The 72,089-nt window shown below is 42.0% G+C and overlaps 1 protein-coding gene and 1 pseudogene across 1 annotated transcript; both read right to left on the bottom strand.

Annotated features, from left to right (window-relative positions):
- Positions 1-29,507: 29,507 nt before the first annotated feature.
- LOC115129909 (amyloid beta precursor protein binding family B member 2-like) lies at positions 29,508-50,309 on the bottom strand (annotated as a pseudogene).
- A 492-nt stretch (positions 50,310-50,801) lies between these two features.
- On the bottom strand, positions 50,802-62,079 carry LOC115129362 (DAP3-binding cell death enhancer 1-like). Its single transcript, XM_029659617.2, has 11 exons — positions 61,854-62,079; positions 60,729-60,846; positions 55,545-55,644; positions 55,304-55,451; positions 54,925-55,140; positions 53,335-53,420; positions 53,021-53,239; positions 52,690-52,851; positions 52,438-52,530; positions 52,166-52,319; positions 50,802-52,019 (listed from the first exon to the last, which is right to left on the bottom strand). Exons 1-11 carry the CDS (start codon positions 61,882-61,884, stop codon positions 51,793-51,795), a joined length of 1,554 nt encoding a protein of 517 aa, XP_029515477.2. The 5' UTR covers positions 61,885-62,079; the 3' UTR covers positions 50,802-51,792.
- Between the last annotated feature and the right edge of the window lie 10,010 nt (positions 62,080-72,089).

The following is a 72,089-nucleotide window of genomic DNA, read 5'->3' as shown; positions in this document are numbered from 1 at the left end:
ATGCAGATATTCACTAGGTGTGCTACTAGGTGTAATAGGTGTGCTACTAGCTGTAATACGGCTGTAATAAAGGCTAAGTGTGCTACTAGGTGTAAATGGGAGCATATTCACTAAGTGTGCTACTAGGTGTAATATGGCTGTAATAAAGGATATTCACTAAGTGTGGTACTAGGTGTAATGTGCTATAGGTGTAATATGGCTGTAATAAAGGATATTCACTAAGTGTGCTACTAGGTGTAATATGGCTGTAATAAAGGATATTCACTAAGTGTGTACTAGGTGTAATATGGCTGTAATAAAGGATATTCACTAAGTGTGGTACTAGGTGTAATATGGCTGTAATAAAGGATATTCACTAGTGTGCTACTAGGTGTAATATGGCTGTAATAAAGGATATTCACTAAGTGTGCTACTAGGTGTAATATGTCTGTAGCATATTCACTAGGTGTAATATAATAAAGGATATTCACTAAGTGTGCATGGTGTGCTACTAGGTGTAATATGGCTGTAATAAAGGATATTCACTAAGTGTGCTACTAGGTGTAATATGGCTGTAATAAAGGATATTCACTAAGTGTGCTACTAGGTGTAATATGGCTGTAATAAAGCATATTCACTAGGCTGTAATAAAGGATACTAGGTGTAATATGGCTGTAATAAGGATATTCACTAGTGTGGTACTAGGTGTAAAACGGCTGTAATAAAGGATATTCACTAGGTGTAATAAAGGATATTCACGAGGTATAATATGGCTGTAATGCAGGATATTCACTAAGTGTGCTACTATATGGCTGTAATAAAGGATATTCATATTCACTAATAAGTAATAAAGGATATTCACGAGGTGTAATCCCTGTAATGGAATGCAGCTAAGTAATGGATATTCACTAAGTGTGCTACTATAATATGGCTGTAATAAAGGATATTCACTAGGTGCTACTAGATGTAATATGGCTGTAATATTCACTAGGTGTGCTACTAGGTGTAATATGGCTGTAATAAAGGATATTCACTAAGTGTGCTACTAGGTGTAATATGGCTGTAATAAAGCATATTCACTAATGTGCTACTGTAATATGGCTGATATTCACTAAGTGTGGTACTAGGTGTAATATGGCTGTAATAAAGGATATTCACTAAGTGTGCTACTAGGTGTAATATGGCTGTAATAAACGATATTCACTAAGTGTGCTACTAGGTTACGGCTGTAATAAAGGATATTCACTAAGTGTGCTACTAGGTGTAATATGGCTGTAATAAAGGATATTCAGGCTGTAATATGGCTGTAATAAAGGATATTCACTAAGTGTGCTACTAGCTGTATTCACTAATACGGCTGTAATAAAGGATATTCACTAAGTGTGCTACTGTGTAATAAAGGATATTCACTAGGTGTAATATGGCTGTAATAAAGGATATTCACTAAGTGTGCTACTAGGTGTAATATGGCTGTAATAAATGCAGGATATTCACTAAGTGTGCTACTAGGTCTAAAATGGCTGTAATAAAGGATATTCACTATGTGTGGTACTAGGTGTAATATGGCTGTAATAAAGGATATTCACTGGGTGTCCCAGTAAGTGGAATACGGCGGTAATAATGCATATTCACTAAGTGTGGTACTAGGTGTAAAACGGCTGTAATAAAGGATATTCACTAGGTGTAAAGGATATTCAGGTATAATATGGCTGTAATGCAGGATATTCACTAAGTGTGGTACTAGGTGTACTAGGTGTAATATGGCTGTAATAAAGGATATTCACTAGGTGTAATAAAGGATATTCACTAGGTATAATATGGCTGTAATGCAGGATATTCACTATTCACTAGGTCTAAAATGGCTGTAAAGGATATTCACTATGGTGTAATATGGCTGTAAATGATATTCGCTATGTCCCAGTAAGTAATAATGCATATTCACTAAGTGTGGTACTAGGTGTAAACGGCTGTAATAAAGGATATTCACTAGGTGTGCTACTAGGTGTAATATGGCTGTAATAAAGGATATTCACTAAGTGTGCTACTAGGTCTAGGTGTGCTACTAGGTGTAATACGGCTGTAATAAATGATATTCACTAAGTGTCCTACTAGGTGTAATACGGCTGTAATATGCTCACTAGTGTGGTAATAAACGGCTGTAATATATTCACTAGTGTGCTACTAGGTGTAATACGGCTGTAATGCAGGATATTCACTAAGTGTGCTACTAGGTGTAATATGGCTGTAATAAGGCATATATTCAAGGTGTGATAAAGTATATTCATTAGGTGTGCTACTAGGTGTAAATGGCTGTAATAAAGGATATTCACTAAGTGTGCTACTAGGTGTAATACGGCTGTAATAAAGGATATTCACTAAGTGTGTACTAGGTGTAATACTAGGTATAATATGGCTGTAATGCAGGATATTCACTAAGTGTGCTACTAGGTGTAAAATGGCTGTAATAAAGGATATTCACAATGTGTGGTACTAGGTGTAATAAAGGATATTCAAGTGTATGCTACTAGGTGGAATACGGCTGTAATAAGGACATTCACTAGATGTGCTACCAGGTGTAATATGGCTGTAATGCAGGATATTCACTAAGTGTGGTACTAGGTGTAATATGGCTGTAATAAAGGATATTCACTAAGTGTGGTACTAGGTGTAATATGGCTGTAATAAAGGATATTCACTGTGTGGTACTAGGTGTAATATGGCTGTAATAAAGGTGTGCTACTAGGTGTAATATGGCTGTAATAAAGGATATTCACTAAGTGTGCTACTAGGTGTAATATGGCTGTAATAAAGGATATTCACTAAGTGTGCTACTAGGTGTAATATGGCTGTAATAAAGGATATTCACTATGTGCTACTATATAAAGGTGTAATAAAGGATATTCACTAGGTGTGATACTAGGTGTAATATGGCTGTAATAAAGGATATTCACTAGGTGTGCTACTAGGTGTAATATGGCTGTAATAAAGGATATTCACTAAGTGTGCTACTAGGTGTAATATGGCTGTAATAAAGCATATTCACTAGGTGTGGTACTAGGTGTAATATGGCTGTAGAAAGGATATTCACTAGGTGTAATACGGCTGTAATAAAGGATATTCACTAAGTAATAAAGGATATTCACTAAGTGTGCTACTAGGTGTAATATGGCTGTAATAAAGCATATTCACTAAGTAATAAAGGATATTCACTAAGTGTGCTACTAGTGTATAATATGGCTGTAATAAAGCATATTCACTAGGTGTGCTACTAGATAAATGGCTGTAATAAAGGATGTTCACTAGGTGTGCTACTAGCTGTAATACGGCTGTAATAAAGGCTATTCACTAAGTGTGCTACTAGGTGTAATATGGCTGTAATAAAGCATATTCACTAAGTGTGCTACTAGGTGTAATATGGCTGTAATAAAGGATATTCACTAAGTGTGCTACTAGCTGTAATACGGCTGTAATAAAGGCTATTCACTAAGTGTGCTACTAGGTGTAATATGGCTGTAATAAAGCATATTCACTAAGTGTGCTACTAGGTGTAATACGGCTGTAATAAAGGATATTCACTAAGTGTGCTACTAGGTGTAATATGGCCGATATTCAAAGGATATTCAATGGCTGTAATAAAGGATATTCACTAAGTGTGCTACTACGTGTAATATGGCTGTAATAAAGCATATTCACTAAGTGTGCTACTAGGTGTAATATGGCTGTAATAAAGGATATTCACTAAGTGTGCTACTAGGTGTAATATGGCTGTAATAAAGCATATTCACTAGGTGCTGTAATAAAGGATATTCACTAAGTGTGCTACTAGGCTAATATGTAATAAAGGATATTCACTAAGTGTGCTACTAGGTGTAATATGGCTGTAATAAAGGATATTCACTAGGTATAATATGGCTGTAATGCAGGATATTCACTAAGTGTGTAATAAAGGATATTCACTAGTGTGTACTAGGTCTAAAATGGCTGTAATAAAGGATATTCACAATGTGTGGTACTAGGTGTAATATGGCTGTAATAAAGGATATTCACTGGGTGTCCCAGTAAGTGGAATACGGCTGTAATAATGCATATTCACTAAGTGTGGTACTAGGTGTAAAACGGCTGTAATAAAGGATATTCACTAGGTGTAATAAAGGATATTCACTAGGTATAATATGGCTGTAATAAAGGATATTCACTAAGTGTGCTACTAGGTGTAAATGTCTGTAATAAAGGATATTCACTAAGGTATTACTAGGTATAATATGGCTGTAATGCAGGATATTCACTAAGTGTGCTACTAGGTCTAAAATGGCTGTAATAAAGGATATTCACAATGTGTGGTACTAGGTGTAATATGGCTGTAATAAAGGATATTTGGGTGTCCCTAGGTGTAATAATAAAGGATATTCACTAAGTGTGGTACTAGGTGTAATATGGCTGTAATAAAGGATATTCACTAGGTGTGCTACTAGATGTAATATGGCTGTAATAAAGGATGTTCACTAGGTGTGATATTACTAGCTGTAATAAGGCTGTAATAAAGGATATTCACTAAGTGTGCTACTAGGTGTAATATGGCTGTAATAAAGCATATTTACTAGGTGTAATAAAGGATATTCACTAAGTGTGCTACTAGGTGTAATATGGCTGTAATAAAGGATATTCACACTATGGCTGTAATGAAGGATATTCACTAAGTGTGCTACTAGGTGTAATATGGCTGTAATAAAGGATATTCACTAAGTGTGCTACTAGGTGTAATATGGCTGTAATAAAGCATATTCACTAAGTGTGCTACTAGGTGTAATATGGCTGTAATAAAGGATATTCACTAGGTGTAATACGGCTGTAATAAAGGATATTCACTGTGCTACTAGGTGTAATATGTCTGTAATGCAGGATATTCACTAAGTGTGCTACTAGGTGTAATACGGCTGTAATAAAGGATATTCACTAAGTGTGCTACTAGGTGTAAATATGTCTGTAATAAAAAGAATATTGCACTATTAATATGGCTGTAATAAAGGATATTCACTGTGTGCTACTAGGTGTAATATGGCTGTAATAAAGGATATTCATATGTGCTACTAGGTGTAATACGGCTGTAATAAAGGATATTCACTAAGTGCTACTAGGTGTAATATGGCTGTAATGCAGGATATTCACTAAGTGTGCTACTAGGTGTAAAATGGCTGTAATAAAGGATATTCACAATGTGTGGCTACTAGGTGTAATATGGCTGTAATAAAGGATATTCACTGGGTGTCCCAGTAAGTGGAATACGGCGGTAATAATGCATATTCACTAAGTGTGGTACTAGGTGTAAAACGGCTGTAATAAAGGATATTCACTAGGTGTAATAAAGGATATTCACGAGGTGTAATATGGCTGTAATGCAGGATATTCACTAAGTGTGCTACTAGGTCTAAAATGGCTGTAATAAAGGATATTCACAATGTGTGGTACTAGGTGTAATATGGCTGTAATAAAGGATATTCACTAGGTGTAATAAAGGATATTCACTAGGTATAATATGGCTGTAATGCAGGATATTCACTAAGTGTGCTACTAGGTCTAAAATGGCTGTAATAAAGGATATTCACAATGTGTGGTACTAGGTGTAATATGGCTGTAATAAATGATATTCGCTGGGTGTCCCAGTAAGTGGAAGTAATAATGCATATTCACTAAGTGTGGTACTAGGTGTAAAACGGCTGTAATAAAGCATATTCACTAAGTGTGTGTGTAATATGTCTGTAATGCAGGATATTCACTAAGTGTGCTACTAGTGTGCTACTAGATGTAATATGGCTGTAATAAAGGATATTCACTAAGTGTGCTACAAGGTGTAATATGGGTAATAAAGATATTCACTAAGTGTGCTACTGAATAGGTGTAATAAAGCATATTCACTAAGTGTGCTACTAGGTGTAAATGGCTGTAATAAAGGATCACTAAGTGTGCTACTAGGTGTAATATGGCTGTAATAAAGGATATTCACTAAGGTGCATATTCATATTCACTAAGTGTGCTACTAGGTGTAATATGGCTGTAATAAAGGATATTCACTAAGTGTGCTACTAGGTGTAATATGGCTGTAATAAAGGATATTCACTAAGTGTGCTACTAGGTGTAATATGGCTGTAATAAAGGATATTCACTAGGTGTAATGCGGCTGTAATAAAGCACTAAGTGTGCTATTAGGTGTAATATGGCTGTAATAAAGGTGCTACTAGGTGTAATATGGCTGTAATAAAGCATATACTAAGCGTGCACTAGGTGTAATACGGCTGTAATAAAGGATATTCACTAAGTGTGCTACTAGGTGTAATATGGCTGTAATAAAGGATATTCACTAAGTGTGCTACTAGGTGTAATATGTCTGTAATGCAGGATATTCACTAAGTGTGCTAATAGGATATTCACTAGGTGTAATGATATTCACTAGGTGTAATACGGCTGTAATAAAGGATATTCACTAAGTGTGCTACTAGGTGTAATACGGCTGTAATAAAGGATATTCACTAGGTGTAATAAAGGATATTCACTAAGTGTGCTACTATAATATGGCTGTAATGCAGGATATTCACTAGGTGTAATATGGCTGTAATAGGATATTCACTAAAGTGATACTTGTAATATGGCTGTAATAAAGAATATTCACTAAGTGTGCTACTATAAGGCTGTAATAAAGGATATTCACTAGGTGTAATAAAGGATATTCACGAGGTGTAATAAGGCTGTAATGCAGGATATTCACTAAGTGTGCTATAGGTGTATACGGCTGTAATAAAGGATATTTACTAGGTGTAATAAAGGATATTCACTAGAGGTGTAATAAGGCTGTAATAAAGGATATTCACTAAGTGTGCTACTAGGTGTAATATAGCTGTAATGCAGGATATTCACTAAGCGTGCTACTAGGTGTAATACGGCTGTAATAAAGGATATTCACTAAGTGTGGTACTAGGTGTAATATGCTGTAATAAAGGATATTCACTCAGTAATAAAGGATATTCACTGTGTGCTACTAGGTGTAATATGGCTGTAATAAAGCATATTCACTAAGTGTGCTACTAGGTGTAATATGTCTGTAATAAAGGATATTCACTAGGTGTAACGGTGTAATAAAGGATATTCACTAGTGTGCTACTAGGTGTAATATGGCTGTAATAAAGGATATTCACAAGTGTGCTACTAGGTGTAATATGTCTGTAATAAAGGATATTCAGTGTGCTACTAGGTGTAATAGGTGTGCTACTGTAATAAAGGATATTCACTAAGTGTGTACTAGGTGTAATGGCTGTAATAAAGGATATTCACTAGTGTGCTACTAGGTGTAAGACAGCTATAATATCACTAGGTGTAATAATATGGCTGTAATGCAGGATATTCACTAAGTGTGTAATACGGCTGTAATAAAGGATATTCACAATGTGTGCTACTAGGTGTAATATGGCTGTAATAAAGGATATTCACTAGGTGTGCTACTAGGTGTAATATGGCTGTAATAAAGGATATTCACTAAGGTGTGGTACTAGGTGTAATATGGCTGTAATAAAGGATATTCACTAGGTGTAATACGGCTGTAATAAATGCTACTAGGTGAATAAAGGATATTCACTAGATGTGCTACTAGGTGTAATATGGCTGTAATAAAGGATATTCACTAAGTGTGGTACTAGGTGTAATATGGCTGTAATAAAGGATATTCACTAAGTGTGCTACTAGGTGTAATATGGCTGTAATAAAGGATATTCACTAGGTGTGGTACTAGGTGTAATATGGCTGTAATGCAGGATATTCACTAAGTGTGCTACTAGGTGTAATATGGGTAATAATGCATATTCACTAAGTGTGCTACTAGGTGTAAATGGCTGTAATAAAGGATATTCACTAAGTGTGCTACTAGGTGTAATATGTCTGTAATGCAAAGCATATTCACTAGGTGTGCTACTAGATGTGTGGCTGTAATAAGAATATTCACAAGGTGTAATAGGCTGTAATAAAGGATATTCACTAAGTGTGCTACTAGGTGTAATATGGCTGTAATAAAGGATATTCACTAGGTGTGCTAGTAGGTGTAATATGGCTGTAATAAAGGATATTCACTAGGTGTAATAAAGGATATTCACGAGGTGTAATAAGGCTGTAATGCAGGATATTCACTAGTGTGCTACTAGGTGTAATATGGCTGTAATAAAGGATATTTACTAGGTGTAATAAAGGATATTCACTAAGTGTGCTACTAGTGTGTAATATGGCTGTAATTTGGGATATTCACTAGGTGTAATATGGCTGTAATGCAGGATATTCACTAAGTGTGCTACTAGGTGTAATATGGCTGTAATAAAGAATATTCACTAAGTGTGCTACTAGGTGTAATATGGCTGTAATAAAGGATATTCACTAGGTGTAATAAAGGATATTCACGAGGTGTAATAAGGCTGTAATGCAGGATATTCACTAAGTGTGCTACTAGTGTAATACGGCTGTAATAAAGGATATTTACTAGGTGTAATAAAGGATATTGTGAGGTGTAATAAGGCTGTAATAAAGGATATTCACTAATGTGCACTAGGTGTAATATGGCTGTAATGCAGGATATTCACTAAGTGTGCTACTAGGTGTAATACGGCTGTAATAAAGGATATTCACTAAGTGTGGTACTAGGTGTAATACGGCTGTAATAAAGGATATTCACTAAGTGTGCTACTAGGTGTAATACGGCTGTAATAAAGCATATTCACTAAGTGTGCTACTAGGTGTAATATGGCTGTAATGCAGGATATTCACTAAGTGTGCTACTAGGTGTAATATGGCTGTAATAAAGGCATATTATTCACTAGGTGTATAGTAATAAAGGATATTCACTAAGTGTGCTACTAGGTGTAATATGGCTGTAATAAAGGATATTCACTAAGTGTGCTACTAGGTGTAATATGTCTGTAATGCAGGATATTCACTAAGTGTGCTACTAGGTGTAATACGGCTGTAATAAAGGATATTTACTAGGTGTAATAAAGGATATTCACTAGGTGTAATAGGCTGTAATAAAGGATATTCACTAAGTGTGCTACTAGGTGTAATATGGCTGTAATAAAGGATATTCACTAAGTGTGCTACTAGGTGTAATACGGCTGTAATAAAGGATATTCACTAAGTGTGCTACTAGGCTGTAATAAAGGATATTCACTAAAGGTGTCTACTAGGTGTAATAAGGCTGTAATAAAGCATATTCACTAAGTGTGCTAGGTGTAATATGGCTGTAATGCAGGATATTCACTAAGTGTGTACTAGGCTGTAATGTAATAAAGGATATTTCACTAGGTGTAATAAAGGATATTCACAAGGTGTAATAAGGCTGTAATAAAGGATATTCACTAAGTGTGCTACTAGGTGTAATATAGCTGTAATGCAGGATATTCACTAAGCGTGCTACTAGGTGTAATACGGCTGTAATAAAGGATATTCACTAAGTGTGCTACTAGGTGTAATACGGCTGTAATAAAGGATATTCACTAGGTGTAATGCGGCTGTAATAAAGCATATTCACTAAGTGTGCTACTAGGTGTAATATGGCTGTAATAAAGGATATTCACTAAGTGTGCTACTAGGTGTAATACGGCTGTAATAAAGGATATTCACTAGGTGTAATGCGGCTGTAATAAAGCATATTCACTAAGTGTGCTATTAGGTGCAATATGGCTGTAATAAAGTATATTCACTAAGTGTGCTACTAGGTGTAATATGTCTGTAATGCAGGATATTCACTAAGTGTGCTACTAGGTGTGCTACTAGGTGTAATACGGCTGTAATAAACGATATCCACTAGGTGTAATACGACTGTAATAAAGGATATTCACTAAGTGTGCTACTAGGTGTAATACGGCTGTAATAAAGGATATTTACTAGGTGTAATAAAGGATATTCACTAAGTGTGCTACTAGGTGTAATATGGCTGTAATGCAGGATATTCACTAGGTGTAATATGGCTGTAATGCAGGATATTCACTAAGTGTGCTACTAGGTGTAATATGGCTGTAATAAAGAATATTCACTAAGTGTGCTACTAGGTGTAATACGGCTGTAATAAAGGATATTCACTAGGTGTAATAAAGGATATTCACGAGGTGTAATAAGGCTGTAATGCAGGATATTCACTAAGTGTGCTACTAGGTGTAATACGGCTGTAATAAAGGATATTTACTAGGTGTAATAAAGGATATTCACGAGGTGTAATAAGGCTGTAATAAAGGATATTCACTAAGTGTGCTACTAGGTGTAATATAGCTGTAATGCAGGATATTCACTAAGCGTGCTACTAGGTGTAATACGGCTGTAATAAAGGATATTCACTAAGTGTGGTAATAGGTGTAATATGCTGTAATAAAGCATATTCACTTAGTAATAAAGGATATTCACTAAGTGTGCTACTAGGTGTAATATGGCTGTAATAAAGCATATTCACTAAGTGTGCTACTAGGTGTAATACGGCTGTAATACAGGATATTCACTAAGTGTGCTACTAGGTGTAATAGCTGTAATATGCTACTAGGTGTATAAGGCTGTAATGCAGGATATTCACTAACGGCTGTGTGCTACTAGGTGTAATACGGCTGTAATGCAGGTTATTCACTAGGTGTGCTACTAGGTGTAATACGGCTGTAATACAGGATATTCACTAAGTGTGCTACTAGGTGTAATACGGCTGTAATACAGCATATTCACTAGGTGTGCTACTAGGTGTAAGACAGCTATAATATGCTACTAGGTGTAATACGGCTGTAATGCAGGATATTCACTAGGTGTGCTACTAGGTGTACTGTAATACAGTATATTCATTAGGTGTGCTACTAGGTGTAATACGGCTGTAATGCAGGTTATTCACTAGGTGTGCTACTAGGTGTAATACGGCTGTAATAAAGGATATTCACTAAGTGTGCTACTAGGTGTGGCTGTGAAAATGATATTCACTAGGTGTAATACGGCTGTAATATGCTACTAATAAACGCCTGTAATAAGGGACATTCACTAAGATGTGCTACCAGGTGTAATATGGCTGTAATGCAGGATATTCACTAAGTGTGGTACTAGGTGTAATATGGCTGTAATAAAGGATATTCACTAGGTAATATGGCTGTAATAAAGGATATTCACTAGGTGTGGTACTAGGTGTAATATGGCTGTAATGCAGGATATTCACTAAGTGTGCTATGGCTGTAATAAAGGATATTCACTAAGGTGTACTAGGTGTAATATGGCTGTAATAAAGGATATTCACTAAGTGTCCTACTAGGTGTATAAATGGCTGTAATAAAGCATATTCACTAGGTGTGGTACTAGGTGTAATATGGCTGTAATAAAGAATATTCACAAGGTGTAATATGGCTGTGTGGATATTCACTAGGTGTGGTACTAGGTAATACGGCTGTAATAAAGGATATTCACTAGTGTGTAAGGTGTATATGGCTGTAATAAAGGATATTCACTAGGTGTAATAAAGGTATGCTACTAGGTGTAATAAGGCTGTAATAAAGGATATTCACTAAGTGTGCTACTAGGTGTAATACGGCTGTAATAAAGGATATTTACTAGGTGTAATAAAGGATATTCACTAAGTGTGCTACTAGGTGTAATATGGCTGTAATGCGGGATATTCACTAGGTGTAATATGGCTGTAATGCAGGATATTCACTAAGTGTGCTACTAGGTGTAATATGGCTGTAATAAAGAATATTCACTAAGTGTGCTACTAGGTTTAATACGGCTGTAATAAAGGATATTCACTAGGTGTAATAAAGGATATTACTAGGTGTAATATGGCTGTAATGCAGGATATTCACTAAGTGTGCTACTAGGTGTAATACGGCTGTAATAAAGGATATTTACTAGGTGTAATAAAGGATATTCACGAGGTGTAATAAGGCTGTAATAAAGGATATTCACTAAGTGTGCTACTAGGTGTAATATAGCTGTAATGCAGGATATTCACTAAGCGTGTACTAATATACGGCTGTAATAAAGGATATTCACTAAGTGTGGTACTAGGTGTAATATGGCTGTAATAAAGCATATTCACAGTGTGCTACTAGGTGTAATATGCTGTAATAAAGCATATTCACTTAGTAATAAAGGATATTCACTAAGTGTGCTACTCGGTGTAATATGGCTGTAATAAAGCATATTCACTAAGTGTGCTACTAGGTGTAATACGGCTGTAATACAGGATATTCACTAAGTGTGCTACTAGGTGTAATATGGCTGTAATATGCTACTAGGTGTAATACGGCTGTAATGCAGGTTATTCACTAGGTGTTCACTAGGTGTAATACAGCTGTAATATGCTACTAGGTGTAATACGGCTGTAATGCAGGTTATTCACTAGGTGTGCTACTAGGTGTAAAATGGCTGTAATAAAGGATATTCACTAAGTGTGCTACTAGGTGTAATATGGCTGTAATACAGGATATTCACTAGGTGTGCTACTAGGTGTAAGACAGCTATAATATGCTACTAGGTGTAATACGGCTGTAATGCAGGTTATTCACTAAGTGTGCTACTAGGTGTAAAACGGCTGTAATACAGCATATTCATTAGGTGTGCTACTAGGTGTAATACTGGCTGTAATGCAGGTTATTCACTAGGTGTGCTACTAGGTGTAATACGGCTGTAATAAAGGATATTCACTAAGTGTGGTACTAGGTGTAATATGTCTGTAATAAAGCATATTCACTAGGTGTAATAGTAATAAAGGATATTCACTAAGTGTGCTACTAGGTGTAATATGGCTGTAATAAAGCATATTCACTAAGTGTGCTACTAGGTGTAATATGTCTGTAATGCAGGATATTCACTAAGTGTGCTACTAGGTGTGCTACTAGGTGTAATATGGCTGTAATGCAGGTTATTCACTAGGTGTGCTACTAGGTGTAATATGGCTGTAATAAAGGATATTCACTAAGTGTGCTACTAGGTGTAATACGGCTGTAATACAGCATATTCACTAGGTGTAATATGGCTGTAATGCAGCATATTCATAATGTGCTACTAGGTGTAATATGGCTGTAATGCAGGATATTCACTAGGTGTGCTACTATATGGCTGTAATAAAGTATATTCATTAGGTGTGCTACTAGGTGTAATATGGCTGTAATGCAGGCATATTCACTAGGTGTGGTACTAGGTGTAACGGCTGTGAAAATGATATTCACTAAGGTGTAATAGGTGTAATATGCTACTAGGTGGAATACGGCTGTAATAAGGGACATTCACTAGATGTGCTACCAGGTGTAATATGGCTGTAATGCAGGATATTCACTAAGTGTGGTACTAGGTGTAATATGGCTGTAATAAAGGATATTCACTAAGTGTGGTACTAGCTGTAATATGGCTGTAATAAAGGATATTCACTAGGTGTGGTACTAGGTGTAATATGGCTGTAATGCAGGATATTCACTAAGTGTGCTACTAGGTGTAATATGGCTGTAATAAAGGATATTCACTAAGCATGCTACTAGGTGTAATATGGCTGTAATAAAGGATATTCACTAAGTGTCCTACTAGGTGTATAATATGGCTGTAATAAAGCATATTCACTAGGTGTGGTACTAGGTGTAATATGGCTGTAATAAAGAATATTCACAAGGTGTAATATGGCTGTAATGCAGGATATTCACTAGGTGTGGTACTAGGTGTAATACGGCTATAATAAAGGATATTCACTAGGTGTCCCAGTAAGTGTAATATGGCTGTAATAAAGGATATTCACTAGGTGTAATAAAGGATATTCACGAGGTGTAATAAGGCTGTAATGCAGGATATTCACTAAGTGTGCTAGTAGGTGTAATACGGCTGTAATAAAGGATATTTACTAGGTGTAATAAAGGATATTCATTAAGTGTGCTACTAGGTGTAATATGGCTGTAATGCGGGATATTCACTAGGTGTAATATGGCTGTAATGCAGGATATTCACTAAGTGTGCTACTAGGTGTAATATGGCTGTAATAAAGAATATTCACTAAGTGTGCTACTAGGTTTAATACGGCTGTAATAAAGGATATTCACTAGGTGTAATAAAGGATATTCACGAGGTGTAATAAGGCTGTAATGCAGGATATTCACTAAGTGTGCTACTAGGTGTAATACGGCTGTAATAAAGGATATTTACTAGGTGTAATAAAGGATATTCACGAGGTGTAATAAGGCTGTAATAAAGGATATTCACTAAGTGTGCTACTAGGTGTAATATAGCTGTAATGCAGGATATTCACTAAGCGTGCTACTAGGTGTAATACGGCTGTAATAAAGGATATTCACTAAGTGTGGTACTAGGTGTAATATGGCTGTAATAAAGCATATTCACTAAGCGTGCTACTAGGTGTAATATGCTGTAATAAAGCATATTCACTTAGTAATAAAGGATATTCACTAAGTGTGCTACTAGGTGTAATATGGCTGTAATAAAGCATATTCACTAAGTGTGCTACTAGGTGTAATACGGCTGTAATACAGGATATTCACTAAGTGTGCTACTAGGTGTAATATGGCTGTAATATGCTACTAGGTGTAATACGGCTGTAATGCAGGTTATTCACTAGGTGTGCTACTAGGTGTAATACAGCTGTAATATGCTACTACTAGGTGTAATACGGCTGTAATGCAGGTTATTCACTAGGTGTGCTACTAGGTGTAATACGGCTGTAATACAGGATATTCACTAAGTGTGCTACTAGGTGTAATACGGCTGTAATACAGCATATTCACTAGGTGTGCTACTAGGTGTAAGACAGCTATAATATGCTACTAGGTGTAATACGGCTGTAATGCAGGTTATTCACTAGGTGTGCTACTAGGTGTAAAACGGCTGTAATACAGTATATTCATTAGGTGTGCTACTAGGTGTAATACGGCTGTAATGCAGGTTATTCACTAGGTGTGCTACTAGGTGTAATACGGCTGTAATAAAGGATATTCACTAAGTGTGGTACTAGGTGTAATACGGCTGTGAAAATGATATTCACTAGGTGTAATATGGCTGTAATATGCTACTAGGTGGAATACGGCTGTAATAATATTCACTAGATGTGCTATTAGGTGTAATATGGCTGTAATGCAGGATATTCACTAAGTGTGGTACTAGGTGTAATATGGCTGTAATAAAGGATATTCACTAAGTGTGGTACTAGGTGTAATATGGCTGTAATAAAGGATATTCACTAAGTGTGGTACTAGGTGTAATATGGCTGTAATAAAGGATATTCACTAGGTGTGGTACTAGGTGTAATATGGCTGTAATATAGAATATTCACAAGGTGTAATATGGCTGTAATGCAGGATATTCACTAGGTGTGGTACTAGGTGTAATACGGCTATAATAAAGGATATTCACTAGGTGTCCCAGTAAGTGTAATATGGCTGTAATAAAGGATATTCACTAGGTGTGCTACTAGGTGTAATATGGCTGTAATAAAGGATATTCACTAAGTGTGCTACTAGGTGTAATATGGCTGTAATAAAGCATATTCACTAGGTGTGGTACTAGGTGTAATATGGCTGTAAGAAAGGATATTCACTAGGTGTAATACGGCTGTAATAAAGGATATTCACTAAGTAATAAAGGATATTCACTAAGTGTGCTACTAGGTGTAATATGGCTGTAATAAAGCATATTCACTAAGTAATAAAGGATATTCACTAAGTGTGCTACTAGGTGTATAATATGGCTGTAATAAAGCATATTCACTAGGTGTGCTACTAGATGTAATATGGCTGTAATAAAGGATGTTCACTAGTGTGCTAATAGCTGTAATACGGCTGTAATAAAGGATATTCACTAAGTGTGCTACTAGGTGTAATATGGCTGTAATAAAGGATATTCACTAAGTGTGCTACTAGGTGTAATATGGCTGTAATAAAGGATATTCACTAAGTGTGCTACTAGCTGTAATACGGCTGTAATAAAGGCTATTCACTAAGTGTGCTACTAGGTGTAATATGGCTGTAATAAAGCATATTCACTAAGTGTGCTACTAGGTGTAATACGGCTGTAATAAAGGATATTCACTAAGTGTGCTACTAGGTGTAATATGGCCGTATTAAAGGATATTCACTTAGTAATAAAGGATATTCACTAAGTGTGCTACTACGTGTAATATGGCTGTAATAAAGCATATTCACTAAGTGTGCTACTAGGTGTAATATGGCTGTAATAAAGGATATTCACTAAGTGTGCTACTAGGTGTAATATGGCTGTAATAAAGCATATTCACTAGGTGTAATACGGCTGTAATAAAGGATATTCACTAAGTGTGCTACTAGGCGTAATATGGCCGTAATAAAGGATATTCAGTAAGTGTGCTATTAGGTGTAATATGGCTGTAATGCAGGATATTCACTAGGTATAATATGGCTGTAATAAAGGATATTCACTAAGTGTGCTACTAGGTCTAAAATGGCTGTAATAAAGGATATTCACAAGGTGTAATATGGCTGTAATGCAGGATATTCACTAGGTGTGGTACTAGGTGTAATATGGCTGTAATAAAGGATATTCGCTGGGTGTCCCAGTAAGTGGAATACGGCGGTAATAATGCATATTCACTAAGTGTGGTACTAGGTGTAAAACGGCTGTAATAAAGGATATTCACTAGGTGTAATAAAGGATATTCACGAGGTATAATATGGCTGTAATGCAGGATATTCACTAAGTGTGGTACTAGGTGTAAAACGGCTGTAATAAAGGATATTCACTAGGTGTAATAAAGGATATTCACTAGGTATAATATGGCTGTAATGCAGGATATTCACTAAGTGTGCTACTAGGTCTAAAATGGCTGTAATAAAGGATATTCACAATGTGTGGTACTAGGTGTAATATGGCTGTAATAAAGGATATTCGCTGGGTGTCCCAGTAAGTGGAATACGGCGGTAATAATGCATATTCACTAAGTGTGGTACTAGGTGTAATATGGCTGTAATAAAGGATATTCACTAGGTGTGCTACTAGATGTAATATGGCTGTAATAAAGGATGTTCACTAGGTGTGCTACTAGCTGTAATACGGCTGTAATAAAGGCTATTCACTAAGTGTGCTACTAGGTGTAATATGGCTGTAATAAAGCATATTCACTAAGTAATAAAGGATATTCACTAAGTGTGCTACTAGGTGTAATATGGCTGTAATAAAGCATATTCACTAAGTGTGGTACTAGGTGTAATATGGCTGTAATGAAGATATTCACTAAGTGTGCTACTAGGTGTAATATGGCTGTAATAAAGGATATTCACTAAGTGTGCTACTAGGTGTAATACGGCTGTAATAAAGGATATTCACTAAGTGTGCTACTAGGTGTAATATGGCCGTATTAAAGGATATTCACTTAGTAATAAAGGATATTCACTAAGTGTGCTACTACGTGTAATATGGCTGTAATAAAGCATATTCACTAAGTGTGCTACTAGGTGTAATATGGCTGTAATAAAGGATATTCACTAAGTGTGCTACTAGGTGTAATATGGCTGTAATAAAGCATATACACTAAGTGTGCTACTAGGTGTAATATGTCTGTAATAAAGAATATTCACTAGGTGTAATACGGCTGTAATAAAGGATATTCACTAAGTGTGCTACTAGGCGTAATATGGCTGTAATAAAGGATATTCACTAAGTGTGCTACTAGGTGTAATATGGCTGTAATAAAGGATATTCACTAAGTGTGCTACTAGGTGTAATATGGCTGTAATGCAGGATATTCACTAGGTATAATATGGCTGTAATGCAGGATATTCACTAAGTGTGCTACTAGGTCTAAAATGGCTGTAATAAAGGATATTCACAATGTGTGGTACTAGGTGTAATATGGCTGTAATAAAGGATATTCGCTGGGTGTCCCAGTAAGTGGAATACGGCGGTAATAATGCATATTCACTAAGTGTGGTACTAGGTGTAAAACGGCTGTAATAAAGGATATTCACTAGGTGTAATAAAGGATATTCACGAGGTATAATATGGCTGTAATGCAGGATATTCACTAAGTGTGCTACTAGGTCTAAAATGGCTGTAATAAAGGATATTCACAATGTGTGGTACTAGGTGTAATATGGCTGTAATAAAGGATATTCACTAGGTGTAATAAAGGATATTCACTAGGTATAATATGGCTGTAATGCAGGATATTCACTAAGTGTGCTACTAGGTCTAAAATGGCTGTAATAAAGGATATTCACAATGTGTGGTACTAGGTGTAATATGGCTGTAATAAATGATATTCACTGGGTGTCCCAGTAAGTGGAATACGGCTGTAATAATGCATATTCACTAAGTGTGGTACTAGGTGTAAACGGCTGTAATAAAGCATATTCACTAAGTGTGCTACTAGGTGTAATATGTCTGTAATGCAGGATATTCACTAAGTGTGCTACTAGGTCTAGAAATATGGCTGTAATAAAGGATATTCACAAGTGTGGTACTAGGTGTAATATGGCTGTAATAAATGATATTCACTAAGTGTCCCAGTAAGTGGAATATGGCTGTAATAATGCATATTCACTAAGTGTGGTACTAGGTGTAAAACGGCTGTAATAAAGCATATTCACTAAGTGTGCTACTAGGTGTAATATGTCTGTAATGCAGGATATTCACTAGTGTGCTACTAGGTGTGCTACTAGATGTAATATGGCTGTAATAAGGCATATTCACTAAGTGTGCTACTAGGTGTAATATGGCTGTAATAAAGCATATTCACTAAGTGTGCTACTAGGTGTAATATGGCTGTAATAAAGGATATTCACTAAGTGTGCTACTAGGTGTAATGCTGTACTAAAGGATATTCACTAGGTGTAATGCGGCTGTAATAAAGCATATTCACTAAGTGTGCTAGGTGTAATATGTCTGTAATAAAGGATATTCACTAAGTGTGCTACTAGGTGTAATATGGCTGTAATAAAGTATATTCACTAAGTGTGCTACTAGGTGTAATATGTCTGTGCAGGATATCAAAGGATATTCTACTAGGTGTAATGATATTCACTAGGTGTAATAAGGCTGTAATAAAGGATATTCACTAAGTGTGCTACTAGGTGTAATATGGCTGTAATAAAGGATATTCACTAAGTGTGCTACTAGGTGTAATACGGCTGTAATAAAGGATATTCACTAAGTGTGCTACTAGGTGTATGGCTGTAATAAAGGATATTCACTAGGTGTAATATGGCTGTAATGCAGGATATTCACTAAGTGTGCTACTAGGTGTAATATGGCTGTAATAAAGAATATTCACTAAGTGTGCTACTAGGTGTAATATGGCTGTAATAAAGGATATTCACTAAGTGTGCTACTAGGTGTAATATGGCTGTAATAAAGGATATTCACTAAGTGTGCTACTAGGTGTAATATGGCTGTAATAAAGGATATTTACTAGGTGTAATAAAGGATATTCACTAAGTGTGCTACTAGGTGTAATAGGCTGTAATAAAGGATATTCACTAAGTGTGCTACTAGGTGTAATACGGCTGTAATAAAGGATATTCACTAAGTGTGCTACTAGGTGTAATATGGCTGTAATAAAGGATATTCACTAAGTGTGCTACTAGGTGTAATATGGCTGTAATAAAGGATATTCACTAGGTGTAATACGGCTGTAATAAAGGATATTCACTAAGTGTGCTACTAGGTGTAATATGGCTGTAATAAAGGATATTCACTAAGTGTGCTACTAGGTGTAATATGGCTGTAATAAAGGATATTCACTAAGTGTGCTACTAGGCTGGTGATATTCATATTCTACTAGGCGTAATATTGCTGTAATAAAGGATATTCACTAAGTGTGCTACTAGGTGTAAAATGGCTGTAATAAAGGATATTCACTAAGTGTGTGTGGTACTAGGTGTAATATGGCTGTAATAAAGGATATTCGCTGGGTGTCCCAGTAGGTGGAATACGGCTGTAATAATGCATATTCACTAAGTGTGGTACTAGGTGTAAAACGGCTGTAATAAAGGATATTCACTAGGTGTAATAAAGGATATTCACGAGGTATAATATGGCTGTAATGCAGGATATTCACTAAGTGTGCTACTAGGTCTAAAATGGCTGTAATAAAGGATATTCACAATGTGTGGTACTAGGTGTAATATGGCTGTAATAAAGGATATTCACTAGGTGTAATAAAGGATATTCACTAGGTATAATATGGCTGTAATGCAGGATATTCACTAAGTGTGCTACTAGGTCTAAAATGGCTGTAATAAAGGATATTCACAATGTGTGGTACTAGGTGTAATATGGCTGTAATAAATGATATTCGCTGGGTGTCCCAGTAAGTGGAATACGGCGGTAATAATGCATATTCACTAAGTGTGGTACTAGGTGTAAAACGGCTGTAATAAAGCATATTCACTAAGTGTGCTACTAGGTGTAATATGTCTGTAATGCAGGATATTCACTAAGTGTGCTACTAGGTCTAAAATGGCTGTAATAAAGGATATTCACAATGTGTGGTACTAGGTGTAATATGGCTGTAATAAATGATATTCGCTGGGTGTCCCAGTAAGTGGAATACGGCGGTAATAATGCATATTCACTAAGTGTGGTACTAGGTGTAAAACGGCTGTAATAAAGCATATTCACTAAGTGTGCTACTAGGTGTAATATGTCTGTAATGCAGGATATTCACTAAGTGTGCTACTAGGTGTGCTACTAGATGTAATATGGCTGTAATAAGGCATATTCACTAAGTGTGCTACAAGGTGTAATATGGCTGTAATAAAGCATATTCACTAAGTGTGCTACTAGGTGTAATATGGCTGTAATAAAGGATATTCACTAAGTGTGCTACTAGGTGTAATACGGCTGTAATAAAGGATATTCACTAGGTGTAATGCGGCTGTAATAAAGCATATTCACTAAGTGTGCTATTAGGTGTAATATGTCTGTAATGCAGGATATTCACTAAGTGTGCTACTAGGTGTAATATGGCTGTAATAAAGTATATTCACTAAGTGTGCTACTAGGTGTAATATGTCTGTAATGCAGGATATTCACTAAGTGTGCTACTAGGTGTGCTACTAGGTGTAATACGGCTGTAATAAACGATATCCACTAGGTGTAATACGGCTGTAATAAAGGATATTCACTAAGTGTGCTACTAGGTGTAATATGGCTGTAATAAAGCATATTCACTAAGCGTGCTACTAGGTGTAATATGGCTGTAATAAAGGATATTCACTAGGTGTAATAAAGGATATTCACGAGGTGTAATAAGGCTGTAATGCAGGATATTCACTAAGTGTGCTACTAGGTGTAATACGGCTGTTATAAAGGATATTTACTAGGTGTAATAAAGGATATTCACTAAGTGTGCTACTAGGTGTAATATGGCTGTAATGCAGGATATTCACTAGGTGTAATATGGCTGTAATGCAGGATATTCACTAAGTGTGCTACTAGGTGTAATATGGCTGTAATAAAGAATATTCACTAAGTGTGCTACTAGGTGTAATACGGCTGTAATAAAGGATATTCACTAGGTGTAATAAAGGATATTCACGAGGTGTAATAAGGCTGTAATGCAGGATATTCACTAAGTGTGCTACTAGGTGTAATACGGCTGTAATAAAGGATATTTACTAGGTGTAATAAAGGATATTCACGAGGTGTAATAAGGCTGTAATAAAGGATATTCACTAAGTGTGCTACTAGGTGTAATATAGCTGTAATGCAGGATATTCACTAAGCGTGCTACTAGGTGTAATACGGCTGTAATAAAGGATATTCACTAAGTGTGGTACTAGGTGTAATATGCTGTAATAAAGCATATTCACTCAGTAATAAAGGATATTCACTAAGTGTGCTACTAGGTGTAATATGGCTGTAATAAAGCATATTCACTAAGTGTGCTACTAGGTGTAATATGTCTGTAATAAAGGATATTCACTAGGTGTAATATGGCTGTAATAAAGCATATTCACTAAGTGTGCTACTAGGTGTAATATTGCTGTAATAAAGCATATTCACTAAGTGTGCTACTAGGTGTAATATGTCTGTAATGCAGGATATTCACTAAGTGTGCTACTAGGTGTGCTACTAGATGTAATATGGCTGTAATAAAGCATATTCACTAAGTGTGCTACTAGGTGTAATATGGCTGTAGTAAAGGATATTCACTAAGTGTGCTACTAGGTGTATTGTAATACGGCTGTAATAAAGGATATTCACTAGGTGTAATACGGCTGTAATAAAGGATATTCACTAAGTGTGCTACTAGGTGTAATATGCTGTAATGCAGGATATTCACTAAGTGTGCTACTAGGTGTAATACGGCTGTAATAAAGGATATTCACTAGTGTGTACTAGGTGTAATATGCTGTAATGCAGGATATTCACTAAGTGTGCTACTAGGTCTAAAATGGCTGTAATAAAGGATATTCATATGTGTGGTACTAGGTGTAATATGGCTGTAATAAATGATATTCACTAAGTGTCCCAGTACTGGAATACGGCGGTAATAATGCATATTCACTAAGTGTGCTACTAGGTGTAATACGGCTGTAATAAAGTATATTCACTAAGTGTGCTACTAGGTGTAATATGTCTGTAATGCAGGATATTCACTAAGTGTGCTACTAGGTCTAAAATGGCTGTAATAAAGGATATTCACAATGTGTGGTAATAGGTGTAATATGGCTGTAATAAATGATATTCGTTGGGTGTCCCAGTAAGTGGAATACGGCGGTAATAATGCATATTCACTAAGTGTGGTACTAGGTGTAAAACGGCTGTAATAAAGCATATTCACTAAGTGTGCTACTAGGTGTAATATGTCTGTAATGCAGGATATTCACTAAGTGTGCTACTAGGTGTGCTACTAGATGTAATATGGCTGTAATAAGGCATATTCACTAAGTGTGCTACAAGGTGTAATATGGCTGTAATAAAGCATATTCACTAAGTGTGCTACTAGGTGTAATATGGCTGTAATAAAGGATATTCACTAAGTGTGCTACTAGGTGTAATACGGCTGTAATAAAGGATATTCACTAGGTGTAATGCGGCTGTAATAAAGCATATTCACTAAGTGTGCTATTAGGTGTAATATGTCTGTAATGCAGGATATTCACTAAGTGTGCTACTAGGTGTAATATGGCTGTAATAAAGTATATTCACTAAGTGTGCTACTAGGTGTAATATGTCTGTAATGCAGGATATTCACTAAGTGTGCTACTAGGTGTGCTACTAGGTGTAATACGGCTGTAATAAACGATATCCACTAGGTGTAATACGGCTGTAATAAAGGATATTCACTAAGTGTGCTACTAGGTGTAATATGGCTGTAATAAAGCATATTCACTAAGCGTGCTACTAGGTGTAATATGGCTGTAATAAAGGATATTCACTAGGTGTAATAAAGGATATTCACGAGGTGTAATAAGGCTGTAATGCAGGATATTCACTAAGTGTGCTACTAGGTGTAATACGGCTGTTATAAAGGATATTTACTAGGTGTAATAAAGGATATTCACTAAGTGTGCTACTAGGTGTAATATGGCTGTAATGCAGGATATTCACTAGGTGTAATATGGCTGTAATGCAGGATATTCACTAAGTGTGCTACTAGGTGTAATATGGCTGTAATAAAGAATATTCACTAAGTGTGCTACTAGGTGTAATACGGCTGTAATAAAGGATATTCACTAGGTGTAATAAAGGATATTCACGAGGTGTAATAAGGCTGTAATGCAGGATATTCACTAAGTGTGCTACTAGGTGTAATACGGCTGTAATAAAGGATATTTACTAGGTGTAATAAAGGATATTCACGAGGTGTAATAAGGCTGTAATAAAGGATATTCACTAAGTGTGCTACTAGGTGTAATATAGCTGTAATGCAGGATATTCACTAAGCGTGCTACTAGGTGTAATACGGCTGTAATAAAGGATATTCACTAAGTGTGGTACTAGGTGTAATATGCTGTAATAAAGCATATTCACTCAGTAATAAAGGATATTCACTAAGTGTGCTACTAGGTGTAATATGGCTGTAATAAAGCATATTCACTAAGTGTGCTACTAGGTGTAATATGTCTGTAATAAAGGATATTCACTAGGTGTAATACGGCTGTAATAAAGGATATTCACTAAGTGTGCTACTAGGCGTAATATTGCCGTAATAAAGGATATTCACTAAGTGTGCTACTAGGTGTAATATGTCTGTAATGCAGGATATTCACTAAGTGTGCTACTAGGTGTGCTACTAGATGTAATACGGCTGTAATAAAGCATATTCACTAAGTGTGCTACTAGGTGTAATATGGCTGTAGTAAAGGATATTCACTAAGTGTGCTACTAGGTGTAATACGGCTGTAATAAAGGATATTCACTAGGTGTAATACGGCTGTAAAGCATATTCACTAAGTGTGCTATTAGGTGTAATATGTCTGTAATAAAGGATATTCACTAAGTGTGCTACTAGGTGTAATATGGCTGTAATAAAGTATATTCACTAAGTGTGATATTCACTAGGTGTAATATGTCTGTAATGCAGGATATTCACTAAGTGTGCTACTAGGTCTAAAATGGCTGTAATAAAGGATATTCACAATGTGTGGTACTAGGTGTAATATGGCTGTAATAAATGATATTTGCTGGGTGTCCCAGTAAGTGGAATACTAGTAATAATGCATATTCACTAAGTGTGGTACTAGGTGTAAAACGGCTGTAATAAAGCATATTCACTAAGTGTGCTACTAGGTGTAATATGTCTGTAATGCAGGATATTCACTAAGTGTGCTACTAGGTCTAAAATGGCTGTAATAAAGGTGGTACTAGGTGTAATATGGCTGTAATAAATGATATTTGCTGGGTGTCCCAGTAAGTGGAATGTAATAATGCATATTCACTAAGTGTGGTACTAGGTGTAAACGGCTGTAATAAAGCATATTCACTAAGTGTGCTACTAGGTGTAATATGTCTGTAATGCAGGATATTCACTAAGTGTGCTACTAGGTGTGCTACTAGATGTAATATGGCTGTAATAAGGCATATTCACTAAGTGTGCTACAAGGTGTAATATGGCTGTAATAAAGCATATTCACTAAGTGTGCTACTAGGTGTAATATGGCTGTAATAAAGGATATTCACTAAGTGTGCTACTAGGTGTAATACGGCTGTAATAAAGGATATTCACTAGGTGTAATGCGGCTGTAATAAAGCATATTCACTAAGTGTGCTATTAGGTGTAATATGTCTGTAATGCAGGATATTCACTAAGTGTGCTACTAGGTGTAATATGGCTGTAATAAAGTATATTCACTAAGTGTGCTACTAGGTGTAATATGTCTGTAATGCAGGATATTCACTAAGTGTGCTACTAGGTGTGCTACTAGGTGTAATACGGCTGTAATAAACGATATCCACTAGGTGTAATACGGCTGTAATAAAGGATATTCACTAAGTGTGCTACTAGGTGTAATATGGCTGTAATAAAGCATATTCACTAAGCGTGCTACTAGGTGTAATACGGCTGTAATAAAGGATATTCACTAGGTGTAATAAAGGATATTCACGAGGTGTAATAAGGCTGTAATGCAGGATATTCACTAAGTGTGCTACTAGGTGTAATACGGCTGTTATAAAGGATATTTACTAGGTGTAATAAAGGATATTCACTAAGTGTGCTACTAGGTGTAATATGGCTGTAATGCAGGATATTCACTAGGTGTAATATGGCTGTAATGCAGGATATTCACTAAGTGTGCTACTAGGTGTAATATGGCTGTAATAAAGAATATTCACTAAGTGTGCTACTAGGTGTAATACGGCTGTAATAAAGGATATTCACTAGGTGTAATAAAGGATATTCACGAGGTGTAATAAGGCTGTAATGCAGGATATTCACTAAGTGTGCTACTAGGTGTAATACGGCTGTAATAAAGGATATTTACTAGGTGTAATAAAGGATATTCACGAGGTGTAATAAGGCTGTAATAAAGGATATTCACTAAGTGTGCTACTAGGTGTAATATAGCTGTAATGCAGGATATTCACTAAGCGTGCTACTAGGTGTAATACGGCTGTAATAAAGGATATTCACTAAGTGTGGTACTAGGTGTAATATGCTGTAATAAAGCATATTCACTCAGTAATAAAGGATATTCACTAAGTGTGCTACTAGGTGTAATATGGCTGTAATAAAGCATATTCACTAAGTGTGCTACTAGGTGTAATATGTCTGTAATAAAGGATATTCACTAGGTGTAATACGGCTGTAATAAAGGATATTCACTAAGTGTGCTACTAGGCGTAATATTGCCGTAATAAAGGATATTCACTAAGTGTGCTACTAGGTGTAATATGTCTGTAATGCAGGATATTCACTAAGTGTGCTACTAGGTGTGCTACTAGATGTAATACGGCTGTAATAAAGCATATTCACTAAGTGTGCTACTAGGTGTAATATGGCTGTAGTAAAGGATATTCACTAAGTGTGCTACTAGGTGTAATACGGCTGTAATAAAGGATATTCACTAGGTGTAATACGGCTGTAATAAAGCATATTCACTAAGTGTGCTATTAGGTGTAATATGTCTGTAATGCAGGATATTCACTAAGTGTGCTACTAGGTGTAATATGGCTGTAATAAAGTATATTCACTAAGTGTGCTACTAGGTGTAATATGTCTGTAATGCAGGATATTCACTAAGTGTGCTACTAGGTCTAAAATGGCTGTAATAAAGGATATTCACAATGTGTGGTACTAGGTGTAATATGGCTGTAATAAATGATATTCGTTGGGTGTCCCAGTAAGTGGAATACGGCGGTAATAATGCATATTCACTAAGTGTGGTACTAGGTGTAAAACGGCTGTAATAAAGCATATTCACTAAGTGTGCTATTAGGTGTAATATGTCTGTAATGCAGGATATTCACTAAGTGTGCTACTAGGTGTAATATGGCTGTAATAAAGTATATTCACTAAGTGTGCTACTAGGTGTAATATGTCTGTAATGCAGGATATTCACTAAGTGTGCTACTAGGTGTGCTACTAGATGTAATACGGCTGTAATAAAGCATATTCACTAAGTGTGCTACTAGGTGTAATATGGCTGTAGTAAAGGATATTCACTAAGTGTGCTACTAGGTGTAATACGGCTGTAATAAAGGATATTCACTAGGTGTAATACGGCTGTAATAAAGCATATTCACTAAGTGTGCTATTAGGTGTAATATGTCTGTAATGCAGGATATTCACTAAGTGTGCTACTAGGTGTAATATGGCTGTAATAAAGTATATTCACTAAGTGTGCTACTAGGTGTAATATGTCTGTAATGCAGGATATTCACTAAGTGTGCTACTAGGTGTAATATGGCTGTAATAAACTATATTCACTAAGTGTGCTACTAGGTGTAATATGTCTGTAATGCAGGATATTCACGAAGTGTGCTACTAGGTGTGCTACTAGGTGTAATACGGCTGTAATAAACGATATTCACTAGGTGTAATACGGCTGTAATAAAGGATATTCACTAAGTGTGCTACTAGGTGTAATATGGCTGTAATAAAGGATATTCACCAAGTGTGCTACTAGGTGTAATATGGCTGTAATAAAGGATATTCACTAAGTGTGCTACTAGGTGTAATACGGCTGTAATAAAGGATATTCACTAGGTGTAATAAGGCTGTAATGCAGGATATTCACTAAGTGTGCTACTAGGTGTAATACGGCTGTAATAAAGGATATTCACTAAGTCTGGTACTAGGTGTAATACGGCTGTAACAAAAGGCTATTAACTAAGTGTGCTACTAGGTGTAATATGGCCGTATTAAAGGATATTCACTTAGTACTAAAGGATATTCACTAAGTGTGCTACTACGTGTAATATGGCTGTAATAAAGGATATTCACTAAGTGTGCTACTAGGTGTAATATGGCTGTAATAAAGCATATTCACTAAGTGTGCTACTAGGTGTAATATGTCTGTAATAAAGGATATTCACTAGGTGTAATACCGCTGTAATAAAGGATATTCACTAAGTGTGCTACTAGGTGTAATATGGCTGTAATAAAGGATATTCACTAGGTGTGCTACTAGGTGTAATATGCCTGTAATGCAGGATATTCACTAGGTATAATATGGCTGTAATGCAGGATATTCACAATGTGTGGTACTAGGTGTAATATGGCTGTAATAAAGGATATTCACTAGGTGTCCCAGTAAGTGGAATACGGCGGTAATAATGCATATTCACAAAGTGTGGTACTAGGTGTAAAACGGCTGTAATTAAGCATATTCACTAAGTGTGCTACTAGGTGTAATATGTCTGTAATGCAGGATATTCACTAAGTGTGCTACTAGGTGTGCTACTAGATATAATACGGCTGTAATAAAGCAGATTCACTAAGTGTGCTACTAGGTGTAATATGGCTGTAGTAAAGCATATTCACTAAGTGTGCTACTAGGTGTAATATGGCTGTAATAAAGGATATTCACTAAGTGTGCTACTAGGTGTAATACGGCTGTAATAAAGGATATTCACTAGGTGTAATACGGCTGTAATAAAGCATATTCACTAAGTGTGCTATTAGGTGTAATATGTCTGTAATGCAGGATATTCACTAAGTGTGCTACTAGGTGTAATATGTCTGTAATGCAGGATCACTAAGTGTGCTACTAGGTGTAATATGGCTGTAATAAAGTATATTCACTAAGTGTGCTACTAGGTGTAATATGTCTGTAATGCAGGATATTCACTAAGTGTGCTACTAGGTGTGCTACTAGGTGTAATATGGCTGTAATAATCGGTATTCACTAGGTGTAATACGGCTGTAATAAAGGATATTCACTAAGCGTGCTACTAGGTGTAATACGGCTGTAATAAACGATATCCACTAGGTGTAATACGGCTGTAATAAAGGATATTCACTAAGTGTGCTACTAGGTGTAATACGGCTGTAATAAAGGATATTCACTAAGCGTGCTACTAGGTGTAATACGGCTGTAATAAAGGATATTCACTAAGTGTGCTACTAGGTGTAATATGGCTGTAATGCAGGATATTCACTAAGTGTGCTACTAGGTGTAATACGGCTGTAATAAAGGATATTCACTAGGTGTAATAAAGGATATTCACGAGGTGTAATAAGGCTGTAATAAAGGATATTCACTAAGTGTGCTACTCGGTGTAATATAGCTGTAATGCAGGATATTCACTAGGTGTGCTACTAGGTGTAATATGGCTGTAATAAAGCATATTCACTAAGTGTGCTACTAGCTGTAATATGGCTTTAATGCAGGATATTCACTAAGTGTGCTACTAGGTGTAATACGGCTGTAATAAAGGATATTCACTAGGTGTAATACGGCTGTAATAAAGGATATTCCCTAGGTGTAATACGGCTGTAATAAAGGATATTCACTAGGTGTGCTACTAGGTGTAATGTGCCTGTAATAAAGGATATTCGCTAGCTGTTCTACTAGGTGTAATACGGCTGTAATACCGGAGTATGACATGACCTCCCCCTTCCCGTCCTCCTCACCTGTCGTGGTCTCGGCCAACGCCCCACACACGTATACTGCTGATTGGCTGAGAGTGGAGCAGGCTGTGGTCGTCAGGGTCAACCAGGGTCAGATCACGGTCCTGCAGCACCAGCAGCATGTCCTTACCCTGATGGGACGATCAATATGTCAATATATCAGTCAATGCGCGCACACAGGCACACGCGCAAACACACACACACACACACACACACACACACACACACACACACACACACACACACACACACACACACACACACACACACACACACACACACACACACACACACACACACACACACACACACACGCACACACACACAGTGTCCTCACCTCTCCCCAGACCCCAGCGGAGTCTTGTATGTCCCTCCTACAGTAGGACAGTTGTCTGATACAGTGATGGACTGCCACACTGCTCCTTCCCTCTGTCAGATCTCTCTCTGCCATCTCCACCCAGCCCAGAGAACGTACCGGGAATGACTACAACACACATATATGGATTCATATTCATTTAAAATAATATATACAGACTCTTACCCAGCAGCCCCCCAACACACACACACACTGATTAATAAACACACTTGCACTCATTAGTAGGGGTAATAATAAATCAAAATCAAATCAAATCAAATTTTATTTGTCACATACACATGGTTAGCAGATGTTAATGCGAGTGTAGCGAAATGCTTGTGCTTCTAGTTCCGACAATGCAGTGATAACCAACAAGTAATCTAACTAACAATTCCAAAACTACTGTCTTATACACAGTGTAAGGGGATAAGGAATATGTACATAAGGATATATGAATGAGTGATGGTACAGAGCAGCATACAGTAGATGGTATCGAGTACAGTATATACATATGAGATGAGTATGTAGACAAAGTAAACAAAGTGGCATAGTTAAAGTGGCTAGTGACATAAGAATGCAGTCGATGATCTAGAGTACAGTATATACATATGCATATGAGATGAATAATGTAGGGTAAGTAACATTATATAAGGTAGCATTGTTTAAAGTGGCTAGTGATATATTTACATCATTTCCCATCAATTCCCATTATTAAAGTGGCTGGAGTTGGGTCAGTGTCAATGACAGTGTGTTGGCAGCAGCCACTCAATGTTAGTGGTGGCTGTTTAACAGTCTGATGGCCTTGAGATAGAAGCTGTTTTTCAGTCTCTCGGTCTCAGCTTTGATGCACCTGTACTGACCTCGCCTTCTGGATGATAGCGGGGTGAACAGGCAGTGGTTCGGGTGGTTGATGTCCTTGATGATCTTTATGGCCTTCCTGTAACATCGGGTGGTGTAGGTGTCCTGGAGGGCAGGTAGTTTGCCCCCGGTGATGCGTTGTGCAGACCTCACTACCCGCTGCTGCGCCTTCTTCACGACGCTGTCAGTGTGAGTGGACCAATTCAGTTTGTCTGTGATGTGTATGCCGAGGAACTTAAAACTTGCTACCCTCTCCACTACTGATCCATCGATGTGGATAGGGGGGTGTTCCCTCTGCTGTTTCCTGAAGTCCACAATCATCTCCTTAGTTTTGTTGACGTTGAGTGTGAGGTTATTTTCCTGACACCACACTCCGAGGGCCCTCACCTCCTCCCTGTAGGCCGTCTCGTCGTTGTTGGTAATCAAGCCTACCACTGTTGTGTCGTCCGCAAACTTGATGATTGAGTTGGAGGCGTGCATGGCCACGCAGTCGTGGGTGAACAGGGAGTACAGGAGAGGGCTCAGAACGCACCCTTGTGGGGCCCCCGTGTTGAGGATCAGCGGGGAGGAGATGTTGTTGCCTACCCTCACCACCTGGGGGCGGCCCGTCAGGAAGTCCAGTACCCAGTTGCACAGGGCGGGGTCGAGACCCAGGGTCTCGAGCTTGATGACGAGCTTGGAGGGTACTATGGTATTGAATGCCGAGCTGTAGTCGATGAACAGCATTCTCACATAGGTATTCCTCTTGTCCAGGTGGGTTAGGGCAGTGTGCAGTGTGGTTGAGATTGCATCGTCTGTGGACCTATTTGGGCGGTAAGCAAATTGGAGTGGGTCTAGGGTGTCTTGTAGGGTGGAGGTGATATGGTCCTTGACTAGTCTCTCAAAGCACTTCATGATGACGGAAGTGAGTGCTACGGGGCGGTAGTCGTTTAGCTCAGTTACCTTAGCTTTCTTGGGAACAGGAACAATGGTGGCCCTCTTGAAGCATGTGGGAACAGCAGACTGGTATAGGGATTGATTGAATATGTCCGTAAACACACCGGCCAACTGGTCTGCGCATGCTCTGAGGGCGCGGCTGGGGATGCCGTCTGGGCCTGCAGCCTTGCGAGGGTTAACACGTTTAAATGTCTTACTCACCTCGGCTGCAGTGAAGGAGAGACCGCATGTTTTCGTTGTAGGCCGTGTCAGTGGCACTGTATTGTCCTCAAAGCGGGCAAAAAAGTTATTTAGTCTGCCTGGGAGCAAGACATCCTGGTCCGTGACTGGGCTGGGTTTCTTCTTGTAGTCCGTGATTGACTGTAGACCCTGCCACATGCCTCTTGTGTCTGAGCCATTGAATTGAGATTCCACTTTGTCTCTGTACTGACGCTTAGCTTGTTTAATAGCCTTGCGGAGGGAATAGCTGCATTGTTTATATTCGGACATATTACCAGACACCTTGCCCTGATTAAAAGCAGTGGTTCGCGCTTTCAGTTTCACGCGAATGCTGCCATCAATCCACGGTTTCTGGTTTGGGAATGTTTTTATCGTTGCTATGGGAACGACATCTTCGACGCACGTTCTAATGAACTCGCACACCGAATCAGCGTATTCGTCAATATTTCCATCTGACGCAATACGAAACATGTCCCAGTCCACGTGATGGAAGCAGTCTTGGAGTGTGGAGTCAGCTTGGTCTGACCAGCGTTGGACAGACCTCAGCGTGGGAGCCTCTTGTTTTAGTTTCTGCCTGTAGGCAGGGATCAGCAAAATGGAGTCGTGGTCCGTTAAGTGTATCTGTAGATCTCTGGTAAAGTGTGTAATGGGAATACTTTTTAACAGTGGTAGGCTATACTTCAGCAGATAGCATGGGTGTGCGCTCAAGGGGTGAAAGTAAGGTGGTATAGTGGGGGTATGCAGTACCGGTAAAACATGAGCCTATCACAATAATTAAAACAAACCACGTTTTTTATCATTACCGCATCTCAGAGGCATGAAAAATGAGCGAATGGACTTGAAAACTTGTGGTGTAGCCTACGCTCTGAACTGCCATGTGGCTAGATGAAAACATCTACATTATGTCAAGCCGACACCGAGACTCACACGGACAGCAGTGGCTGACATCGAGACTCACACGGACAGCAGTGGCTGACATCAAGACTCACACAGACAGCAGTGGTCAAAACCAAGACTCACACAGACAGCAGTGGCCGACACCGAGACTCACACAGACAGCAGTGGTCGACACCAAGACTCACACAGACAGCAGTGGCTGACACCGAGACTCACACGGACAGCAGTGGCCGACACCGAGACTCACACAGACAGCAGTGGCTGACATCGAGACTCACACGGACAGCAGTGGCCGACATCGAGACTCACACGGACAGCAGTGGCTGACATCGAGACTCACACAGACAGCAGTGGCCGACATCGAGACTCACACGGACAGCAGTGGCCGACATCGAGACTCACACTGACAGCAGTGGCCGACACCGAGACTCACACGGACAGCAGTGGCCGACATCGAGACTCACACAGACAGCAGTGGTCGACACCGAGACTCACACGGACAGCAGTGGTCGACACCGAGACTCACACGGACAGCAGTGGTCGACACCGAGACTCACACAGACAGCAGTGGTCGACACCAAGACTCACACGGACAGCAGTGGCCGACACCGAAACGCAGTGGACAGCAGTGGCCGACACCGAGACTCACACAGACAGCAGTGGCCGACATCGAGACTCACACGGACAGCAGTGGCTGACATCGAGACTCACACGGACAGCAGTGGCTGACATCGAGACTCACACGGACAGCAGTGGCTGACATCGAGACTCACACGGACAGCAGTGGCTGACATCAAGACTCACACAGACAGCAGTGGCCGACACCGAGACTCACACAGACAGCAGTGGCTGACACCGAGACTCACACGGACAGCAGTGGCAGACACCGAGACTCACACAGACAGCAGTGGCTGACATCGAGACTCACACGGACAGCAGTGGCCGACATCGAGACTCACACTGACAGCAGTGGCCGACACCAAGACTCACACGGACAGCAGTGGTCGACACCGAGACTCACACAGACAGCAGTGGCTGACATCGAGACTCACACGGACAGCAGTGGCCGACATCAAGACTCACACAGACAGCAGTGGTCGACACCAAGACTCACACGGACAGCAGTGGCCGACACCGAAACGCAGTGGCCGACACCGAAACGCAGTGGACAGCAGTGGCCGACACCGAAACGCAGTGGACAACAGTGGCCGACACCGAAACGCAGTGGACAACAGTGGCCGACACCGAAACGCAGTGGACAACAGTGGCCGACACCAAGACGCAGTGGACAACAGTGGATGCATACATTCTGGCCAAATGCCAATCGCCACACTCACTTTTTTTTGTGTGACAGATGTCCCTTTCCATTCATCACTGTTTCAAGGCTGGAAATATGTTGTGAGTGGATGAACATGTGCGGGTAGCCTAGTGAAGGAGCCATTTGATGTGATTGTTTGACAATCAGATAAAAACATCATGGCTGGTTGTGTTGAAAGTTAAATGACAAATGTTTAGGACTAGGCCCACAGAGATCCTATTGAATTAATAGAGATTCTAAATTGTCCAAGACTTCGGCCACCTTAGTCATAGACTGTTCTCTCTCCTACCACCCGGCAAGCGGTACCGGAGCGCCAAGTCTGGGTCCAAGAGGCTTCTAAACTGCTTCTACCCCCAAGCCATAAGACTCCTGAACAGCTAATCAAATGGCAACCCAGACTATTTGCACCCCCCCTTGTACGCTACTGCTGCTCTCTGTTATTATCTATGCATAGTCACTTTAATAACTCTACCTACATATACATATTACCTCAATTACCTCAACTAACCGGTGCCCCCGCACATCGACTCTGTACCGGTACCCCCTGTATATAGCCTCCACATTGACTCTGTACCGGTATCCCCTGTATATAGCCTCCACATTGACTCTGTACCGGTACCCCCTGTATATAGCCTCCACATTGACTCTGTACCGGTACCCCCTGTATATAGCCTCCACATGGACTCTGTACCGGTACCCCCTGTATATAGCCTCCACATTGACTCTGTACCGGTACCCCCTGTATATAGCCTCCACATTGACTCTGTACCGGTACCCCCTGTATATAGCCTCCACATGGACTCTGTACCGGTACCCCCTGTATACAGCCTCCACATTGACTCTGTACCGGTACCCCCTGTATATAGCCTCCACATGGACTCTGTACCGGTACCCCCTGTATATAGCCTCCACATTGACTCTGTACCGGTACCCCTGTATATAGCCTCCACATTGACTCTGTACCGGTACCCCCTGTATATAGCCTCCACATGGACTCTGTACCGGTACCCCCTGTATATAGCCTCCACATTGACTCTGTACCGGTACCCCCTGTATATAGCCTCCACATTGACTCTGTACCGGTACCCCCTGTATATAGCCTCCACATTGACTCTGTACCGGTACCCCCTGTATATAGCCTCCACATTGACTCTGTACCGGTACCCCTGTATATAGCCTCCACATTGACTCTGTATCGGTACCCCTTGTATATAGCCTCCACATTGACTCTGTACCGGTACCCCCTGTATATAGCCTCCACATTGACTCTGTACCGGTACCCCCTGTATATAGCATCCACATTGACTCTGTACCGGTACCCCCTGTATATAGCCTCCACATTGACTCTGTACCGGTACCCCCTGTATATAGCCTCCTCATTGACTCTGTACCGGTACCCCCTGTATATAGCCTCCACATGGACTCTGTACCGGTACCTCTGTATATAGCCTCCACATTGACTCTGTACCGGTACCCCCTGTATATAGCCTCCACATTGACTCTGTACCGGTACCCCCTGTATATAGCCTCCACATTGACTCTGTACCGGTACCCCCTGTATATAGCCTCCACATTGACTCTGTACCAGTACCCCCTGTATATAGCCTCCACATTGACTCTGTACCGGTACCCCCTGTATATAGCCTCCACATTGACTCTGTACTGGTACCCCCTGTGTATAGCCTCCACATTGACTCTGTACCGTAATACCCTGTTTATAGCCTCCACATTGACTCTGTACCGGTACCCCCCTGTATATACCCTCCACATTGACTCTGTACTGTAATACCCTGTATATAGCCTCCGCATTGACTCTGCACCGGTACCCCCTGTATATAGCCTCCACATCGACTCTGTACCGTAATACCCTGTATATAGCCTCCACATTGACTCTATAGCCTCGTTATTGTAATTTACTGCTGCTCTTTAATTATTTGTTTTTCTTATCTCTTACTTTTTTTTTGGGGGGTATTTTCTTAAAACTGCATTGTTGGTTAAGTGCTTGTAAGTAAGCATTTCACTGTAAGGTCATTTGACAAATACAATTTGATTTGATGTGAAATTCTATGATTCGAACCATACATTTTTCTGTGCATGTGCACATATAGGAGGTCCCGTACAGGGAAGAAATTAATTCTACTTTCACCCTGGCCCAGTACCCAGTACCCAGTACCCCCCCCCCCCCCCTCACACACACACGTGCAGATTATTAAACACTAATACAAAAAACATACAAATACACAGACACTCATACGCACACACATACACACACTCCCACACACTCACACAAAGGCCCAGGGGATTTGCAGTGTCAAAGTAGCAGAGAGCCAACAGAGTATAGTGTGAGAGAGACTATGATGTATTTTGACAGTCTATAAAATATAAAGGCTGTGGTTCAGTGCATCCCAGGGCTTTGACAGAAAGAGAGAGAGAGAGAGAGACAGAGAGACAGAGGGAGAGAGAGACAGAGAGATAGAGAGAGAAAGAGAGAGAGAGACAGAGGGAGAGAGAGACAGAGAGAGAGAGATACAGAGAGAGAGAGAAGGAGAGAGAGATAGAGAGAGAGACATAGACAGAGGGAGAGAGAGACAGAGAGATAGAGAGAGAAAGAGAGAGAGACAGAGGGAGAGAGAGAGAGAGAGAGAGATACAGAGAGAGGGGGAGAGTGAGAGCGAGTGAGAGAGAGACAGTGGGAGAGAGATGCAGAGAGATAGAGAGAGAGAGAGACAGAGGGAGAGAGATGCAGAGAGATAGAGAGAGAGACAGAGGGAGAGAGAGACAGAGGGATAGAGAGAGAGAGAGAGAGAGAGAGAGACAGAGAGATAGATAGAGAGAGCGACAGAGAGAGAGCCCAGAGCCAGCCCTCCATCTACAGAGCACCACTATGTATTCTTCTTCTCTTTAAGGACAGACCCCAGGCTTTTGTTCTCACACACACATGGACAAATGCACAAAGACTGACACACACACAGATGTGTGCGAACACACAGAAATGAAAGCAAGCAAGCATGCACACACGCACTCATGCACACACAGGGATATGGACAGACACACACGCACTCATGCACACACAGGGATATGGACAGACACACACGCACTCATGCACACACAGGGATATGGACAGACACACTCATGCACGCACACACAGGGATATGGACAGACACACACGCACTCATGCACACACAGGGATATGGACAGACACACACGCACTCATGCACACACAGGGATATGGACAGACACACTCATGCACGCACACACAGGGATATGGACAGACACACACGCACTCATGCACACACAGGGATATGGACAGACACACACGCACTCATGCACACACAGGGATATGGACAGACACACACGCACTCATGCACACACAGGGATATGGACAGACACACACGCACTCATGCACACACAGGGATATGGACAGACACACACGCACTCATGCACACACAGGGATATGGACAGACACACACGCACTCATGCACACACAGGGATATGGACAGACACACACGCACTCATGCACACACAGGGATATGGACAGACACACACACACTCATGCACACACAGGGATATGGACAGACACACACACACTCATGCACACACAGGGATATGGACAGACACACACACACTCATGCACACACAGGGATATGGACAGACACACACACACTCATGCACACACAGGGATATGGACAGACACACACACACTCATGCACACACAGGGATATGGACAGACACACACGCACTCATGCACACACAGGGATATGGACAGACACACACACACTCATGCACACACAGGGATATGGACAGACACACACGCACTCATGCACACACAGGGATATGGACAGACACACACGCACTCATGCACACACAGGGATATGGACAGACACACACACACTCATGCACACACAGGGATATGGACAGACACACACACACTCATGCACACACAGGGATATGGACAGACACACACACACTCATGCACACACAGGGATATGGACAGACACACACGCACTCATGCACACACAGGGATATGGACAGAAACACACGCACTCATGCACACACAGGGATATGGACAGAAACACACGCACTCATGCACACACAGGGATATGGACAGACACACACGCACTCATGCACACACAGGGATATGGACAGACACACACGCACTCATGCACACACAGGGATATGGACAGACACACACGCACTCATGCACACACAGGGATATGGACAGACACACACACACTCATGCACACACAGGGATATGGACAGACACACACACACTCATGCACACACAGGGATATGGAGAGACACACACACACTCATGCACACACAGGGATATGGACAGACACACACACACTCATGCACACACAGGGATATGGACAGAAACACACGAACACATTATCCGTTAACGTGTGAAACGTTCAACAGCAATTCTACATCTGAATGGTTCCAGGTACATTAGGCCTTACTGTTTTCTCTCTAAACCTTTCCTCTCCTCCTTTTTTTCTTCTCCCTCTCTTTACCTTCTGGTCATTCTCACTCAGAGACTGTGTCAACATCAACAACAACAACAACAAACTATGACACTATTTATAGTTTTGTTTTATATTCAGTTTTTTCTAAGCATTTTTCGATTTTTCTTGAAATTCAGTGTAGTTTCACTTATTTTTCCCACTTGATTTACTAGTTTTTATCCTTTTCTAGTTTGATAGAAACCTTTCTATTTCGTTTTTATATCCTTTAATTTCAGTTTTAGTTTCAGTTTTAGTACTAGGGACAGGAAGTAGCCTATATATGGGAGGCCAGTACCCATGTGTGTTGTAGGTTATATTTCCTGTTAGCTAGTGATAGTTAGTGATGACTATGGAATCCCAGAAACAGCACTAGATCTGTGGAGGATGTCAGATTGTCTTGGACATAAAACATATATAGAAAGGGAAGGGTCCTCTTCAGACAGACAACTCTCCCAACAAATCGCGGGTAGGCGGGCAAAGCCTGAAAATCAAACTCTTTCAGTGGCCTGTAGGGAGACATACATTACCATTCCAAACCAAAGATCTCAGGCAAAACCTTCGCTGTGGTTTTAGTGAAGGTAGATGTACAATCTAGCAAAATGCACTCATAAAAAGAACCTCCGCATTCTCCATCTTGCTAGCGAGCAAGCTACAACCTTGTGTCCCGTGGGGATGTTTACGCTAGGGCGGGAATGGACCATTTTGATGGGGGCCAGAAAAAATGTGAACTCATCATGAGGGGCAGTAGTGGCTCGTAGATCTGCTTCGTACCCACATCCATACCCACACATGCAGTCAGAGCCCACCTAAAAAATCTAGAACATGTTAGCTGACATTGACTAACTGGGTTACCGTCAGTGACTGACATAAGACAAAAACTGCTGATTCAAAACCAAATTACTATTCTAACTCCCAACAGTAATTTGAGACCCCGACTGAGTTCCACCAAAAAAGTATCCGTTGTCCTACAGAAGGGTTCGGGGCGGGCCTACAGAAGGGTTCGGGGCGGGCCTACAGAAGGGGCGGGACGGGCCTACAGAAGGGTTCGGGGCGGGCCTACAGAAGGGGCGGGACGGGCCTACAGAAGGGGCGGGACGGGCCTACAGAAGGGTTCGGGGCGGGCCTACAGAAGGGGTGGGGCGGGCCTACAGAAGGGTTCGGGGCGAGCCTACAGAAGGGGCGGGACGGGCCTACAGAAGGGTTCGGGCGGGCCTACAGAAGGGGCGGGACGGGCCTACAGAAGGGTTCGGGCGGGCCTACAGAAGGGGCGGGGCGGGCCTACAGAAGGGTTCGGGGCGGGCCTACAGAAGGGGCGGGGCGGGCCTACAGAAGGGTTCGGGCGGGCCTACAGAAGGGTTCGGGGCGGGCCTACAGAAGGGTTCGGGGCGGGTCTACAGAAGGGTTCGGGGCGGGCCTACAGAAGGGGCGGGGCGGGCCTACAGAAGGGGTGGGACGGGCCTACAGAAGGGGCGGGGCGGGCCTACAGAAGGGGCGGGGCAGGCCTACAGAAGGGGCGGGGCGCCAGTTGCCCATCCCTGTGCTTTTTAAATTTGTAACATTTTTTAAACCCCATCCCTGTGCTAGGGAAACAAGAGGATAAGGCAATGCTTTCACCAGATAAGGCAGTGACCAACTCCTCCTCTCTGTCCCAACTGATGCAGGTACTTGTACAGATGTGTATGCTGAAACATTGGTACATTGTAGGAGGCAACCTATGTGTCTACAGACTAGGTAGTTAGAGATAGTGATGCACAAGCTAGAACTATTTGAAACATCGCCATCTCTGGGCAGCATTTACCTGCTTTTGCCCTCCAAAACATTAACATAATTTATGATGGTTTTTATTTTATTTCAGCTAGTTTCGGAGTCAAAGATAATAGTGTCAGTATAGTTTTCATTTTTGTTAATGATTTTATTTCAGTTTCTTAAATAGATTTTTCAAAATTCGTTTTAGTTTTAGTTTCAGTTTACTATAATAACCTTGCCATGACATCACCCCCCACCACCTCTGCTGGGGAGCATGTGCATACACCATCTATCCAGCAGGGGGAACACTGTGTTAACTAACCTCCAGACGAGCTTCAATGTCATACAACTCTCCTTACATTTACATTTACATTTAAGTCATTTAGCAGACGCTCTTATCCAGAGCGACTTACGTGGCTTCCAACTGCTCTTAAATGCAAGTAAAACTAAATGCATGCTCTTCAACCGATCGCTACCAGCACCTGCCCGCCCGTCCAGCATCACTACTCTGGACGGACTTAGAACAGGTGGACAGCTACAAATACTTAGGTGTCTAGTTAGACTGTAAACTCTCCTTCCAGATTCACATTAAGCATCTCTAATCCAAAATTAAATCTAGAATCAGCATCCTATTTTGCAGCAAAGCATCCTTCACTCATGCTGCCAAACATACCCTCGTAAAACTGACCATCCTACCGATCCTAGACTTTGGCGATGTCATTTACAAAATAGCCTCCAACACTCTACTCGGCAAATTGGATACAGTCTATCACAGTGCCATCCGTTTTGTCACCAAAGCCTCATATACTACCCACCACTGCGACCTATATGCTCTGGTTGGCTGGCCCTCGCTTCATATTCGTCGCCAAACCCACTGGCTCCAGGTCATCTATAAGTCCTTGATAGGTAAAGCCCCGCCTCAGCTCACTGGTCACCATAGCAGCACCCACCCGTAGCACGCGCTCCAGCAGGTATAATTCACTGGTCATCCCCAAAGCCAACTCTTCCTTTGGCCGCCTTTCCTTCCAGTTCTCTAATGCCAATGACTAGAACGAATTGCAAAAATCACTGAAGCTGGAGACTCATATCTCCCTCACTAACTTTAAGCACCAGCTGTCAGAGCAGCTCACAGATCACTGCACCTGTACATAGCCCATCTGTAAATAGCCCATCCAACTACCTCATCCCCATACTGTTATTTTTTGTTGTTGCTCCTTTGCACCCCAGTATCTCTACTTGCACATTCATCTTCTGCACATCTATCACTCCAGTCTCTATATCTCCAGTGTTTAATTGCTAAATTGTAATTATTTTGCCACTATGACCTATTTATTGCCTTACTCCCCTGATCTTACCTCATTTGCACACACTGTATATAGACTTTTTCCTATTGTGTATGTTTTGTTTATTCCATGTGTAACTCTGTGTTGTTGTTTGTGTCGCACTGCTTTGCTTTATCTTGGCCAGGTCGCAGTTGTAAATGAGAACTTGTTCTCAACTAGCCTACCTGGTTAAATAAAGGTGAAATAAATAAAAGGGGAACTTAAACGTGCCATTTAGTAACAGAGCCATGGCACAGGGCAGTAGTTTACTAAACTACCACTAGGTGGTACTGCTACAGAGAGAGAGATAAACTCAATGGGCAGCACATTACGTCATTCCATCCCTCCTCCCTTTCCTCTGGATAGGTGACAGCCTGGTTAGCATTCCATTGTTTTCCTTTATCCAACCTTGTAAAATCAGTGATTACGGAGGTCTCACCTGTCCCTCTGGGTCGATGTAGGCACTGTTGAGGTCCACTGTCTCTAACTGGGCAGGGCTACAGACGGAGAGATAACCATGAGCAAAGACATTCAAGTGTGTGTGTATGATTGAATAATAATGACAAATGGTCAGGAGAAATGTGACGAATGTGCTAAACAGAAATCAAGTCTATGCTGAATGTCTGGCAAGCAATGTTGTCGAATACTGGGAAAGGGGGTCTACCTAGTTAGTTGCACAACTGAATGCATTCAACCGAAATGTGTCTTCCGCATTTAACCCAACCCCTAGGTGGTGAGAGGCTGCCTTAATCGACTGTCTGTGTGTTTTATGGTGTGGGTGGGTGCGTGTGCGTGCGAGTGTGTGTGTGCGTGTGTGTGTGCGTCTTACTGCAGTCTCAGTGAGGCGTAACGAAGAGTAGCTCCTTCAAAAGCTTTCAGGCTGGGGTCAGGATACACGGGGTAGTCCTTCAGCTCCTAGAGAGAGAGAGAGAGAGAGAGGATAGAAATAGAGAAAGAGAGAGAGGGGATAGAAAGAGAGAGGGGATAGAGAGAAAGAGAGAGATACAGTAATATCTTATTCATATTTGATATTTGATATATTGAATTTTGAAGGCACACACATGTGATTTCAGTTGTTTCTGAGCCTGTGTACATGGTGCCGTTAGCAGTGTGTAGTCTTACACTGCAAGTGTAGCTGGTGTTGTCAAAGCCTCTGTCAGGCAGAGGGAGATCAGAGGGAGAGGAGGAGGAGGAGGGAGAAGAGCCGGAGGGAGAGGGCACAGGCTCCAATGAACTGTCTGATACCAAACTGCTAGGTCGCTGCAGAAAGAGGTAGAAAGTGGAAGGAAGAGAGAGAGAGTGAGAGTGAGAGAGAGAGAGGAGAGAGAGTGAGCCATTTTACATTTTCAGAGGAACTCTAGTGACAAGATTCAGTGTACATAGTGTGTGTGTGTGTGTGTGTGTGTGTGTGTGTGTGTGTGTGTGTGTGTGTGTGTGTGTGTGTGTGTGTGTGTGTGTGTGTGTGTGTGTGTGTTTGGCCGCCCAATTCTGATATTTTTTCCACTAATTGGTCTTTTGACCAATCACATTCAATTTTCTCACATCAGATCTTTTTCAGAGCTGATTTGATTGGTCAAAAGACCAATTCATGAAAAAAAAAGACCAGAGTTGGACTGCCTGTCTAAACACAGCCTTTGAGAGTGTGTATGTATACATTGTGTGTGTGTGTCAGGCCTCACCTCGCTGGGCGGTCTCAGTGTGACTGTGTCACCCTGCTGTGAGCCAGGGTGTGGGTCAAGGTGTGTCGTGGCGACAGGGCGGTCGTACTGGGTGGTGCCAGTGGGGACATGCCAGAAATAGACCTCTGATTGGTCTGTGACCTCACGCCAGCCTGGGGGAAGGTCCCCCTCACCCCACACATCTGATGTACCAAACAACAACACACATTAACTACACACAGATCACATACACATAAACACACACTCATCTGCATACACAGATATATGTGTATATGCATGCAGAGAGACTGACTTAGATACCCCACACAAATACACACACACACATACTAAAGTGCACACTTACACAACTCAGACACTTAGAACCACAGACAGTGGTCTAGGTCAATTCTGAGATGGAAATCCTGTTCTGTTGTCATAGCAACCCTTGGGCTCATCCCCTGAAGTAGCTCTCAGAGGACACAGGCCTCTCTGTCTCCCCTCTATTTGTTTTCTCTCTTTATCTCTCTCTCTTCCTCTCCTCACTTTCACTTTCTGCTCGCTTTCTCTCCCCTTTGACCCCATCTCTCTCCCTCTCCACTGCCTGCAGAGTACGGTGGCTCACAGGGGTCATTAAGGGTTCAGCAGTTTCGCTGCAGTCACCGTCATCAAGGAGAGACTTGGTGCATTTCCAACCAAGACTGAGTGTTCTAAAATAATTCCAACAGAAAACAAGAGAGAGAGAGAGAGAGAGACATACCTACAGACAATACTATATGACCAGAGTGCTGTGGTTGTAGGTCAGAAGTAGTATACTATAGGAAATAAGGTGTTAATTAAGACAGTATATCTCCCACCAGACTGACTGACAGACAACCAGCCAGTCACTCAGACAAACAAACAGACAGACAGACAGATAGACAGCCAACCACCCAGGCAAACAGACAGACAGCCAGCCAGAAGGCATATCATATAATTCTCTCACCTATCTCCTGTGGGGTCTGAGGGGAGGGGCTCTCCTGGGACAGGGTGGTCCAGCTAGAGTCCTCATCCTCCAAGGGAGACTCCACCTTTGTCCTCAGACTACCCAGCTTAGGAGCTCCTTTCTCTGGGTCCAGGTTGAAGGATGCAGGGGGTCTGGAGCAGGAGAGGGGTGCTCTCCTCCCCTCTGGGCTGCTTAGGGGGTGCAGAGGGGGGGCAGTGGAGGTACGGGTTCTCATTGCTGGGGTGCAGCTCCACCTTGATCACTCTGGGCGGGGGTGCCTGGGCACTCCGGGAGGGTTTGGGGGGCGTCTCAACCCTGGGTGGATGATCCTGGGTCTGGTTTAAGGCCTCCTTTCTGCCCTGGGGAGGGGGAAAACTCTGAATCTTGTTCTCCTGGGCCCAGTTGAGGTTGTTTTGGGGGGAGATGGGGGGAGATTGCACCCCCTGTAGCAAAGGCTGATTAGCAGTTGGAGAGGCACCCTCTTCCTCTATGTAATCCTCCTGTTTTGGGGTCTGTTTCTCCTCCTCAGGTCTCTCTCTGTCTTTATCCGGGCTGACCTGATCTTTCTCAGGGCAGGAGTGCTTCTCATCCTCTTCCTCCTCTTCCTCTTCTTCCTTGTTGGGACGTTCTTCTTCCTTATTTTCTACACTAGGAGGGTCCACTTCCTTCTCATGGAACTCCAGAAAACTCTTGGTCCTCCGACAGAATGGGGGTGGGGCATGGGAGTTGTCTTTCTCCCCCTCCAGCCAATCAGAGCTGTATATGGGGGTGATGATATCATCCTGCCCTTTGAACTCTGTGTTGGTCTTACTCTGCTCCTGTTGCTGGGTCTCGGCCTTCCTCTGCAGGTTGGCACCATTCTTCGCCAGCTTGGGGTTGGTGGAGAAGAATGAGGAAGAGGAGGAGGAGTAAAGAGAAGAGGACGAAGAGGACTTGGTGGGGAGGCGCTTGCCACCGGTGGGGGGCTGGTTTTGGGTGGGAGGGGCGAGGGTGTCGCTCAGGCCCATGGCGCTACACACGCTGGTCATGGCGTATCTATGGCGGCTCTTGGGTAAAGTGGCAGAACTCCCCGTTTCCATGGCAGTAGGGGACTCCTTTATAACATCACAACCCAATAGTTGGTTGTAGGAGGAGCGCAGGCTGAGGGATGTGGGAGGGGCGGCAGGGGGACCGCTGCGATTGGCCAGGCCGACAGAGGAAGGGGAGGAGCCACTGCGGGAGAGAGGTGGGGTGTGGACGGACATCATGACTGACGAGGGGTCAAGAGGTCAACTGGAGAGGGAGAGAAAAGAGGAGAAAGGGCTCACTAAGAGTACAACAAAACACACACACACACACACCAGCTCCATGCTCTCATAGGAATTCAACATCTGATACTGATTGCGGCGCCCATTATCCACCACAGTGCTTGAAGGAAACTTGGCCTGAGTCAGGTCTTCTCCATATGTGATGAGTTAGAAGGATTACAGGACTGGGTTGGAGGTATGAGGTAGAAACACAAGACAAGTCAGCATACAGATGTAGGATCTTAATTTGAGCCAGTTTGCTGCAACTGGAAATGTGAATTATTATGTGGATTATAATTAATGGACATTTTTATAGGGGTTGATAAAAAAATTTGTAAGGGAAAAATCAAGTCTGACATTTCAAATTCAAAACTTTCAGAAGACATATTAAACTTCAAATACACTTTACGTTGAAATTTCCTGCAACAGAGTGATCAAATTAATATCCTACATCTGTATGACTAAGGCAGTCTAAATGAGAAGCACACATGAATAAAGATACTCCGTACGGCTCTATAAAGTCCTACAGACCATCAGGCCCACAGCCACTCCTCTGGCATTGATCTGTTGCCATGGCACTCACACAAAATGAAAAGCCTCAACTATTCAACATTCTGACAACCCATCGACCAATAGCGGAGGGTTTTATTGACGCACTCTGTGGTGTGTTTTATAACTGTGTCCCAATACAGCAACGCCCTCTCTCCCTTTTTGTTTCTCACATCTGGTGAATATGTCACAGTTTAAAACAAGGTGCCAAACCTATAATATTTTCTTGACATGCTTGGCAATCATGAGGCTTAGCGCTGTCAATGTATTCATCCACAACCGATACACCATGCCAAGGCTAGAGACAGGCTGTTGGAAGGATTTACGATGCTAGGCCGATGCTGACAAGCTGCAGAGCAGATCCTACTCTCTAGCTGACCCTTTTATGTCCCTAGTGATCAGCTTTGTGCTGTCAGCTGGATCCATCCAGAGAAAGAGGGAGAGAGGGACTGCAGAGTATCATTGTCAATTCAGATGTAATCAGGAAGAGGCGGGGCTTTGAGTTTAGGGCTCAGTGGTTGTTTTTTTATCATACTCTTCAATTCAATCATACTCCAACAAATGAACACACACACAGACACTTGCACGCACACACACACACACACACACACACACACACACATGTAAGCACGCACACACACACACACACATGTAAGCACGCACACACGCACACACAGGTAAACAAAGACAAATGCAAGCTTCTTTCATGGAAAGATGGAAAACACGGGACACAGCAGATTTGAAAACAAGACAAGCCCTTGGAAAAAACAAGAGACTACATTTTAAGACAAAATATCTCCACACAATGCACTTTTTCATGAGGGTCCCTCGTCCTTCTCTGAGTGGTGTTGTTGTGTCAGAGAACACGCAGGCACCTGGAACTCTCCATCTCACTCTCAAATATGACACAAAAACAATGTCAACCAGGTCAGACTACACATACGATAGACTAAAATGGTACCAGATACTTAACACAAAACATGTCTCATAAGGACACTTTGTCTCTCTGCTACTGATTTCAGGACAGTTTATTTTATTTTTATTTTTTTACATTTCTCTCACTATCCTCTCACATAGTAGTTTCACTGGCCTGGGAAAACACCAAAACGGAGGATGCAGTTGATGCAGTTGATGATACAGTTGATAAATGCCTGCTTTCTTTGCAGAAATCTCAGGGCTGGAGAGAGCGCTGTTAGATCCAGACTGAGATAGTGTGTTTTTCCTCTGACTCTGCAAGCCTCAGTCGGCAGAAGGGCATGAGACAAATACAGGAGAGATAGACATAAGAGACGGGACAATGACACAGCAGTTTTCAGCAGGGACATTGAGTTCACACCATCATGCTCATCATGCTCAGCTGTTGTCTTACTACACACATATGATTATGTTTAGGTCATTCATGAGACTTTACCAAACATGGTACCATGACTCATATTACAGGACGTCACCGAGCAGTGTCGTCATTTACAGTAGAGAAACGTCTAGAAGACTGTTCCCTGACCACAGATTCATCTTCGACTTAGTCCCGGACTAAAAAGCTATTTCAATGGAGATTCTCAACTGAGCATGCTTTTTAGTCCGGGATTGGGCTTGATCTGTGTTCCAGAAACCAGCCCTCAGAGTTACTGCAGGAATAAGGAGTTGACGTTGAAAGAATAATCATAGACCCCTGTAGATAACATACGGTCAGGCATGAGATACAGCCTTAATCATAGACTCCTGTAGATAACATACGGTCAGGCATGAGATACAGCCTTCTACATACCGTAGGTGGGACAGGTGTCAGGTTGGACAGGTGGGACAGGTGTCAGAGAATAATCATAGACTCCTGTAGATAACATACAGTCAGGCATGAGATACAGCCTTCTACATACCGTAGGTGGGTCAGGTGTCAGAGAATAATCATAGACTCCTGTAGATAACATACGGTCAGGCATGAGATACAGCCTTCTACATACCGTAGGTGGGTCAGGTGTCAGAGAATAATCATAGACTCCTGTAGATAACATACGGTCAGTCATGAGATACAGCCTTCTACATACCGTAGGTGGGTCAGGTGTCAGAGAATAATCATAGACTCCTGTAGATAACATACGGTCAGGCATGAGATACAGCCTTCTACATACCGTAGGTGGGACAGGTGTCAGAGAATAATCATAGACTCCTGTAGATAACATACGGTCAGGCATGAGATACAGCCTTCTACATACCGTAGGTGGGTCAGGTGTCAGGTTGGACAGGTTGGACAGGTGTCAGAGCAGCACTCACAACAAAAGCAGGTTAGAAGTTAGTTACAAAGGCGAGAAATGTTCCCTCTAATTGTTTGTGGCACTGAGCAAATGTTAGGTCTTGCGAACGGAAACTTGAACGTTGTGTGCAACTTCTGCTGCACGTTTACAGTGAACACTGAGGCGGTGCCTGTATCGTTTTAGACAGTGGCCAATATGCTATTGTGGCTATGTAGCATAATGTAGGCCTACCAACAAAACCAATGGAGCAAATCCCATAACATTTTCACATGGAAATAGCTTTTGATTTCTATGATATAGCCTATAGTTACATATATGTGGTGTTCAATGCAGACCTGCATTGCATGAGACTTTTAAAAACGTTTTTACCTGATGAACAGTTCTTTGCTGCCAATGACTGGAACGAATTGCAAAAATCCCTGAAGCTGGAGACATATCTTCCTCACAAACTACAAGCATCAGCTGTCAGAGCAGCTTACCGATCACTGCAACTGTACACAGCCCATCTGTAAATAGCCCAACCAGCTACCTCATCCCCATATTGTTATTTTTCTTTACTTGCACATCATCATCTGCACATCTATCACTCCAGTGTTAATGCTAAATTGTAATTATTTCGCCACTATGGCCTATTTATTGCTTTACCTCCCTACTCTTCTACATTTGCACACATTGAATATAGATTTTTTTTTTAAATGAAGGGCTTGACATTAATTCATGTTTTTACTTGGTCTGTAAAATCATGGGCCAAATAGGTGACTGTAAATTGCATTGTATTGTGTTGTATAATGCAAGAAACCACTTTAAAAATAAAAGTAATTATTATTACCATACAGAGAATTAGAACTACCCCTCTCTCTATTGGCTTATTTGCATATTCAAGCCTGTCTCCAAATACAACACCGCCCCTTTAATTATGACATTAGCTTTTTACCCGACTGACTTTTTAAAGATATCTTAAAATGTAGCCTACACGTTTGTGACCTATACTTATCTATAACTGGGCAAATAACTATCAAAGAATATCAACAAATGTGCACACACGCGGCTCTGAGATCTGATCTGAAATTCGCATTCACTCGCGGGTGATTGAAAGGTGAGTTCACACAGCACATCTCAATAGCAATAGGAACGAGAGATGGGTTGTTATATGCCTTTCACACACACTGGTGAACAGATGCTGTTATAGCATCGATATGAATATTTAAAACAGTCACCTCAAATACTCTCTAATAGATCTGTATTGTAGACTATATTACTGAAACGGGCTTGGGGATACTCCTGTTAAAGGAATATTCAAATAGAAAACACTTTACTCGAATTTGTGTAGGCCTAACTATTTTTCAAACGGTGTGGTAGGCTAATAACTGGAGTTGATTAATACATTATACTACATATTTCAGACATATGCCGCCAACATAAAGCCTCAACTAAAATGCTAGAACGTTTCAACGTATAAAAGATGACACTAGATGGGTGGAGTGTTTGTATCCTCTTCTCGTTACATTAGCCTAGACCTTTCTAACCTTATTATCCGCTCTGCAGCCTCACCTATTTCAATAAATCAAGCAGAAATGTCCTATGTTGCAAAGTGAACACCAATCTGTTGCGATTTCTGGAAACAAGCTAGAAGGCAGTAGGCTATACATATCAGACGCAGTTAATCTTCTGACGTCTCTCCCACCCAATATTCTCCCCATCACGTCACCGCTCTGGAAGGCGAACGCGCACCGCACACACACTTTATTTCGTTCATTCACTCACCGCGTTTAACAATCGTGCTTCTATGCCACGACGACACATCAACGACGACACTGATATAGGACAGAGAAGTGACTCCGGCTTTTTAAGCGCGAGTCCTCCCGTAGCTACCCGTATCAGATCACATCACTCTCTGGTCTCCTCCCGTGCTGGTACCTAAAGCTAATCTCTCTGCGCCACTGCCTCCCAAGCGCCCAGGACCCAATCAGAGCGCTGGATGCAGGACGCTGTGTGCGCAGAGCCAGAGCACCATCATAAATCTGCTATTTTGGTTTTTATAGTGATGTAATGGAACACTGACAATTGATCAACTCTTTTGCATAGAGTACCATTTTGGCATCCATGTAAAAAGTGATTGATCGAAGTGATTTGTGCATATAATTTCAGCAAGAGCCAGCACCTCAAGAGTGAGCAGATTCCAATAAGACATTCATAATCCGGCATAAAAAGCTACAGGACCTTCAACTGTTGCAGTGCCACAGGCGATTGTCTAACTAGACACAGATGACAGTATAGTCCAATAGACCTGTAGCTCCTTTTTCCTTGGTGCAATGACAAAGACAATGTCAATTAATAGTTTACGACACAATGTACAATTTCACAAATATTCCAATACATTTCCTGTTAATATCAGTGACACAGGCCCAGTGGTAGAAAATAGCTTTATTTTGTTATTGGTGTTAGACACCTTGTGCGTTCCACAACAGTAGTGCTTCTAATGCATAGACAATATACATGACCTACATTATCCACCACTACCAAAAAGTTATTTCTGTTTTCCCCATTCTTCAGCCTCACTGGATACCATGGGTAGACAAGAACAGTTTACACATGCAAAGACATAACTGAAATAGCAAACTAATGAAGTGAAAGATGAATAGTCACATAAAGGGTCAAGTAAATCCAAGGGATCCTGTACTGACAATGACTTAGTAAGGCACACATTTTATCACAATACCATCTTTCTACCCATAGGGCAGCTTGTTGTACAAAAACTGGCCAAGATTGTGCCACGAGAACATTTTGTAGGAACAATACTAAAGTTATTAGTCACGCTCCAGAGCTTTTGTAGAATTTTAGCCAGTAGTTTTTAAAAGTAGCGCTCACAGGCCAAAATGGGTCCCTGAAAATTGTGTAATGTCATCCATATGATGTTGTCCTGCAAGCATTTTTCTTCTTCAATTCGTACAATATGATACAAATGTTTAAGTGCTTAAGATCCCAGACTGTGTCTTTAAGTAGGCTAACAGGTAAAGCCATACAACACCTTTGACATGTCTACCTTTCAGATGTATCGCATCTCCTGTACTTATACACATTCCTCAACAAATTGACCTGTGGTCAAATACTCACATATATACAAATCTAGATAGAACTGCTGAGAGGGACATTAAATACTGGGTTGTGTCAGTAAGGATAAACATCTGACCATGATATCCCTCTTCAACCTTATGGTATAGATTACCAACTGAACTACAGAGGACCAATGTGGTTGAGTATGGTGCTTACAACGCAAGGATAGTGGGTTCGATTCCCAGGACCACCTGTATGTAAAATGTTTGCACATATGACTAAGTGGCTTTGGATAGAGATGTCTGCTGAAAGGCATATATTATAGTATTCATGATTGTGGTGCCAACTATCCCGCTCCTATAGTCCACCTCACGGCGTTCCCCTCAGAGCTGGGGGTGAGAGGGCGGAGGGAGGACAGGATGGGTGGGGGGCCCATACTCCCTGTGCTCCAGGAGTGGGGGAGGGTGGGGTGACTGGAGGGAGGGACAGGGGAGGTGAGGGTGGAGAGAGTTCCACGCAGACGGTCAGCAACGGAGAAACATGGAGAAGAACGGATAGGGCGCAGGACGGCATCTTATAGAGAGAGAGAGAGAAGATGGTTATAATATAGGACTAAGGCCATTTCTGTATTTAATTCAGATGTGTAAATAACATGAACCAGTGCAAATAGGCTTAAGTATCGATCTGAATTGTGCGCGTGTCTTGGACTGTGTCCTTACCCTCCAGTCCAAAGGGCGGCGCCAGTAACGTCTTGGCCTGGCTGTTTCCTGCCTGGGCTGCCCTCTGATAGAAACCAACTGCTGTTCTGAAGCACTGGGTCACCCCAAACCCACTCTCATAACACTGACCCAGGAACAGCAGGGCATCTCTGTCCTACACACAGACAGAGAAACACACATCATCACATCACACTGAACTGAGACCAGGTTATGATTGAGACCGTGGGCTATAATTACAGTTGTATAGTTTAAGTGCAGTGGAAGTCACTCACTCCGCTGTCCGCTGCCATCTTCAGGTAGTGCACTGACTTAAGGCCGTCTCTGACTGGCTCCTGCGAGAACAGAGACCCCAGGTACACTTGAGCCTGAGAGAGAGAGAGAGAGAGAGAGAGAGAGAGAGAGAGAGAGAGAATGGAGAGGAATGCAAGAAAGTTCAAAGAAAAAGACTGTTAGAAAAATACCAATGTTCTTTTAGGCAACGTCTCACACTCGCTACACATACAACACACTCCCTCACTCCTCACCTCTCTCAGCCCAGCTGAGGAAGCCTGTTGCAGAAGGCTGATGGCTGTATCGAGGTCCTGTTGTGTGCTCTGCTGCCCTCTGCTGTTCAGGAGGAGTTTGGCACAGCGGTACTGAGCCTGACTGTGACCCCCTGTCGCTGCCTGGCTGTAGAAATCAAGAGCCTGTACAGGGAACATGAAGAGGGGAGTCACAAGACAGGAATTGTGTAATTGATTGTGTGAGTTTCACTGTGTGTGTGTGTGTGTGTGTGTGTGTGCGCGCTTGGATGTGCACGTGACTGTGTGCCCGTGTGAGTTTGACTGCATGTGAGATTGAGTGCGTGTTTCTTACCTTCTCCTTGTCTTTGCATACACCCCTGCCTTTCTCGTAGCAGACTCCAGTGTTGAACTGGGCCTTGCTGTAACCCCGTCTGGCTGAGGCCAGGAAACAGGAGAAGGCTGCCTCATAGTCCCCAGTCTGAGCACTCTTCAGACCGATGATGTTGAGGACTACAGGAACACTGGAGTCGGCCACCTGTTGGAGGTTCTGGGTCGCCCCCGCCAGGGCGTCCTGAGGAACACAGAGGGCAAAGGCCAGGGTCAAAGGTCATCAACAGGAGACCGGCAGCTTCACCATCAGAGGAATGAATCAGCCTAAAAACTCACCTGGTCATTCTGCTGCCCAGGCTGTTCCCCATCTCTGGTTCTGTGGTTGTCTTCAGGCTGGGAGGACTCTGAAAATGATGACTCCTCTGTAACATGGAAAGATACAAAAATAATCATCCCCTCTGCGCCCGCTCTCGCTGGCTTTCTGTCCGACTTTCACCTGCTACCGCAAGAACTGGTCCCGAACCTAACCGCAGTACCGCAATGTTACTTTAGAAGTATGTGATGCAACTCGCTTGCCAGCCATGGTTCCAGCAATTTCGCTGCCTATAGGAAACTTGAAATGCGCAAAAATAACCTAATAGGTTAAATGAGCAGATTCTCGTGTGGCCCATTATTAGGCTATCAGGCAATATGCCAGACGTATTTTGAAGAGGGCAGAGTTGCAGACAGCTTTGAGCTACGCGTTATAGCCTACCTTTTAGAGGAGTGGGACGATTTTCAGACAGACAAATATGGGTGATCAAAATGCATTTCTAGGCAATGCAGTAAACTACAGCCTAATCATATTTAAGAAGTTAATTTCCTCGGAAAGATAGCTGCCCTCTACATAGAATATAGCCTACTAGTTTAAGTGAGACCACATGAGGTTAGCTCAGATACAGCTAATGAACTTGAAGCAGCCTGAATGATGAGGGGACACTTGAGCTTCCTTTTGTATATAGGATATAACCTACCTTTCAGGAGGGGAACGATTTGCAGGCAAAGACAAACGGCTAATGAATATTTATTGATAAGGGAAAAAGGTGCAACTCTCTCCATGTTATGCACGTGTAGCACATCCGTTTCAACGATGATCACGTCTCGACTGCACCTCCCCTCACGATGGTTGAGCGCCCTCCACTTTTTTCCATTGTCAATATTGATTTATTTCCAGACCCTGTCGTGAACTATAGCCTAATCATATTGAAGTTTGTCCTCTGAAAGATGAGCGCCAAATGATTCTCTGCCCATATATAGGCAGCCTACTCTATGTCATTGACGCCACATACTATAGGCACACGTGACCTGGCGCGCCCAGCTACTGAACTTGAAGCAGCGAATACTTAAGTGTGAATAATGTGACAGGGGTGCTTGTAATACTATAGGCAGGCTAACGCATACAAAGCAAAAACATGACCGTTTCCAAATGATCTGCGGGACTCCAAATATAAATTCATCCCAAAGTTGTCTGCCTGATCGCCCCCGCACGCAGCATGAGAAATGCAGACCGCGCCGCAATGATCTCTGTCGGGACCTGCAGGTCCCACGGTCATTCCAAGGGAATGCAGCCCTCTACTATGGGGCAGCCGGGTAGAGCGTTGGACTAGTAACCAAAAGGTTGCAAGTTCAAATCCCCCAGCTGACATGGTACAAATCTGTCGTTCTGCCCCTGAACAGGCAGTTAACCCACTGTTCCTAGGCCGTCATTGAAAATAAGAATTTGTTCTTAACGGACTTGCCTAGTTAAATAAAGGTAAAATAAAATACTATGTTGTGTTATCATGTAGTCTGGTAGGCATGGATTTGTGAAAAGCATGATGTAAGATAAGATAAATATTGTTACCCTGACCAAACACTTAACATGTAAAGGTAGAATGTGAGACTGACCCGTTCCAGAGGAGCCGTGACTCAGAGTTGCCCTCTTGTGGTCAGAGAGGTGACTGTCAGCAGTCAGATGGTCTTCATGAAACTGGTCAGGGCTGCTGTAGCTGCTCCTGGGACTGCTGTGCTCCTGGCTCTGGGGCTGGCTCGGGACCTGCTGGCTCGGTCTCTGGGGCAGACAGTGCACACTCCTCCCTCTGGGCAGCACGTCACGGCGAGATACTGGACAAACACAGTGGGAAGGAGATCAGACTCATTCTGCATTCATGTACTACCAGAAAGCTTTGAAATTGAGCAGAGAAATGAGCTTCAGAGTTCCCTCGTCTGAATGTCACGGCTCAATATCCTTTACAGGATGAATTGCATTGTGTGTGGCGGGACTCACTTCGCTCCAGTAGGACGCGGTAGCCACACTTCTGCAGGGTTCCCTGGATGGCCAGGCATCCTGTGTTGGGGTTCTGGTTGGGGTCACTCCCAGAGAACTGAGAGTGGATCCTCCTACAGATCTGCATCAACAGCACCGCAGCTGCCCCCTTAACAGAGAGATCACAGGTCATTGTTTCCCCCCCACAAGTGTGCCATGTGCTTTATATTTGCATTTTAAATGCGTGAAAAGTAGCCAATACCCAGCCAACTGCATCCAAGGCAGTGTAGCGGGGGAGCCCAGCGTAGCAGAACTGAGAGGTCCTCTTCCTCCTCTTGTCTCCATCGTCCCCTTTCTGAGAGCTAAGAGAGAAACAATGTGATGTGAATAAGTTGTACATAAACTTGATTGATTTATTAGGATCCCCATTAGCGACCAGCTTGTCATACCGGGGTCGGACAAAACGGAAAAAAAGACATTACAGACAAGACTTCACAATTGACATACATTTTAAAACATGAATATGTAGTGTGTGTGTGTGCATCTATTAGTTACATGTCAGATTCCTCATCCCCTAGTTACTCTGCTGTATTAAACCATCACGGCAGGCGCCTCAATGAGAGAGGGTGGTAATCTCCGTTTCCCCTACAGCACACCAGGAAGTAGAATCAGATTTAAAAAACAGCTTATGGAACAGCAGGGACTGTGAAGTAACACAAATATATGTACAGACACATGCATACACACACATGATAACATACACACACGTACACATGGATTTTGTGTTGTAGATATGTGGTGGTGGAGTAGGGGCCTGAGGGCACTCAGTGTGTTGTGAAATCAGTTATGAATGTATTGTAATGTTTTTAAAATTGTATAACTGCCTTAATTTTGCTGGACCCCAGGAAGAGTAGCTGCTGATTTGGCAGGAACTAATGGGGATCCATAATAAATACAAATATATGCACCGTGGAAACAGGCCAGGGCCACAGGATGATGCAACCAGCTGCAAGGCTGGCAGAGGGCCGCAGAGCGCGTCACAGGAGGGGGAACACTATGGAGGTGTGAAGGGAAGGAGATTATTTTTTCCCACCTTTATTTAACCAGGTAGGCCAGTTGAGAACAAGTTCTCATTTACAACTGTGACCTGGCCAAGATAAAGCAAAGCAGTGCAACATAAACAACAACACAGAGTTACACATGGAATAAACAAGAGTACAGTCAATGACACAATAGAAAAATCTATATACAGTGTGTGCAAATGTAGTAACTTTAGGGAGGCAATAAATAGGCCATAGTGGCGAAATAATTACAATTTAGCATTAACACTGGAGTGATAGATGTGCAGATGATGATGTGCAAGTAGAGATACTGGGGTGCAAAAGAGCAAAAAAAATAACAATATGGGGATGAGGTAGTTGGATGGGCTATTTACAGATGGGCTGTGTACGGGTGCAGTGATTGGTAAGCTGCTCTGACAGCTGATGCTTAAAGTTAGTGAGGGAGATATAAAACTCCAGCTTCAGTGATTTTTGCAATTCGTTCCAGTCATTGGCAGCAGAGAACTGGAAGGAAAGGCAACCAAAGTAGGAGTTGGCTTTGGGGATGACCAGTGAAATATACCTGTTGGAGCGCGTGCTATGGGTGGGTGTTGCTATGGTGACCAGTTAGCTGAGAAGGCGGGGCTTTACCTAACAAAGACTTATAGATGACCTGGAGCCAGTGGGTTTGGCGACGAATGTGAAGCGAGGGCCAGCTAACGAGAGCATATAGGTCGCAGTGGTGGGTAGTATATGGGGCTTTGGTGACAAAACAGATAGCCTCCAACACTCTACTCAGCAAATTAAATGTAGTCTGTATTGTAAATGACATCACTGAAGTCAAGGATCGGTAGGATAGTCAGTTTTACAAGGGTATGTTTAGCAGCATAAGTGAAGAAGGCTTTGTTGCGAAACCAAAAGCCAATTATAGATTTTATTTTGGATTGGAGATGCTTAATGTGAGTCTGGAAGGAGAGTTTACAGTCTAACCAGACACCTAGGTATTTGTAGCTGTCCACATATTCTAAGTCAGAAATGTCCAGAATAGTAGTCGGGTGGGTGGGTGTGGGCAGCGATCGGTTGAAGAGCGTGCATTTAGTTTTACTAGCATTTAAGAGCAGTTGGAAGCCACGGAATGTGTGTTGTATGGCACTGAAGCTCATCTGGGGGTTTGTTAACAGTGTCCAAAGGGCCAGAAGTATACAGAACGGTGTCGTCTGCGTAGAGGTGGATCAGAGAATCACCAGCAGCAAGAGCGACATGATTGATATATACAAAGAAGAAGAGTCAGCCCGAGAATTGAACCCTGTGGCACCCCCATAGACTGCCAGAGGTCCAGACAACAGGCCCTCCGATTTGACACGCCAAACTCTATCCGAGAAGTAATTGGTGAACCAGGCGAGTCAGACATTTGAGAAACCAAGGCTGTTGTGTCTGCCGATAAGAATGCGTTGATTGACAGAGTCGAAAGCCTTGACCAGGTCAATGAAGACGGCTGCACAGTACAGTCTTTTATCGATGGCGGTTATGATAGTGTTTAGGACCTTGAGCGTGGCTGAGGTGCACCCATGACCAGCCCGGAAACCAGATTGCATAGCGGAGAAGATACGGTGGGATTCGAAGTTTGTTAACTTGGCTTTCGAAGACTTTAGAAAGAAAGGGCAGGATAAATATAGGTCTGTAACACTTTGGGTCAAGAGTGTCTCGCCCTTTGACGAGGGGGATGACCGCGGCAGCTTTCCAATCTTTAGGGATCTCAGACGATACGAAAGAGGTTGAACAGGCTAGTAATAGGGGTTGCAACAATTGCGGCGGATAATTTTAGAAAGAGAGGGTCCAGATTGTCTAGCCCAGCTGATTTGTAGGGTTACAGATTTTGCATCTCTTTCAGAACATCAGCTATCTGGATTTGGGTGAAGGATAAGTAGGGGGGCTTGGGCAAGTTGCTGAGGAGGGTGCAGAGCTGTTTGATGGGGTAGGGGGTAGCCAGGTGGAAAGCATAGCCAGCCGTAGAAAAATGCTTCTTGAAATTCTCGATTATCGTAGATTTATCGGTGGTGACAGTGTTTCCGAACCTCAGTGCAGTGGACAGCTGGGAGGAGGTGCTCTTATTCTCCATGGACTTTACAGTGTCCCAAAACTTTTAGGAATTTGTGCTACAGGATGAAAATTCTGTTTGAAAAAGCTAGCCTTAGTTTTCCTAACTGACTGTGTATATTGGTTCCCAACTTCCCTGAAAAGTTGCTTATCATGGGGGCTATTCAATGCTAATGCAGTACGTCACAGGATGTTTTTGTGCTGGTCAAGGGCAGTCAAGTCTGGAGTGAACCAAGGGCTATATCTGTTCTTAGTGTTCTTCTTGATTGGGGCACGCTTATTTATGATGGTGAGGAAAGCACTTAAAGAATAACCAGGCATCGGGAGGGGGTCAATATCCTTCCAGGATACCCAGGCCAGGTTGATTAGAAAGGCCTGCACGCCTGAAGTGTTTTAGGGAGCGCTTGACAGTGACGAGGGCCGGTCGTTTGACCGCGGACCCAGGCAATGAGGCAGTGATCGCTGAGATCCTGGTTGAAGACAACAGAGGTGTATTTAGAGGGCAGGTTGGTCAGAATGATATCTATGAGGGTGCCCGTGTTTACGCATTTAGGGTTGTACCTGGTAGGTTCCTTGATCATTTGTGAGATTGAGGGCATCTAGTGGCATCTAGTTTAGATTGTAGGACGGCCGGGGTGTTAAGCATATCCCAGTTTAGGTCACCTAACAGTACAAACTCTGAAGATAGACGGGGGGCAATCAATTCACATATGGGGTCCAGTGCACAGCTGGAGGCTGAAGGGGGTCTATAACAGGCGGCAACAGTGAGAGACTTATTTCTGGAAAGGTGGCTTTTTAAAAGTGGAAGCTCGAACTGTTTGGGCACAGACCTGGATAGCATGACATAACTCTGCAGACTAACTCCGCCCCCTTTCACAGTTCTATCTTGGTGGAAAATGTTGTAGCTGGGGATGGAAATTTCAGGGTTTTTGGTGGCCTTCCTAAGCCAGGATTCAGACACGGCTAGGACATCAGTGTTGGTGGAGTGTGCTAAAGCATGGAATAAAACAAACTTAGGGAGGAGGCTTCTGATGTTAACATGCATGAAACCAAGGCTTTTACGGTTACAGAAGTCAACAAATGATAGCGCCTGGGGAATAGGTGTGGTACTGGGGTCTACAGGGCCTGGGTTAACCTCTACATCACCAGAGGAAGAGTAGGATAAGGGTACAGCTAAAGGCTATAAGAACTGGTCGTCTAGTGCGTTGGGAACAGAGAATAAAAGGAGTCGATTTCTGGCCATGGTAGAATAGATTCAGGGCATAATGTACAGATAAGGGTATGGTAGGATGCGAGTACAGTGGAGGTAAACCTAGGCATTGAGTGACGATGAGAGAGGATCCATCTCTGGAGGCACCAGTTAAGCCAGGTGAGGTCTCCGCATGTGTGGGACAAAATAGCTATCTAAGGCAAGGTGATTGGGAGAGGGCTCTACAGTGAAGTAAAACAATAAGAACTAGCCGAGACAGCAGTAGACAAGGTATATTGACAGAGAGAGGTATAAAGCAGTCACAGGTGTTGATCGGGAGAGCTAAGACAACAATGGGTAAATGGCGATGAATGGGCAGAGCAGGTCAGTTAGGTACATACAGGACCTGAGCTCGAGGCTGGGGCCGACAGATAAAAAAAACGAGGTATCGTGTTAATGAAACAGTCCAGGGGGCATCAGCTGTGTAGCCGAGTGATCATAGGGTCCAATGAGCAATAGGTGAGTCAGGGAGCCGTTTGGTACTCACTACTACGCTAGGCAAGCGGGAGACACGGCGTTCAGAAAGCTAGCGGGCTGGGGCTAGCAGATGGTTCTTCGTCAACATCGTAACGGAATAGCCTGTTGAGAACACATCCGGCGATTACGTCGGCAGACCAGTCATGATGGATTGGCGGGGCTCCGTGTCGACAATAAAGGGTCCAGGCCAATTGGCAAAATAGGTATTGTAGCCTTAGAATTAGCTGGTATATGGGCCTAGCCCGAGGCTAGCTCAGAGCTAACTGGTGCCTGCTTCGGGACAGAGGCGTTAGCTAAACTGAGCCACTCATTTGCAGCTAGCTAGCTGCGATGATCCGGTGTAATGATCCAGGGCGGCAGGAATCCGGTGATGTGGTAGAGAGAAGCAGTCCGATATGCTCTGGGTTGATATCGCACTGTGCAAACTGGCTGGTATTGTCCGAGCTAAGGCTAGCTGGTGTCCGAGTTAAATGTTAAGACCGCTAGCAGTGGCTAACAAAGACTAGTAGCTAGCTAGCTGGCTAACTCCTGATGGAGGTTCCAGTTATAAGGAATACAAAAAATGAATGAAGGGGTGAGGTACCTGCTGTTGGGAGAGTGACAGCCGGTGGAGAGCAGGGTGGAGGTGTTGATGACCTCATCTTCCACATGGTGATTCGGAGACAGGCGCAGGGGGGCTGTGCCATGGCACCGGCTCAAAACTGGTGGCAGAGGGGTACGAGATGGGTTTGTGATTGTGTATAGAAGAAGTTGACTTCATTCAGCAAAGCAGCCAGGTATAGCCTGGAAGATACTGGGCAATTCCACAGTGACAGAATATTGCTGAGACTCAGATTTTTCACTTTAAAATGTCAAACAAAAACCAATGATTGCAAAGTTAAAACAACCGATAACTCTTAACAAGGACTATGTTTAACAAAAATGTCCACTGAAAATTGTACTAAAACACATTTACTTGAAGAGTGCAGATGTAAAAGTTTTGCAATCATTGTTTTTTGTTTGGCATACATTTCAAAGTGAACAATCTGAGTCTCAGCATCATTCTGTTACCATGGAATTTCCCCAATTGTTAAAACTGTCTACATTTCTGCACGTTACAAACACAGAGAACAAGCATTGTCCTTTATATGTGATATGCATTATAATAAAAGGAGCTCGAAGTACTTGTTTAGTCTGTGCAAATCAGGTCTTTCTCGTCATAATGATGTTCAAATAAACCACAGTAACATTTACATTTAAGTCATTTAGCATAAGGAGGTGTCACCAAACAGGTTACAGCAGTGGGTAGCTAGTTAGCCAATGTTGTTTTTTTAGCTAGTCAATGTTATGCAGACACCTCGAATTGTCTGAAACCAAAACAGAGTTGACAGGGTGGAGGCTGTGGCTAATCAAAACACCCATAAAAACGAACTATAGCTATGGTGGAACAGAAACTAGTATGGCCTAGTTAAGGCATAAACTGTGAATGACCTGCTCCCGTTGTAGAACATGAGAGAACTTGCTATCAATCCTGTCAATGATTCTAGCTGGTGGGCATAATAGTAGTCTTGACAAAATAAAATATTAACGAGCTGGACAATTGCAAATCTAACACATTATTATGACACTTTTATAGACCCATTTAGCAAGCTTCGACGTGAGTGCATAATCAAGGTTAGCTAGCTAATGTTGGTACTGAACAGAACATTGTCAATTATATTTCGCTCACCTCTTCCAACAAACCCTTGTACTCTCCACATGTTTCGTTGTCCTGAAGCTAATTTCAAGATTAATATTTCTACATATTTGCCCTACATTTGTGTATTTAAAAATTCACTGCGGGAGTATTCTCGCCCCATAAGCACAGGGCGAGTACAGTAGCAATCTAGATACTAAAATAAAGCATGGAACAGTCACGAGTTATTTTGGAAGAAGGCAAGCCACCGCAAGGAACGTCACCCGGAAATAGCACAACGTGACGTGTTGCGGGAAGGTAGACTTTTGAACGTGTGTATATCCACCGGTCCTTGTCAAATGTGATATTGTACCCCCTAGCCCAAATGTCAGTTGTATATTCTTTATATATAACCGTGTTCCCCATGTACTTTTTGTATTGATTTGATGTTAATAAAACATAAATACATCAAAAAGTGTTGGGGGAAGGTCCTTTGCGGCTTCACATTGCCGTCGACCGAATTCTTCTTCGATAAGGTTTAACCGCGGTTGGTATCCCAAAAATGTTGCATTACTGCCACCTACTAGACTGGAGTATAACTCCCTTTGCATAAAAATACAACATAAAAATACCCTACCATCTTAACACTACACCCCTCCCCCCCAAAAAATAATAATAACACCATACTCCACTATTTAAATCGGTTTAGTCCTATTTCAGGCCAACAGCCTGAAAGGATGTGACACCACCACTTATCACACCCTGTAACTCTTCTGAGGTCAGGTCTCGCACACCCAAATACCTCTCTGCAGCTGCCACCACAACCTCAATTTATGACGACTTACGTTCCATCCCTGCAGTACAGTCGAAAAGCCAATGCTATGAATGATAAAAATCAAATCATACTGAAACATACAATACCTGTAAAAAAGTTTGGACACACCTACTTATTCAAAGGTTTTTTAGTATTTTCTACATTGTAGAATAATAGAGAAGACATTACAACTATGAAATAACACATTAAATCATGTAGTAACCAAAAAAGTGTTAAACAAATATATAATCAATATATTTTATTTTTAAGATTCTTTGAAGTAGCCACCCTTTCCCTTGATGACAGCTTTGCACAGCTGTAATGCATTTCAATTATCAGGTGTGCCTTGTTAAAAGTTAATTGGTGGAATTTCTTATCCTTCTTAATGCATTTGAGCCAATCAGTTGTGTTGTGACAAGGTAGGGGTGGTATACAGAAGATAGCCCTATTTGGTAAAAGACCATGTCCATATTATGGCAAGAATAGTATAAATAAGCAAGAGAAACGACAGTCCATCATTACTTTAAGACATGAAGGTCAGTCAATGCAGAACATTTCAAGAACTTTGAACGTTTCTTCGAGTGCAGTCGCAAAAACCATCAAGCGCTATGATAAAACTGGCTCTCACGAGAATCGTCACAGGAAAGGAAGACCCAGAGTTACCTCTGCTGCAGACGATAAGTTCATTAGAGTTACCAGCCTCAGAAATTGCAGCCCAAATAAATGCTTCACAGAGTTCAAGTAACAGACACATCTCAACATCTACTGTACAGTGGAGACTGCTTGAATCAGGCCTTCGTAGTTGAATTGCTGCAAAGAAACCACTACTAAAGGACACCAATAAGAAGAAGAGACCAAGAAACACAAGAAATGGACATTAAACCAGTGGAAATCTGTCCTTTGGTCTGATGTGTCCAAATTAATTTTTGGTTCCAAACGCCGTGTCTTTGTGAGACGCAGAGTAGGTGAACGGATGATCTCCGCATGTCTGGTTTCCACAGTGAAGAATGGAGGATGAGGTATGATGGTGTGTGGGTGCTTTGTTGTTGACACTGTATTTGATTTATTTTGAATTCAAGGCACAATTAACCAGCATGGCTGCCACAGTATTCTACAGTGATGTGCCATCCCATCTTGTTTGCGCTTAGTGGGACTATCATTTTGTTTTCAACAGGACAATGACCCAACACACATCCAGGCTGTGTAAGGGCTATTTGACCAAGAAGGAGAGTGATGAAGTGCTGCATCAGATGACCTGGCCTCCACAATCACCCGACCTCAACCCAATTGAGATGGTTTGGGATGAGTTAGACCGTAGAGTGAAGGAAAAGCAGCCAACCAGTGCTCAGCATATGTGGGAACTCTTTGAAGACTGTTAGAAAAGCATTCCAGGTGAAGCTGGTTGAGAGAATGCTAAGAGTGTGCAAATGTTGGCTACTTTGGAGAATCTAAAATATATTTTGATTTGTTTAACACTTTTTTGGTTTCTACTTCATTCCATATGTGTTATTTCATAGTTTTGATGTCTTCACTATTATTCTACAATGTAGACAATTGTAGAAATAAGGAAAAACCCTTGAATGAGTATGTGTCTCCAAACTTTTGACTCGTACTGTATATCAATTGTTGGTTTATCCCTCTGTACTGGTACAGATCTACTACTCACACCACTCCTCTCGGGATCTCTCCCCTTTGACACATCTTCCTCTACTTTCTTCACCTACTCAGCATATGACAACTTCTACACTACTCTAACCCTGAAAACCTCAACCTGCTTCTCTCACACTGGACATGTCTGATCCCCAGCCCCATGGGCCCCACTACAATTACAGTTTTTATATATATATATATATATATATTTTTTTTTTACAATCGCTAGGACCCATTTCTCAATACTTAGGTCACTTTTCAAAACTCTTCACACAGTTCTCCTAACTAACTTTCAGCTTGGCACAGCAGTTCATTTCACGTTCAAAATGCCCTAAAACTACCAAAACATGTCATTCATGTCTCAAATCAACTCGTTCTTCCATAACACTAGCAAAGGTTGTCACCCAACAAGCACACGTTGTCACTCATAAAACAATGACTTAAACAACACTAACAGGTAGCATTACACAATGTTTTCTTTACAAAACAAGAATGACACCTCTACTGTTTAGAATTCACTACAGTATATGTTAAAGGAATGTATCAGACATGATGCAATATGTTTTATGTCATTGAGTGATTCCAAAATACAATAATTTGTCTATACACCATCTACAGATACAGTAGCAATACTAGTCAACCCTGTCTTATGCATTTGGCCACAGGTTCTCATCCACATCACATCTTATGTCATCTTGGGCAATACACCTAGGAAAGAATATTCTGCAGATATGTCCAGGCATCCAGCATTCATTGCGTCCAGGAGGGACATTTGATCATGTGGATGGTGGTCATAAACCTTCCACCTCCATGAGGAAAATAATTCCTCTATGGTGTTGAGGAATGGAGAGTAAGGTGGGAGGAAAAGTCACACCATCCTGGGATGGGCTGCAACCACTCTGTGACTGCACGGGAGTGGTGAAATGCCACGTTGTCCTATACAACTACAAACGTTGGCCGATTCTGCAACCCCGTCCTCACCTGGCACAACCCTTCCATAGAGTTCACCCAGGAATGAAATGAGACGCTCGGTGTTGTACGGCCCAATTAGCGGTTTGTATAACAGCAATGACGAATATGTGTGGTATTTGCCTGGCTTCAATCTCCACGACTCTCTAAAATAAATCCACAAGGCAACATAAAAGTTAGGCTATTATGGTGGTTTACATTATACCTAAAAACATGCCATGGTGTGCCTCTGCCCTGTTTGGTTTTGTTCATAACCAGTTCTGTATTTTATAGTCATCTTACCTGGACTTATTGGTTCCTGAGTTGCTTGACTTGTTCAGAGTTCCTCTCAAAGGGGACAGTGTACAACTACTTCATCCTGACTTGATGTTGTTTCAGGACTCTATAAATATTTGTCATGCTTACATTGTCTGCCAACACTCGTCCCGAATCTCTGTGAGTTTTATGCCATTGTTTCTGAAGACCATATCAACAATTGCCGTTTCCTGCACAGCAGTGAAAATCCTACCTCTCCCGCCTGTAGGAGGTAACTGTTGGGTCCTAAGCAGAAATACAAAAACAATTACACACAAGTAGGTTTGGAGGCTTTGCTCAATGTACTTCTGTAATGTGCAGTTCAGTCAGATGCAGAATGCACATCTTACCTGTTGTTTTGCCAGACATTTCCCAGAATAGATGCCACTGTTGAGCGTTGCAGATTTGGCTGCACTCTCAGACCAGCCTCTCTCATTGATAGACCATGATTTATTACATGATAAATTAGTGGCCCTAATCTCATCTGAGACTAGAGCTTTTGATCTTCCTCTCAGTCTTCTTCCACCACGCATACATACTCCTCTCCGTCTCCCAGCCACTCTTCTTCCTCTGTCAGCCACTTCTCTATCTCTGTCTGGGTCCATGTTTACATTGCGGTACAGCATTATTCCTAAGATGTCCCCTTTTGAATAGATGGTAATGTAATTGAAAGACTAACACCTGTGTAGGTGTTCAGCTACAACGGGAATCAGCTGTGGTTGGTCTAAATGTTTTGATAGTATTTAATTTTCTAGATTTGGGATATATTTCCATACGGTATTACTGTAGAAATGTAGCAAATTTATGTCTTGTTCAATTTTGTGTTATTTTAGGTTTTGAACGTACTTTTAACAGTTTTGAAAAGAGTATGTAAACATGTGCAAATTGGCCTGTAGGTACATAGAGTTTTGGTGGTGGTTGTGTCTGAGCGAGAAAAGAGTTCATGCAAATTGAAAGATGTAGTCATTGAATGCATTTTGTTCCAAAGCAATGAAAAATGATCCCTAGGTTAGCTCACATAGACTGCTGTTATGCAGTGCCCTTTTCTTGAGAGCAAAACAGTTCACATCTCATGTCCTTATTTGTTTATTGCAAAGCGCCTGCTCCCTCTGACCAGCAGATACTCAAACAATTATCTCAGGACCCTTTCTGGTTACCCTCGCAGATTCCACAGAACCCAACTCTGTTTTCACATAGCCTGAAACCACAAATGAATCAGCCAAAAGGCAAGGGTCCACTTTCTCCAAACACTTAACTCCTACTGTCACAGTCTCATCTTTATCCTGACCCTCGGTGCAAACCTCGGGCTCCAAGAACTTCACCGCACCTACCACCTCTGATACTCCTCCTGTCTTCAACTCACTCTGCTTACACGTTCTACCATTCTTCTTTAACAAACCATCTCCTTTTTTTCTGCCATTTTTAACCGACTCAAGCTCACCCTCTTCCTCCCTCTCTCCTAGACCTCCTTTGCCTCTCTTTTTCCCTCCAGTCCTCCTCCGGTTTCAAAGTATACGTCTCCTTATGATGATGCTGACAGATATGGTGGCAGCAGGTAGCCTAGTGGTTAGTGTGTTGGGCCAGTAACCAAAAGGTTGCTAGATCAAATCCCCAAACTGTTCTTCCCTTGAACAAGGCAGTTAACCCACTGTTACTAGGCTGTCATTGTAAATAAGGATTGGTTCTTAAACTGACTTGCCTGGTTAAACTTAAAATATGGCAGCTCCAAAGCAACTTTCTAATATTTAGTTTTTTTGTGTGTGTTATTTCTTACATTATTAGCCCAGAATATTTTTTGTGTCATTACATACAGCCAGAAATAACTTTTGGATATCAGAGCAGTGGTAACTCACCAGCATTACAACCAGGAATATGACTTTCCCAAATTGGATCCTTTGTTCGTACCCCCAGGGCAATTGAACTTATTCCAGAGACTGCTCTAAAACACCGCCGGCGGAGAAGAGGTATTCGGAGTGGACTTATAGTCCGACTCAGGAGGCGTGCACACCATCCACCACTTCTGAGTATATTACTCGCTAATATTCAGTCTCTGGATAATAAATTAGACGAGCTCAGGGCGAGGATCTCCTTCTAGAGAGACATCATGCATTGTAACATACTGTGTTTCACAGAAACACTCTTGCGATATACTGTCCCCGTCCATACAGCCAGCTGGGTTCTCAGTACATCGCGCAGACAGGAATAAAGAACTCTCCGGGAAGATGAAAGGCTGGGGTGGATGTTTCATGATTAACTACTCATGGTGTGATTGTGATAACATACATAAATTCAAGTCCTTTTGTTCACCTGACCTAGAATACCTCACAATCAAATGCCTACCATATTACCTCCCACGAGAATTCTCTTCCGTTATAGTCACAGCTGTGTACATTCCCCTTCAAGCCGATTCCACAATGGCCCACAAAGAACTACCCTGGACTTTATGCAAACTGGTATCCATATATCCTGAGGCCGCATTTATTGTAGCTGGGGATTTTAACCAAGAACATTTTAGGAAACGCTACCGAAGTTCCACCAACACATTGAATGTACTACTCACTCTGGAAAAACATTGGACCACTGCTGCTCAACTTTGAAGGTTCTCCCTTGCCTTCCCTTCGGCAAATCTGATCATGACTCCATTTTGCAGAAACTCAAACAAGAAGTACCCATGCTATGGTCTATTCAACGCTGGTCTGACCAATCGGAATCCATGCTTCAAGATTGTTTTGATCACGCGGACTGGGATATGTTCCCAGATAGCCTCTGATAATATTATTGAAGAATACACAGATATAGTGACTGAGTTCATCAGGAAGTATATAGATGTTGTACCCGCTGTGACTATTAAAACCTAATCAAACCAGAAACTGTGGATAGATGGCAGCATTCGCACAAAACTGAAAACGTCAACCACCGCATTTAACCATCGCAAGGTGACTGGGAATATGGCCGAATACAAACAGTAGTTAATCCCTCCGTAAGGCAATCAAACAGGCAAAACGTCAATACAGAGAGAAAGTGGAGTTCCAATTCAACGGCTCAGAAACGAGACGTATGTGGCAGGGTCTACAGACAATCATGGACTACAAACGGAAAACCAGCCATGTCGCGGACATAGACGTCTTGCTTCCAGACAAGCTAATCACCTTCTTCGCCTGCTTTGAGGATAAGAACCGACGCATCCCACTACCAAGGACTGTAGGCTCTCCTTCTCCGTGGCCGATGTGAGTAAGACATTTAAGTGTGTTAACCCTCACAAGGCTGCCTCAGAGCATGCACAAACCAGCTGGCTGGAGTATTTACGGACATATTCAATCAAATCAAATCAAATTGTATTTGTCACATACACATGGTTAGCAGATGTTAACGCGAGTGTAGTGAAATGCTTGTGCTTCTAGTTCTGACAATGCAGTAATAACCAACGAGTAATCTAACCTAACAATTTCACAACAACTACATTATACACACAAGTGTAAAGGGATGAAGAATATGTACATAAAGATATATGAATGAGTGATGGTACAGAACAGCATAGGCAAGATGCAGTGGGATGGTATAAAGTACAGTATATACATATGAGATGAGTAATGTAGGGCATGTAAACATATAAAAGTGGCATTGTTTAAAGTGGCTAGTGATACATGTATTACATAAAGATGGCAAGATGCAGTAGATGGTATAGTGGCTAGTATAGTGGCTAGTGATACATTTTTTACATCAACTTTTCCATTATTAAAGTGGCTGGAGTTGAGTCAGTGTGTTGGCAGCAGCCACTCAATGTTAGTGGTGGCTGTTTAAGTCTGATGGCCTTGAGATAAAAGCTGTTTTTCAGTCTCTCGGTCCCTGCTTTGATGCACCTGTACTGACCTCGCCTTCTGGATGATAGCGGGGTGAACAGGCAGTGGCTCGGGTGGTTGTTGTCCTTGATGATCTTTATGGCCTTCCTGTGACATCGGGTGGTGTAGGTGTACTGGAGGGCAGGTAGTTTGCCCCCGGTGATGCGTTGTGCAGATCTCATACCCTCTGGAGAGCCTTACGGTTGTGGGTGGAGCAGTTGCCGTACCAGGCGGTGATACAGCCCGACAGGATGCTCTCGATTGTGCATCTGTAAAAGTTTGTGAGTGCTTTTTTGGTGTCGTCTGCAAACTTGATGATTGAGTTGGAGGTGTGCATGGCCATGCAGTCGTAGGTGAACAGGGAGTAGGGGAGAGGGCTCAGAATGCACCCTTGTGGGGTCCCAGTGTTGAGGATCAGCGGGGTGGAGATGTTGTTACCTACCCTCACCAGCTGGGGGCGGCCCGTCAGGAAGTCCAGTACCCAGTTGCACAGGGCGGGGTCAAGACCCAGGGTCTCGAGCTTGATGACGAGTTTAGAGGCTACTAGGGTGTTAAATGCTGAGCTGTAGTCGATGAGCAGGATTCTCACATAGGTATTCCTCTTGTCCAGATGGCTTAGGGCAGTGTGTAGTGTGATTGCGATTGCGTCATCTGTGGACCTGTTGAGGCGGTAAGCAAATTGGAGTGGGTCTAGGGTGTCAGGTAGGGTGGAGGTGATATGGTCCTTGACTAGTCTCTCAAATCACTTCATCATGACGGAAGTGAGGTAGTTGTTTAGCTCAGTTACCTTAGCTTTCTTGAGAACAGGAACAATTGTGGCCCTCTTGAAGCATGTGGGAACAGCAGACTGGGATAAGGATTGATTGAATATGTCCGAAACACACCAGCCAGCTGGTTTGCGCATCCTCTGAGGACGCGGCTGGGGATGCCGTCTGGGCCTGCAGTCTTGCGAACACGTTTAAATGTTTTACTCACGTCGGCTGCAGTGAAGGAGAGTCTGCAGGTTTTGGCAGCGGGCCGTGTAAGTGGCACTGTATTGTCCTCAAAGCGAGCAAAGAAGTTGTTTAGTCTGTCTGGTAGCAAGACATCCTGGTCCGCGACGGGGCTGGTTTTCTTTTTGTAATCTGTGATTGACTGTAGACCCTGTCACATACCTCTTGTGTCTGAGCCGTTGAATTGCGACTCTACTTTGTCTCTATACTGACGCTTAGCTTGTTTGATTGCCCTGCGGAGGGAATAGCTACACAGTTTGTATTCGGTCATGTTTCCGGTCACCTTGCCCTGATTAAAGCAGTGGTTCGCGCTTTCAGTTTCGGGCGAATGCTGCCATCAATCCATGGTTTCGGGTTTAGGAAGGTTTTAATAGTTACCATGGGTACGACATCACCGATGCAATTGCTAATAAACTCGCTCACAGAATCAGTGTATTCGTCGATGTTGTTGTTTGACGCAATGCGGAACATATCCCAGTCCACGTGATCGAAGCAATCTTGAAGCGTGGAATCAGATTGGTCGGACCAGCGTTGAACAGACCTGAGCGCGGGAGCTTCCTGTTTCAGTCTCTGTCTATAGGCTGGAAGCAACAGAATGGATTCGTGGTCAGCTTTTCCGAAAGGAGGACAGGGGAGGGCCTTACATGCGTCTCGGAAGATAGAATAACAATGATCCAGGGTTTTACCATCCCTGGTTGCACAATAGATATGCTAATATAATTTAGGGAGTCTTGTTTTCAGATTAGCCTTGTTAAAATCCCCAGCTACAATGAATGCAGCCTCAGGATATGTGCTTTCCAGTTTACATAGAGTCAAATAAAGTTAGTTCAGGGCATTGACGTGTTTGCTTGGGGGGGAATATATGCGGCTGTGATTATAATCGAAGAGAATTCTCTTGGTAGATAATGCGGTCGACATTTGATTTTGAGGAATTGTAAGTCAGGTCAACAAAAGGACTTGAGTTCCTGTATGTTGTTATGATCACACCACGTCTCGTTAATCACAAGGCATACACCCCCGCCCCTCTTCTTACCAGAAAGATGTTTGTTTCTGTTGGCGCGATGCGTGAAGAAACCAGGTGGCTGTACCGACTCCGATTGCGTGTCTCGAGTGAGCCATGTTTCTGTGAATCAAAGAACGTTACAGTCTCTGATGTCCCTCTGGAATGCTACCCTTGCTCGGATTTCATCAACCTTGTTGTCAAGAGACTGGACATTGGTGAGTAGTATGCTCGGGAGCGGTGCGCGATGTGCCCGTCTTTGGAGCCTGACCAGAAGACTGCTTCGTCTGCCCCTTTTACGGCGTCGTTGTTTTGGTTCGCCGGCTGGGATCCGATCCATTGTCCCGGGTGGTGGGAAAAATACAGGATCCGCTTCGGGAATGTCGTATTCCTGGTCATAATGATGGTGAGTTGACGTTGCTCTTATATCCAGTAGTTTCTCCCGACTGTATTTAACAAAACCTAAGATTACCTGGGGTACCAATGTAAGAAATAACACATAAAAAAACTAAATACTGCATAGTTTCCTAGGAACGCGAAGCGAGGTGGCCATCTCTGTCGGCGCCGGAAGTTAATCTCTCCCTATCCCAGTCTGCTGTCCCCACTTGCTTGAAGATGTCCGCCATTGTTCCTGTACCCAAGAAAGCAAAGGTAACTGAACTAAATGACTATCGCCCCGTAGCACTCACTTCTGTCATCCTGAAGTGCTTTAAGAGGCTAGTTAAGGATCAT

The sequence above is a fragment of the Oncorhynchus nerka genome, linkage group LG5, assembly GCF_034236695.1.
Source record: "Oncorhynchus nerka isolate Pitt River linkage group LG5, Oner_Uvic_2.0, whole genome shotgun sequence".
In the NCBI taxonomy this organism is placed as follows: Eukaryota; Metazoa; Chordata; class Actinopteri; order Salmoniformes; family Salmonidae; genus Oncorhynchus; species Oncorhynchus nerka.
This window is presented reverse-complemented; position numbering and strand designations above follow the sequence as displayed.

What these genes read in the sequence shown, in the direction of transcription:
- LOC115129362 (XM_029659617.2), bottom strand. Translation starts at nt 61,884, where the DNA reads ATGTGGAGAGTACAAGGGTTTGTTGGAAGAG. An exon ending in CCGCGTCCTACTGGAGCGAA is followed by an intron (nt 55,141 to 55,303) that starts GTGAGTCCCGCC and finishes GTGTTTGTCCAG; the next exon opens with TATCTCGCCGTGACGTGCTG. An exon ending in AGATGGCAGCGGACAGCGGA is followed by an intron (nt 52,320 to 52,437) that starts GTGAGTGACTTC and finishes GTCTGTGTGTAG; the next exon opens with GACAGAGATGCCCTGCTGTT.